The sequence below is a fragment of the Salvia miltiorrhiza genome, chromosome 7 (assembly GCF_028751815.1).
Source record: "Salvia miltiorrhiza cultivar Shanhuang (shh) chromosome 7, IMPLAD_Smil_shh, whole genome shotgun sequence".
Classification (NCBI taxonomy): domain Eukaryota; kingdom Viridiplantae; phylum Streptophyta; class Magnoliopsida; order Lamiales; family Lamiaceae; genus Salvia; species Salvia miltiorrhiza.
Genome location: NC_080393.1, coordinates 695,001 through 754,986, shown reverse-complemented (window position 1 = coordinate 754,986; position 59,986 = coordinate 695,001). Strand labels below are relative to the sequence as shown.

At 36.7% G+C, this 59,986-nt stretch overlaps 7 protein-coding genes, 1 long non-coding RNA gene and 1 pseudogene across 19 annotated transcripts; 5 read left to right on the top strand and 4 right to left on the bottom strand.

The window, feature by feature from the left end:
* Positions 1-3,929: 3,929 nt before the first annotated feature.
* Positions 3,930-6,973, bottom strand: LOC130991322 (serine/threonine receptor-like kinase NFP). The gene is made up of 2 exons (XM_057915456.1): positions 5,632-6,973; positions 3,930-5,093 (listed from the first exon to the last, which is right to left on the bottom strand). Exons 1-2 carry the CDS (start codon positions 6,733-6,735, stop codon positions 4,356-4,358), a joined length of 1,842 nt encoding a protein of 613 aa, XP_057771439.1. The 5' UTR covers positions 6,736-6,973; the 3' UTR covers positions 3,930-4,355.
* A 1,938-nt stretch (positions 6,974-8,911) lies between these two features.
* On the bottom strand, positions 8,912-11,304 carry LOC130991321 (photosynthetic NDH subunit of subcomplex B 5, chloroplastic). The gene is made up of 5 exons (XM_057915455.1): positions 10,860-11,304; positions 10,692-10,752; positions 9,575-9,637; positions 9,436-9,494; positions 8,912-9,316 (listed from the first exon to the last, which is right to left on the bottom strand). The coding sequence occupies exons 1-5, from the start codon at positions 11,082-11,084 to the stop codon at positions 9,086-9,088; spliced, it is 639 nt and encodes a 212-aa protein (XP_057771438.1). The 5' UTR covers positions 11,085-11,304; the 3' UTR covers positions 8,912-9,085.
* Positions 11,305-11,876: 572 nt separating this feature from the next.
* LOC130991319 (acylamino-acid-releasing enzyme 1-like) lies at positions 11,877-17,682 on the top strand. Its single transcript, XM_057915454.1, has 18 exons — positions 11,877-12,093; positions 12,541-12,713; positions 12,818-13,127; positions 13,577-13,798; positions 13,879-14,088; positions 14,221-14,295; positions 14,415-14,550; positions 15,010-15,161; positions 15,244-15,326; positions 15,412-15,533; positions 15,625-15,703; positions 15,918-16,095; positions 16,183-16,243; positions 16,328-16,450; positions 16,603-16,800; positions 16,925-16,993; positions 17,281-17,357; positions 17,444-17,682. Exons 1-18 carry the CDS (start codon positions 11,948-11,950, stop codon positions 17,508-17,510), a joined length of 2,481 nt encoding a protein of 826 aa, XP_057771437.1. The 5' UTR covers positions 11,877-11,947; the 3' UTR covers positions 17,511-17,682.
* A 674-nt stretch (positions 17,683-18,356) lies between these two features.
* LOC130991320 (acylamino-acid-releasing enzyme-like) lies at positions 18,357-22,299 on the top strand (annotated as a pseudogene).
* A 483-nt stretch (positions 22,300-22,782) lies between these two features.
* Positions 22,783-23,342, bottom strand: LOC130991318 (uncharacterized protein At5g64816-like). Its single transcript, XM_057915453.1, has one exon. The coding sequence runs from the start codon at positions 23,340-23,342 to the stop codon at positions 22,956-22,958; it is 387 nt and encodes a 128-aa protein (XP_057771436.1). The 3' UTR covers positions 22,783-22,955.
* LOC130991317 (CBL-interacting serine/threonine-protein kinase 7-like) lies at positions 22,783-27,543 on the bottom strand. 4 transcript variants are annotated; one of them, XR_009091130.1, is made up of 3 exons: positions 26,071-27,540; positions 25,829-25,889; positions 22,783-23,417 (listed from the first exon to the last, which is right to left on the bottom strand). XR_009091130.1 is itself a non-coding variant. In XM_057915451.1 (2 exons), exon 1 carries the CDS (start codon positions 27,391-27,393, stop codon positions 26,077-26,079), a length of 1,317 nt encoding a protein of 438 aa, XP_057771434.1. In that variant the 5' UTR covers positions 27,394-27,543; the 3' UTR covers positions 25,644-25,889; positions 26,071-26,076. The 4 variants fall into 4 exon arrangements, 2 of the variants coding, with proteins under 2 accessions (XP_057771434.1, XP_057771435.1); XR_009091132.1 differs by having other exon boundaries at positions 25,829-25,878; positions 26,071-27,532; XM_057915451.1 differs by lacking the exon at positions 22,783-23,417 and having other exon boundaries at positions 25,644-25,889; positions 26,071-27,543.
* A 20,568-nt stretch (positions 27,544-48,111) lies between these two features.
* Positions 48,112-50,982, top strand: LOC130991316 (3-ketoacyl-CoA synthase 20-like). Its single transcript, XM_057915450.1, has 2 exons — positions 48,112-49,243; positions 49,927-50,982. Exons 1-2 carry the CDS (start codon positions 48,467-48,469, stop codon positions 50,704-50,706), a joined length of 1,557 nt encoding a protein of 518 aa, XP_057771433.1. The 5' UTR covers positions 48,112-48,466; the 3' UTR covers positions 50,707-50,982.
* A 397-nt stretch (positions 50,983-51,379) lies between these two features.
* On the top strand, positions 51,380-53,071 carry LOC130991314 (uncharacterized). Of its 8 annotated transcripts, none has more exons than XR_009091126.1 (5): positions 51,381-51,946; positions 52,072-52,184; positions 52,385-52,511; positions 52,688-52,812; positions 52,889-53,071. XR_009091126.1 is itself a non-coding variant. In XM_057915449.1 (4 exons), exons 1-4 carry the CDS (start codon positions 51,923-51,925, stop codon positions 52,719-52,721), a joined length of 240 nt encoding a protein of 79 aa, XP_057771432.1. In that variant the 5' UTR covers positions 51,381-51,922; the 3' UTR covers positions 52,722-53,071. The 8 variants fall into 8 exon arrangements, 5 of the variants coding, with proteins under 5 accessions (XP_057771429.1, XP_057771432.1, XP_057771430.1 ...); XR_009091127.1 differs by having other exon boundaries at positions 52,975-53,064; XR_009091124.1 differs by having other exon boundaries at positions 52,688-53,071.
* A 58-nt stretch (positions 53,072-53,129) lies between these two features.
* On the top strand, positions 53,130-55,405 carry LOC130991315 (uncharacterized). Of its 2 annotated transcripts, XR_009091129.1 has the most exons (5): positions 53,130-54,098; positions 54,194-54,277; positions 54,410-54,901; positions 54,980-55,060; positions 55,268-55,405. It is a non-coding gene; the product is annotated as an uncharacterized LOC130991315 (long non-coding RNA). The 2 variants fall into 2 exon arrangements; XR_009091128.1 differs by having other exon boundaries at positions 53,132-54,277.
* Positions 55,406-59,986: the final 4,581 nt, after the last annotated feature.

Sequence of the window (59,986 nt, the reverse complement as noted above, 5' to 3'; positions counted from 1 at the left end):
CTTCTTAATGAAGTCCCCAGAACGAGAGGTTCTGTCACAGCGTAAAGCCGCTAATCACAAAATAATATTTTCTGCCCTAATTCTGCAGGAAAGGCCTAATAAATACTAACTCCTACTAAGGCCCATGTAGAAGACAGAGGCCCGCAAAACTTAACCAACAAGAAAACATAATAAACAATAAATAAAAAGATAATTATTGTTCAAATCTTCCAGCTAGACTGCAGGAGCCCTAGACTTGCGTCTAGTATAAACTTTTATGCCACCACTCTGCGTTCCACTATCAATTGCCCTCTTCGGCGAAACAGCCTTGTCCTCAAGGCTGAAATTCGGAAACTGCCCTTTCATCTCTGCAACATCCACCCACGAACACTCTTCTGGACCTAACCCTTGCCACTGAACCAGGACCTGCTCCACCTCAACCCCTCAAAGAGCCCGGGACCGGACGGCTTTAATGCCCGGTTTTTTCAGAGATTTTGGCCGGCGATGGGGGAGGAGATCACAAGGCAGGTTCTTTGTGTGCTTAATGGAGACATGGAGTTCGAGACTTGGAACAAAACCCTCATTGGCCTGATTCCGAAGAAGAATAAGCCGGAGGAGGTGGCGGACTTCAGACCAATCAGCATGTGTAATACTATCTTCAAGATTATCTCTAAAGCTATAGTAAATCGGCTGAGAGGGGTTATTGGCAAGGTGGTGGATCAGAACCAAAGCGCTTTCATCAAGGGACGCCACATTACAGATAACATCTTGATAAGTTTTGAATGCCAACACTGGCTCCGAAATAGAAGGAAGGGTAGAGATGGAATGGTGGCACTCAAGCTCGACATGAGCAAAGCATATGACAGGGTCGAATGGAATTTCTTGGAGGCGGTCATGACTAAGATGGGTTTTCCAGATAGAATGCGAAAGGTGATCATGAGGTGCGTACGATCTGTCTCTTTCAGTTTTCTTGTGAATCGGTGTGTGTATGGCGATCTCAAGCCGACTAGGGGGCTGCGACAAGGGGACCCACTGTCCCCGATTCTCTTTGTCCTTTGTGCTCATGGTCTGTCATCTCTATTTCATCAAGCGCAAAGGCAAAAAATCATGCATGGAGTTCCAATTGTGCCGGGGGAGATAAATATTTCTCATCTTTTCTTCGCTGATGACAGCCTTATTTTCTTTAAGGCTAATGCAACAGAAGCGCGAAACATCAAGGAAATACTGAGAGCTTATGAATTGGCCTCTGGGCAACGGATTAACTTCGACAAGTCGTCTGCCTCGTTCAGCCCGAATACCTCAGATGTCGCTCAAGCTGAGGTCCTACGAGTTTTGAATGTTAGAGCAGGAGAAGGCATTCAACGCTACCTTGGACTGCCAGCTTTCTCACTACGCCATAAAAGACTTCAATTCAGCTATATTGTGGAAAAAGTCCAGAGGAAGCTTGAAGGATGGAACCAGCGTGAGTTTTCGGGGGCCGGGAAAAAGGTTCTCTTGAAGTCGGTAATCCAAGCTGTCCCCACATATGCGATGCAGTGTTTCAGGCTACCGGAATCCATCATTGATGATATTAATCGTTTGAATGCGAAAGGTGATCATGAGGTGCGTACGATCTGTCTCTTTCAGTTTTCTTGTGAATCGGTGTGTGTATGGCGATCTCAAGCCGACTAGGGGGCTGCGACAAGGGGACCCACTGTCCCCGATTCTCTTTGTCCTTTGTGCTCATGGTCTGTCATCTCTATTTCATCAAGCGCAAAGGCAAAAAATCATGCATGGAGTTCCAATTGTGCCGGGGGAGATAAATATTTCTCATCTTTTCTTCGCTGATGACAGCCTTATTTTCTTTAAGGCTAATGCAACAGAAGCGCGAAACATCAAGGAAATACTGAGAGCTTATGAATTGGCCTCTGGGCAACGGATTAACTTCGACAAGTCGTCTGCCTCGTTCAGCCCGAATACCTCAGATGTCGCTCAAGCTGAGGTCCTACGAGTTTTGAATGTTAGAGCAGGAGAAGGCATTCAACGCTACCTTGGACTGCCAGCTTTCTCACTACGCCATAAAAGACTTCAATTCAGCTATATTGTGGAAAAAGTCCAGAGGAAGCTTGAAGGATGGAACCAGCGTGAGTTTTCGGGGGCCGGGAAAGAGGTTCTCTTGAAGTCGGTAATCCAAGCTGTCCCCACATATGCGATGCAGTGTTTCAGGCTACCGGAATCCATCATTGATGATATTAATCGTTTGAGTGCCGGATATTGGTGGGGTGATAAGGAGGACAGACGGCATATGCATTGGAGAAAATGGGAGAAGATGTGTATCCCAAAAGAAAGGGGTGGAATGGGCTTCCGGGACCTTCGGAGTTTTAATAAAGCGCTTCTTGCGAAGCAAGTCTGGAAAATGATCAAGAACCCGAGCTCCCTTATGGCAAGAGTTTTCAAAGCACGATATTTTAAAGATGGGGACATTCTACATGCCGATGTTCGTCCTGGTGCGTCGTACATATGGAGGTCCCTAGCTTGGAGCCGCGAACTTGTTGACAGGGGCATGTTCTGGAAAGTGGGAGACGGACGCAATATCAAAATCTTTAAGGATGTTTGGGTTCCAAAGGCAAATAGGGGAGTGTTGCTGCAGCGAGGGGAGACCGGTCGGGAAGATGTGAGGGTGGCGGAGTTTATAAATAGGGGAAGGAGTTGGAATAAGGAAAAGTTGGAGACCCTCATGTGGCCCCCCGATGTGGAAGCTGTTTGCAAGACCCCAATTGCTGAACATGGCAACAACGATGAAGTTGCTTGGCGGTATGATCCAAAAGGGGCTTTCTCGGTAAAATCAGCGTATCTCTTATGCGTGGGCTTCTATGATCAACATGCTTGTAGCAGCAGAAGGGAGGAGAAGTGGTGGAGTAGAAACGTATGGAACTTGTCCATACCACCGAAAGCAAAAATCTTCTGGTGGAGAGCTCTGAATCATTTGATCCCAACTGAAGCTAACTTGCGGGAGCATCACGTTCCGGTGGAAGGGATCTGCACTCTTTGTCATAGCCAATGGGATTCTACAGAACATGGCCTCTTCTTCTGTTCAACCTTGCGACAGATTTGGCGTGGGTCACGGTTTTGGCAAATCCTTGCCAAGGCCGCTCACCTTGATATGCATGGTATTGCTGATGCAATGAGGGCGGAGTTCGCGGAAACTGACTATGAGCTCTGGGTTCTTATGGCGTGGCAGATTTGGGTGGAGAAGTGTAGAGCGAAGCATGAGAACAAGGGAGAGAAAGGAGGCGTGTCAGAAACACAATGCCTCATAATGTGGGAAACGTTCCAGAAAGCAAAACCAACCTTTGCCATGAACTCAATCATGGGAATGACGATGGGAGACAGGAGATGGCTGTGCCCGCAGCGCGGCACCCTTAGAGTTGATGTGGATGCTCTCTTTGATGACCAATCGAGTGCTTTTGGTGTGGGCGTCATCGTTCGGGACAGCAACGGCAAGATTTGCGCTGCTATGTCTAAACGCACGAGACCCACGTCTAACCCGCTTATGGCCGAGATAATGGCTGTTGTGCAGGGAATTGTCCTCTGCGTGGAACTGGACTTGGCGCCGTTTAGCGTCTTCACCGACTCCATGTTGGCGGCAAGGGTTATGGCAGAGCCAGCGGATGATCGGGACTTCTTACCCGATGATATCCAGGAGATCCTCATGGTGGCTAGGGAGAATGGTATGTTTGGAGTTTTTCATATGTTTCGCACGGCCAATATGGCAGCTCATGCGTTGGCGCAGTTTGCGCGTAGTACCGAGAATAGGCAAGTCTGGAAGGACGATTACCCTCGTTGGTTAAGGGATATTGTAATCAACGATTTAGCGTAATAAAATAACACGCCTTCCCTCTCAAAAAAAAATAATCAATTTGGAGTTAGATCATTACAGATGATATCAAAGTCGAAATTTTAGGTGAGGATGAAATAATTAAAAAAACCTCTCATAAAATTTGATACCTCGCTTGTATACATTCTAGGCATAAAGGGAAGATAAATATACAACATGATATTACAAAAATCACATTAACTCCAAACATTATATTTACACAGCCTCAAACATAAGCCTTCCATTAAAAAATTAGCCCTATCATCTCAGCATGTCGCTAATATTGAATGACATCATCGATATACACACGAACAGAAGATGAACCCCCGTTTGCATCGAAGAGATCCGACTGCCTCGCATCGCCTCGCCTAGCAACCACCGCTCTAGGAGAGGAGTCCATTAAAGAAACTAGCACTATCATCGCAAGATGTCACTGGTATCGAATGACATCATCAATATATACGAGAACAGAAGATGAAACCCCGTTTGCAACGAAGAGATTCGACTGCCTCGCCTCGCCTCACCTAGCAACCACCGTCCTAGGAGAGAGTCCATTATCCTCAGACACATCAAAGAAGAGATCATCACTCTTAGACAATGCATACACAATCTCCACCATGCTAGGCCTCCTAGCAGGATCCTTATGCAGGCAAGCAACGGCCACGGCCATCACGCTCGACACGCTCTCCATCGTGCACGACTCTCTGAGAAGGCATTCATCCATCCACTCCCTAACCTTCCTCAACTTCTTCTCCTCCTTGCCATCCATAACTCCACTAGCACTAGCCCACAGCACGTTCCCCTGCTCGTCCCGGGCCTCCCGGCCCGAGATGAGCTCGAGCAGCACCACCCCGAAGGAGAACACGTCCATCTTGGTGGAGACCACCCCATCAGCAAGGTACTCAGGGGCAATGTAGCCCTGTGTGCCCACAATGTGCATTGTTATGGCATTGCAGCCCGATTTCGCAAGCCCAAAGTTAGCGATTTTGGCTCTCATGTTCGAGTCCAAGAGGATGTTGCTGCTCTTTATGTCCTTGTGCACAACTTTAGGCCTCGTGTGCTCGTGGATGTATTGAAGGCCATTTGCTACATCAATGGCAATCCTTAGCCTTGTTTTCCAACTCAATTTCTCAGCCTTGCTTTCATGAAGCCATGAATAAAGAGAGCCGTTTTCGGCGTATTCGTACACTAAGTAGCAATTTCCTTCCTCTTGATCTATGCAGAACCCTTCTAGCCTCACTAAGTTACCATGGTTCACCTGCAATTCAAGAATTCATACTTTTCTTAGTAGAGACAAACTAGATAAGCTAATCCATCATTCAAGATTGATCAAGAATTCATACTTTTCTTAGTAGAGACAAACTAGATAAGCTAATCCATCATTCAAGATTGATCAAGAATTCATTTTTTTAGCATTGATTCAATCATGACATGTGAACTACCAATCATCTTGTTTGGACCCATTTTTGCAGGTTGATGGAATAATCCAACAGATAATGATTTTTTAAACAAGAGAACCTTCTCCTTGAAGAAAACAAATAACAATAAGCCAACTTGCATAAGCTCTTAAAAAATCATAGATTCTAAACAAGATTAAGACGTATCATTCACCAAAACACTACTTTATTCATTGATTCATTCAAGATATAGGTCTTCTTCCACAACCATGAAAATGACTTCTGCATCACTTCCTTCAAATTCACTATGAGAACTTAATCAGATATAATCAAGAACTTCAACTGCTTAAACTGAAACAAAGCTGCATAAAACATTAAACAAGAAATAATTTTTTTTACCTTCTGCAAGATCTTGAGTTCTTCATAGGCATTCCACTTCATTTTCTTGATGGCATACCACTCTCCATCGATCTTACCTTTGTATACAGAGCCTTCGATAATGCATCTATCATCAAATCCATCTGTTGCAACTTTCAATTCCTCGATTTCGAACACTTTATACTTATCCAAGCAGCCGGAGACATCAGCCATCAAACTCACCTTCTCCGCCTTCAACAATCCATCCCCTTTCTTCTGCTGCTGCTTCTCCACATCCCTATACTCTCTCCCTCTCTCTCTACAATACCAAACCCCACACACCAGAATCAGCAGCGCCCCACACACTCCAAGCCCGATCCCCAGCCCGATCACCGCCCCTTTCCTCTCTCTCGCCGGAGGAGAGAGAGGCGGAACCACAGGCTGCGTCAAATTAGGTAAATTCGAAACCGGGACGAAAATTGTGTCAAACGGATTAATCTCACCGCCGTTAACTTCGGTGATCGACTGCTCCGACGCTCCTAACCTCGATGCGACGGCGGCCAAGCTGTCGGAGGGTTGGAAGACGTAGCTGATTAGGTAATTGACGCCGCTCCGCAGCTGCGACGGGGTAGGGCACTTGCAGAAGATGGGGAAAACGATGACGTCTCCGACCTCGAGCCGCGTGGGGGTGAAATTAGGGTTCACGACCTCCACGGATTGGAAAGTGGTGAGGTTTTGGTAGCTGATCGTGGAGACGAGGTAGAAGGTGTCGCCGCTCCTGATGGTGAAGTTCTGGGGCGCGTAGGAGATGGTGACGCTGGTGTTGACGTTGTTGCAGGAGCACTTGATGGGGACGAAGAGGGTTTGGTCGGGGAGGAGGCGCGAGGCGGGGGAGGAGATGTTGCTCGGCCGCGAGATGGCGGGGCGGCTGACGGAGAAGAGATCGCCGACGGCGGCGAGGTCGAGGAAGTCCGGCGCGGCGGCTCTGTAGAAGACGTAGGTGTCGCAGGGGGTGGAGGATTGGTTGGCGGTGCAGTTGTAGCCGATGGTGGAGGGGAGCTGCTGGGCTTGTACGTTGTGCTGATTGGTGTTGTACCATAGGAGGAGGAGGATCAGTGGAGGGAGATGGTGGGATTTGATTTTCATTTTTACAGTTTTTTTTTTTTTTTTGATGAAGAAATGGAAGTGATGAAGATTTTTATTTTTGTGGTTTATGGCAAGATTGAAGTCAAGGACTCAAGAAGCATAGTTGGTTATTTAGGTATTTATACATACCATAATATTTTAAATGTGTATAATACCATTGTTTCAAAAAAAAAAAAAATACCATAATATTTTAAATGTATATAATACCATTGTTTCAAAATAAAAAATAAAAAATAAAAAAAATACCATAATATTTTAAATGTGTATAATGTAATGTGAGTGGGACTTTTGTCTTGGTTGGGTCCCACATTGTGGAAACTAATATAGTCAACCTTATTTATTGTTTTTTGACAATTCAAAGATGTGTTTGAGGTTTGGAAATTGGATTACTCTCTTCGTCCCATTGTAAAACCACGAGCTCTAGAAAAATATTGAAAAATATGTATCATGTGAAAAAATTACTCCCTCCGTCCCAATATTGTTGGCCACATTTCCTTTTTAGTTTGTCCCACTATTGTTGGCCACTTTCCTAAAATGGAAATATTTATCACATTCAATCTCTTACTTTATCACATTATCTCTCCTACTTTATCACTTTATTACATTCTCTCTCATACTTTATCACATTCTCTCTTCTACTTTATCATTTTATTACCTTCTCTCTCATACTTTATCACCTTCTCTCTCCTACTTTATTACTTTTATACTATATTACCCACACACTTAAAATACTAATCTACAACTCCTTAATTCCCGTGCCGAAACCAAATGTGGCCAACAATATTGGGACGGAGGGAGTATATTTATTGTAGATGAATTCACATTTATCGTGGACGGAGGAAATATAATTTTTGGGATGGAGATAGTATAATACAGTAAGTTTTGATGTTTGTGTTATTTATTTTAAAAAAAGATTGATGTATGTTTTTTCTTATATTGATACCATTTGAAAATTCTATGAATTTGTGATCTAAAAAATAAATTAACTTAAACTTCAATTATATCTTAAACTGTCACGATTTTTCTAATTATATTTTGAATTATCGATTTTATTAATTAATACCTAACGTATAAAAAAAATTGTGCAAAACTTCCATATTTAATTTTGTGGTACTCAATATGTAAAAAAATAATCATAAATATTCCCAAGGATTGCATCAAATTTTCCCTCTGTGACCAATTCAACACACCAATAGAGTCAAGAAGTCATAGCCTCCATTGACTCTACTGTTAGTGCAATTGATTACTTATTCATGAATTTCAAAATTTTATCCCTTTGATACCTTCTAGATTAATTAGTTCATTAAATTGGAATTTGGAGTTTCATTTTATATATTAATATTCTATAAAGGAACAATATTTTCTCATCCTACTAGTAGTTTTCAATCAAAGACACATAACTTGCAAAAAACAAACACAAGATCTCTACTTTAAACAATAATCTACTAAACACAATGTGCAGAAAATACTACTCCCTCCGTCTCACAAAAATATGAACATTTGTAAGTGGCACAAATTTTAAGAAATGTTAGATAAAAGTGTATTGTGAGTGGAGAAAGGGTCCCACCTTATAAAAAATAGAGATAAAAAGTAAAGGGATTGTGGTGGGGTAGTGTCCAAAAATAGAAATGTTCATATATTTATGAGACACCCAAAAACGGAAAAATATTTATGTTTTTGTGCGACAGAGGGAGTATATCACAAAACTTTGTGCAAGACTTGTTTTGTGGGTCAAATCCAAACTCACATTCATTGTTATTTTTTATGTTTAAATAGTATTACAAGTGATTTTTGATTAACAAAGTCACATCACATCACCATTAGCCCGTGACAGAAAAATATTTCAAAATAAGACTATTAACTTGCTTGAGTGGTACAACCGTCCAAGACTTGAAAGAAACCTATGTGAATTCGAATTAAAAAACAAGAGATTTGTATGAAATTTCCAAGTTGCACAACAGCACAAGCAAGCCCAATCACTAAATTTCCAAAACATCTAGTTGTGAAGGCGGCCACCAGTTCACATGAACAACTCAACAAAGTAAAAATAACATTAACTAGTGCTAGTTTCCAAACGAGCAAGTGGTATAGTGCAATGTGTTGTATATTTGTGTATAGTTACATATTAATGATGTCATCTTAGTATAATCAGCAAGTATAAAGGGTAATTCATAAGTATTGTAACCTTCATGTGAGACTCATCTTCTATTGTGTTGCAACATATAAGAGTATAAACATATACACAGGATTGTTCACTGAGTCACAATGTCTCAAATTCTTGAATCGACCAAAAAAGGAGGAAAACAATAGAGATTTTATGTACCTTTTGGATATAGAAGTTCCCTCAACCTCATCTCTTTGTGATGTTGTCCTTCTTCACTGTGAAATCCCATAGCTCCCCGTATTTCTCGTTGAAATCCCAGATGTCCATGGTGTTGTAATCAGATATCAGCTTGTCGCGAGCTCCTCTCTCCATGTTGTATATTTGAGGTTCAAAGTTGTGTGGCTCGCTAGGCTTGTCCATCTCGATGATGCAAAATACCACTGTAAATACAGCTGCACCGATGTACAGGTATTCCCCCTGCACGTTTGGTGTGAAAGAATCGTTTATCAGAGAAGTATGGAGAAACAGCTGAGCAAAACATTCCAGATATTCTGAGATGTCAAGGTAGCAAAAATGTTGTCTGTGATATTATTTACCGGAACATCAAAGTACATCCCAGCAGCAATGGCAGGAAGAAACAGCCACGAAATAAGACCTACATCACACAGAAAACAATTCGGAATCTCATTGTTGCATATTTATGGATATTGATTGGTATTAGTATATATTTCATACCTTGGAATCCTGTAGGAGGACCAATGGCTGCATAATCTTCAGCAATTGATCCCCAAAATGATCCTGAAAATAATCGAAGTTGAAAGATAAAGCAGGTATCCAACATGAATAATGCTTATCTTTGCATGTTTGAACAACAATAAAGAGAAGAACAATGACAAATTCCCTTGCTCAAGAATTGGATACAAATGGACCTTTCATCAAAGACGACATGCCTAATACAAATTCTAAGTACTACTCATAAACTTGAACAAATTGTTTCAAACACAAATACCAACTCCCTCTCATATCTATTTTGTGGCTTTGGAAATGCTCTACTCCAAATCTTTCCTTTTTATACTTCATGAAAGACTTATCTTGTGCCATGTAGCAAGTCATAGATACATATATTGCTAATAATAATAGGCCTTAAACAGCATAGAGTCCTTGGCCAGCTCAGATCAACAACTTTGCCCACACACAGCACTTCATTTATGTAGACAAAACCAGCCACACAAACTCATCCAACACCATAAACAAAGAGTACCAGCTCCCCCTTCAACAATCGCTCCATCTCAAACAAAAAAAAAACCATGGAGTGCAACAACTACTCTTTCATCTCCCCCTTTTTGTCACACTTTGCAGCCCTTGTATCAACACATGTCCCCACGGATTAGCCGATTCAACAGTTCAATTCGTAGAATGTGCAAATATTACTTGAGTTAGAGGTCAGAACGAGCTTCGTGCTGACAATAACAATGATGATAGCTGTTTGTTTTCTTGGTAACTATCACGAGCTTCGTTGGCATTTCATTACTCATTCCAATAACTTTACAAACAAACCAGTACTAACATATAACCTGTTCTAGCCAAGACAAGCTAGCTAATGACACTTAAATCAATTAAACATCATGAAATGCTAAAACCCCTTTGCAACCAGTGATTTGTGAGGTTAATAGTGACTGCAAATTGTGTTAAGAGTTAAGACTACATAAAAATCATTATAATCTGAAATCATCAGAACATGCTCAGTCAGATTCTTATCACAAAATACCAAATATCTATCTGTTCCTTATTTCCAGAATTGCAATTCGTGCATAATTAACTTTATAAATTAAAATAGAAAATTAAACGTAACCTCTATCATCACTCTCAAAGTATGTGTGATGTCCATCATACTTCCCGTATACATAATCCTCCTGCATTCAATCAACCAACAAAAAACCAAAATATGAAGAAAAAAAAAAACTTTGAAACCACGAAATCAATGACAATCAGATTCGATTATAAGAAAATATTCAAATACCTCTAGAATCCCGGGGGTCGCCCATCTGTCCTTGGGATCTTCGTTGAGATCCGGCTCCACCTGCGACAGCCCGGCCCGCAATTTCGTCGAACTCTTCAAGCCATAATTCGGACCGAATTTCAGCAAAATCGAGTGTGAATTTCCATTGATGGTCTTAGGAAGTTCAGATCTTTCGCGGGAAGTTTTGGGGATTACATTAGAGAGAAGCACTGATGCACCCGCCATTTTTAAAGGTGTTTGAAGCTTTTGATTTGTGTTTCAGTTTTCTTTTTTATTATCCAAACAACCGGTCGTATGGATAACGGAATATGGTTTTAAATTACAGTTTTTCGCCACGTGTGTTGCATCCATTGGTTCACATGCAAATATCAAGCCTTTTTATAAATCATAATAATGGATTAATGGATATGTATTTACCATTGATTTATTTTTAAGAATATATTGTTTTATATTCCCTTCGTCCCATTTCACTTGAACAAATTTTCTTTTCGAATCGTCCCCATCTGATTTAGACTATTTCTTTTTTGAATAATAAATTTTTATTATAAAATATATAGACTTACATACTTTATAATACAATCTGACTCTCTTAATAATCGTGTCGAAAATAATTAGGCCAAGTGAGTAAAATAAGAAGGAGAAAAATTATATAGCCATTTTAAATAGTAGAAGTTTTTAAAATAATTTTAAATTATCAATAATATTAATAAAAATATGTAAGCTATTAACATTATACTAAAAATGACCTCACTATCATAATTATGCAATTTCATCATCGATGTTTATTGTTGTTATTCAATCTCATCAAATAGAATATATTCTCTAAAGTATCTCATAAATGAATAATTATCAATAGAGCATATATTGTTGATGTTACTGTATTATTCGTATTGTAATTTATTTTTTTGTTCTTTTATTTAAATAAATAAAAGTATATAACTTTTTTTTTATTTAATTAATTCAAGTGGTAATGTAACTGCATAAATTTATGAAATAAAAAATTGGATTGGTGCGCCAAATGCGCAATCATAAGAGGGAAAAAAATATTACTATTAAAAAAAAAAAAAAAAAAAAAAGCATTGGTGGTGATGATGAATCTGAGACTACTCCATTTCACTTCAACACTCACAACTCCACAATTATTCTCCAATTTCAACTCCCATTTTTCACTCCCTTTCTTCTCCAAAACGAAGCAATTTTTCTCATCTGCACTCTCTTTCTCTATCTCATCCAGGTACTCTCTCGAACTCCACTTAATTTCATCGCAGATTACGTATTTAGATGTCTCAGTTTCGATTTCGCGAATTCACCTATGTAACAGTTAAGCACTGCATATTTGATGTTGACATCTGTTTTTCCTAATGTCTTATCGATTTCTATTGTGTGAAAACATAAGCAATAGAGCTCATGTGTTAGTATTTATTGAGTTTTCATCGCCTTGCTTTCTGTTAAATCGGTGCCATTGTTGGTATTGGATGTTTTTGTAGCTTGTTGTGATGAAAAGGAGTGTTTTTTGCTTGCAAGATTGTTCCTTTCTTTGCAGATTGATTGATTTCACTGTAGTTGTGAGATGGTGACATTTTACTTGTTCATTGAGAAATGCTTCACACTTTCTTATGAGTTATGTCCAATTTGTAATCATGATTTATACGAATAAAAATTCCATTTTTGGTGCAACTAGGGATTTATCAGTTCAATCAGTAATGGATAATACTGGAGGAATCCCAACAAAAGAGATGCCAGTAGGCGTAGATGCAGCCGTTCAAGAAGAATATGCTTCTTTGTCTGTGTTACTGCAAGCATTTGTGAAAATTTCCACCATCGATAAAGCGTGGACCTTCAAACCTCAGAACGGTATGACTGCTTGTTTTTCGTTCCAAGTTCAATGTTAGTAATATATGTTCATTAGGGGCATACGTGTTTGACTTCAACTATTTATTCATGTAATGTTTCTGTAGAAGATGCTACGAGTGCAATGTTTTTAATTAGTCAACCGGATCTTTTGTCCAACAAGAGGAGAAAGTCAATACTATCCAGTCATATTTCGCGAAAGATTGACAATTCTGTAAGTTTTCACTGGGCTCCATTCCCTATAGAGATGACCGGTGTGTCTGCATTGGTTCCCTCTCCATCAGGATCAAAGCTTCTTGTTGTCAGAAATTCTGAAGGCGACTCTCCAACCCACTTTGAAATATGGGGTCCATCTGAACTTAAGAAGGACTTTTCTATTCCACGCAAAGTTCACGGATCAGTATATACCGATGGATGGTAAATAAACGCTATTTAATAATTTCACTATAATGTATTCTGGCTGAGAAATGTGGGAACTAATTGGAGGGTAAGAGGGTTCGTATTCATTGTAATTAGTCTAGCTTAGCATCCTTTACTAATAGTTGGAAAATGTTTTAGCTTATATCAGTAGACAGTAGTTAGTTATGCTGTCACGTTCAGCTCCTACTGTTTTACATGATCTGAGAGGAGATACTGAAGTTCTGAGTTCTCTTCAATAAGATATTTACACACTAGAGAATCCCTATTTGAGTCAACAATTTTCAAGGTCCTTATCATGAGTGAAAGTGAGTTTAAAGCATATCTTTGCGTGATGGTCACTGTTGTCATATGCATGCATCTCTCACAAATCTAAGTTGATTTTGTTGCATTTGTATTCCTGATTCTACCTTCCTTTCTGTTCTTGGTTTAATTTCTTGTGGTGGCAGGTTCGAGGGAATTTCGTGGAACTCAGATGAAACTGTCATAGCGTATGCTGCTGAGGAACAAGACCTCCCTAAACCAACATTTAATGGTTTTGGTTTCAAAAAGGAGGCTTCTACAGATACGGACTGTGGTAGCTGGAAGGGTCAAGGTGATTGGGAAGAAGACTGGGGAGAAACTTATTCTGGGAAAAGACAGCCAGCACTTTTTGTTATTGATGTTAACAGGTTTACATGGTTAATTATGCGTTCTAATGCTTGAGAAGCTGACTGATTCAGAAACAAAACTGAAAACAAACATTCTGCAGTGGAGAGGTTCGTGGCGTTGCTGGAGTCGGGAGGGAATTGAGTGTTGGGCAAGTTGTATGGGCTCCATCAGTTGATGGCCAGCAGCATCTCGTCTTTGTTGGGTGGCCTTCAGATACTAGGAAGTTAGGTATCAAATACTGTTATAACAGGCCTTGTGCCCTGTATGCAGTCAAAGCTCCATCTTTTAAATCAGACACCAGTGTAACCAGGTAAGTTACTAGCTAAAAGTATACTGCTTGTTTATTTTTGAAGCCATTCCTTTTTCATCGTACATTATGAAAACTTGAATACTCTTCACTTGGCTCGGTACACTTCATTTGGTTTCTTTCTGTTATTCTCAGAAGTGATGCAGCTAAAGATTCACTGATAATTAAACTGACCCAGAGCATAAGTAGCGCATTCTTTCCCCGTTTCAGGTTTGTAGGCCAATAAGTACATCACACTGATATTCTAAATGTGTCATCTAGGCTCTTCCTTAAGTTTGAACCATCCTATAAAGAAGTTCTTGCTTAATAATTGCTTTCTATATCTTCAGTCCAGATGGGAAATCCCTTGTGTTTTTGTCGGCAAAAGCTTCTGTTGATTCTGGGGCACACTCGGCAACGGATTCACTTCACAAGATTGAGTGGCCCTTGAATGGGAAACTCGGTCCTTTGAAAATTATTGATGTGGTATGCACATGTTCTATTAATGTCAACTAACAGAAAGAATAAGGGAAGTAAGTAATATGAATCTCATTGAATTTCAAATGTGTTATATGTATACAGTATACCGTGCTTGCTTAGAATATTCTAATATCTATAATTTCATGTTCATGGGAGGAAGCTCTTTCATTATAATAAAAATGTAAAATATTAGATTGTTGGAATACAGAAAATCAAATATTGCTTCTGTTGAAGTCTTCCTTTGGGGTTGAAAAGGAAATTTGGAGGCAAGAAGTTTTGCTCAAATGCCACCATAAGCTCATTATTCTTCAAGATTCTAAAGGAATGTATCTGGTACCTAAATAATTCTACCAGTTTAACCATAAGGACTCGTAAAACCAATGACTATAAACGTAAATGGTTTGGATGAAGTTGAATCAACAGATTCAGTTAAAACATAACTGAGTAGTTCTCTGGTATCTTTAGGTTCCTGTCGTCATGTGTCCTGAGGATGGCTGCTTTCCCGGGCTTTATTGCTCTAAGTTACTTAGCGAGCCATGGCTTTCTGATGGTCACACAATGGTTTTATCTTCTATTTGGGGTAGTGTTCAAACAATACTTTCAGTGAATGTGTTAAGGTAACTCAGTGTTATGCTGAATAATCAATACTAATAATCTCTCTCCTCCACGATAAAAATAATGCCTTTTTGTGATTTACAGTGGACAAGTATCACGGATTACCCCTAATGATTCAAGGTCTTCATGGGATGTCCTAGCCATAGACAGTGACAATATTATTGCTGGTAGGAGAAGATACTTTGTCTGAGGCAGGCTATCCATGTTCTGATTTTATCACATGAAATGATCTTTTTTATTCCTGTGTTGAAGTATGCAGCAGTCCTGTTAATATTCCTGAAATTAAGTACGGCAGTTTGGTTGGAAAGATATCTGCCGATGCAAAATGGAGTTGGTCAGATGTTTCAAGCCCCATTACCACATGCTCTGAGAAGGTATCAGATTCTTGTATATTATACAAAGTTCTTTATTTTATCCGTTCTTGCTTCTCACCGTCATGACTAATCATGTTGAGATCGTTTGCAGGTTTCGTCGATGTTGGCATCACAACAGTTTGACATCATGAATATTCCGGTCAAGGATGTCTCTGAGAATCTTACAAAAGGTGCTTAATAAAATTAGATGAATCTGTCTTCCAAACACGAGTTAACACAGTTGTGCTACTCTGACTTATAATGGAAAGATTTAGGATTTCTGATATTCTTGTGTCAGTTAATTGCAATTCATTTGTCTATAAAAAGTGGAGGCCTTTCATTACATTGCTTTCGAGATATTCTAATTAAATTATTCATGTCCATGAACTTTCCAATTTGTTCTAGGTGCCTGCAAACCATTTGAAGCTATATATGTATCATCAAAATCTAAGAAGTCTGAATCGCCGGATCCGTTAATTGTTGTCCTTCATGGAGGTCCCCATTCTGTTTTAGTGGCAAGCTTCGCAAAGTCCTTAGCTTTCCTATCCTCACTTGGTTATAGCTTACTTACTGTGAATTATAGGTACACGATCCCCGGTTATAGCTCATTTACATTAAAGTTAAAGCTGCTTCTAACTTGATTGTGCTCTAATTCAACTGTGCATGGCAGGGGTTCTCTGGGATTTGGTGAGGAAGCATTGCAATCTCTTCCAGGAAACATCGGGTCCCAGGTACGATTATTTATTTTATTTAAGAGCAGTATTCATTCTTACTGTTAGGAAATTGTGTGTTTTAGATTCATCGACGTGATGCAGGATGTGAATGACGTACTCACTGCACTAGACTATGTCATTGGCAAGGGACTTGCGGATCCATCTAAAATATTTGTTGTTGGTGGCTCGCACGGTGGATTTTTGACTACACACTTGATTGGTCAGGTAGAATGGTTCTTCCACTACTACGTCTTTAACAGCTCTGGTGATCGGTGGCTGTACTGAGCCACTCGGGTTTGTAATTTGCTGCCAGACCACTACCTAGGATACATATATTGCATCCCGACTCATCTGTCTTATTCGTCTTGTCTTTCCAGGCACCAGAAAGGTTTGTTGCAGCAGCTGCTAGGAACCCCGTATGCAACCTTGCTCTGATGGTCGGCACATCTGATATTCCCGATTGGTGTTTCTTCGAGGCTTATGGAAGTGAGGGAAACTCTATCTTCACTGAATCCCCTTCTGCAGAACACCTGGCTCTTCTTCATAGCAAGTCTCCTATTGCTCATATCTCAAAGGTATGACTCGTGTGGAGACGTTGAAAATTTGGAATCAAAGCTAATAGAACAGTTAGATATTGCGAAATTTTAATACTTGAAAGTTGAAACAGTGTCTTCTGCTGAGTTTTTAGTACTTTTCCAGGTCAAAACCCCCACGATTTTTCTGCTTGGTGCTCAGGATCTCCGTGTACCAGTTTCTAACGGAATACAAGTAAGGCCGTGTGCTATTTATTGCCTCGAATCACGATGAAGTAGCATACGTATGCCCACTGTGAAGTTTTCTTACTTGTGTTTTAGTGAAGTTTAAGTGTTGATATCACTGTTTAGCCCAAAATATGCGCGTTCTTTGTCCAACATAAGTGATCAAAGATTGTTAGAACGACGTAGCATCCATGATTGAGTTTTTCACACAGTTGGTATTGTGTCTGAATTTCATGCTTGCAAGTTGCAACCGTGTCATCTAGCCGCCTAATTTGCTCTGATTTTCCGGCCATGTAGTATGCACGGGCATTGAAAGAAAAAGGAGTCGAAACTAAGGTCATTGTCTTCCCCAATGATGTACACGGCATTGACAAGTAAGGCATCCAATGCTGTCGAAACCATGCTTCGTGTCCTAATAAAACGCGGTGTTATGAGTCTGATTGCGTTGTTCTTGTTGCAGGCCGCAGTCAGACTACGAGAGCTACCTGAACATCGGTGTGTGGTTCAACAAGCACGGCAAATCATAGATAGATTGCATCAAATTCTTCTTCTTATTGTTGGGAAACTATTTTCTCTTGTCTGTGAAGGGTTGGGTTATCTTCTGTAATCTTTACCAGATTATTTTTCAAAGTTACTGAATGTGACATTCTTCCTTATTGAATGAATGATCATACAAGCTAATCAAAGGGATTTCACAAATATTTGCAAAAGCCAAAATTGAAAAATCCTAAAACTGATGTCTTGAATTTCCAAATAAATAATTTCAATATTTTAATATAAACTATCAATTGTGATGATGAAAAATATCTAATTTATGTTAGTTTGTTGTTCAATTTTAGACGAATATTCTTGACTTGTTCGAAGTTTTAATGAGGCACGAAACCTTGTTTTTTTGTTTGTAATTTCACATGGGTTCTGATCTTTTTGTTCTCAGCCTTCTGTATTCTTTTGATTTCCTTTGATTTGTATAATCTAATTTAGAATCACTAAGACAAAATAAAAGATAAGATTCTTTCAAGTAAAACTAAACCAACTAGTCACCAATTCAAAAAAAAAAAAAAAAAGAAGAAGAAGAAGAAGAAGGCAATTATAGGTGTATTCCATCTCCAAAGAAGAAGAGCAGAAAGAGCTAGATATGAGCAAAGCCATATAAGGTAAGATTTGACAAAAAAAAATGTGCAATTACATATTTTAGTAGGTAATGAAGATAGTGTAATGTCTGGTTTATACTCTCTCTCTCTCTCTCTCTCTCTCTCTCTCTCTCTCTCTCTCTTCCTAAGAGAAAACTGTTGTAATGTGAGTTGACTTATTTTTTGCCACTCTTAAGTGACTGATTGATTGCATGAGGAGAGTTATAAGCTATATTTTTAGTATTGTGGGATTCCTCTTTTCATTGGTTTGAGTTAGTTTGAATTCATGGCTGTGTAAATTTAAAACTCAGTCTCCTAAATTCTTGAGTTTTTACTTGGAAAATTGAATTCCTATGATTGTATTGTGTTTGTTTCTTTCTCTTCCACTGTTTCTTTTCCATAGAAATGAATGTAATTAATCATTCACTGCTCACATTTTCAAGAAACTAATAGTTATTTCAAACTGGTTTACATTTGCAGAACCATAGCAGTTCAATCAGCCATGGATGAAGAAGAAGAATATGCTTCAATGTCTAAGTTGCTACAAGAATTTACAATCATCCCAGCCATTGATAAAGCATGGACTTTCAAATCTGAGACTGGTATTGCTGCTTCATCATATTATTACTTGCTTCATTCATTGCTAAAAAAAGAGCTATTTTTGATCTTGTGATGCTGTGCAGAAGATGCTTCCACTCCAACAATGTTCCTACTGAGCCAACCAGATCTTCTGTCCAACAAGAGGAGGAGCTCAATACTATCCGGTCACATTTCGCGAAAAACTGGCAACACCTCTGTGAGTTTCCAGTGGGCCCCATTCCCCATCGAGGTGGCCGGCGTTTCCACCATGGTTCCCTCTCCATCAGGATCAAAGCTTCTCGTTGTGCGAAGCTCTGAAGGCGACTCCTCCTCCTCCTCAGCTCACCTTGAGATATGGAGTCCGTCCGGCCTTAAGAAGGAGTTTCGTGTCCCACGCTCTGTTCACGGATCAGTATACACCGATGGATGGTGAGTAAAACGTCGTTCAACGATGCATTCTGGCAGAGGAAATGGTGATATGATATCTTATAGTGTATGTATATTTGGTGTGATTTCTTGTGGTGGCAGGCTTGAGGGGATTTCATGGAACTCAGACGAAACTCAGATAGCGTACGTTGCTGAGGAACCGGGCCTCCCGAGGCCAGCATTCGACAGTTCTGGCTTCAAGAATGAGGCTTCTGCAGATAAGGATTGCAGCAGCTGGAAGGGTGAAGGTGATTGGGAGGAAGGCTGGGGAGAAACTTACTCTGGGAGACGACAGCCGGCACTCTTTGTGCTCGATGTCAAGAGGTATGCATAGCTTATTACGCGATGTCTAGTGCTTGAGTGGCCGTCTGATTCACATTCTGGCAGTGGGGAGGTTCGTGGCGTTGCTGGAGTGGGCCGGGAGCTGAGTGTCGGGCAAGTTGTGTGGGCACCGTTACTCGTTGGACAGCAGCAGCAGCAGCAGCAGCAGCTCGTCTTCGTTGGGTGGCTGCCTTCTTCGGATACTAGGAAGTTTGGTGTCAAATACTGCTACAATAGGCCTTGTGCCCTCTACTCTGCTTCCCTCACAAGTGATGCAGCTGATGAACTGACTCAGGGGATAAGCAGCGCGTACTCGCCCCGTTTCAGTCCAGATGGGAAATCCGTCGTGTTCCTGTCATCCAAAGCCTGTGTCGAGTCCGGGGCCCACTCAGCAACAGAGTCGCTTCACAGGATCGACTGGCCCCCCAACGGGGCTGTCACCGATGTGGTATGCTCATTTCCATTTGGTATCTGTGTTAACGAATGGTCATTTGTCGAGTATCATCAAGCGTTCATCGTTTAGCTAGGTTCATGTCGTCGTGTGCCCTGAGGAGGGCGGCTTTCCCGGGCTTTACTGCTCGAGGTTGCTTCACCAGCCATGGCTTTCTGATGGTCACACAATGGTTGCATCTTCTTCTTGGGGCAGTGTTCAAACAATTCTTACAGTTGATGTATTAAGGTAAGTTAGGTAACTAACTCATGGTAATAATAGTTAATAATCTCTCTTCTCCACAGTAATTTTTTTTCATGATTTATGCACAGTGGAGAAGTGTCAAGAATCAGCCCTAGTGATTCAAGGTCTTCATGGGATGTTCTTGCCATAGATAGTGACAATATCATTGCTGGTAACTATCTATGTTTTTTTGATTTTATCACATGTAATGGTGTTTTGATTTTTTGGTGTGTTGAAGTGTGCAGCAGTCCAGTTGATATCCCTGAGATCAAGTATGGTAGTTTGGTAGGAAAATGGAGTTGGTTGGATGTTTCAAGCCCCATATACAAATGCTCTAAGAAGGTATAAATATAGAGAATTGAGAATTCGTCTGAATAGTCATGAACAAGTCATTTCATTTTGATAAACAAATCAATAATATTTATGAACAAGCATTTCGAGATCATGAGCATTCCAACTTATTTCATTTCTTCTTGCTTCTCAAAGTCATGACTAATCTTGATTGCAGGTTTCTTCGATTTTGGCATCACAACAGTTTGAGATCATGAAAATTCCAGTTAGGGATGTTTATGGGAATCTTACAAAAGGTTGTTAGATATAAGATGTTTAGATGGATAGATGAATTTCTTTTTCTTTCTTTTTTTTTGATTTTGAGATAGATGGGTTGAATTAAAATACGTTGTAGGTGCGTGCAAATCGTTTGAAGCTATATATGTATCATCAAAATATAGGAAAACGGATCCGTTAGTTGTTTTCCTTCATGGAGGTCCTCACATTGTTTCATTGGCAAGCTTCTCGAAGTCTTTAGCTTTCTTATCTTCGCTTGGTTATAGCTTTGCTTATTGTCAATTATAGGTACTCTCTCTCTCTCTCTCTCTCTCTCTCTCTTTGTTGGTTCCGATTTGATTCAACTCTGTTGGTAGGGGTTCATTGGGATTTGGTGAGGAAGCACTGCAATCTCTTCTAGGAAACATCGGGTCTCAAGTACTATTATTTATTTAAACGCAATATGCATTTCCATTGGTAGAAATTTGATCATTAAATTCGTTGATAATGCTGCATTCGTGGTGCTTATGCAGGATGTCGATGATGTACTCACTGCATTAGACTATGTCGTTGACAAAGGGCTTGCGGATCCGTCTAAAATATTTGTCCTTGGTGGTTCCCATGGTGGATTTTTGATTACGCACTTGATTGGTCAGGTTAGATAGTTCTTCCACTGCTATCCCTTTTAACAAATCTAGTAATACGCGGTTGTATTGAACCGCTCGGATTAATAAGATGATGCATCGTCTTTTCAGGCACCGGAAAAGTTTGCTGCAGCAGCAACTAGGAACCCCTTGTGCAACATTCCTTTGATGTTTGGCACATCTGATATTCCCGATTGGTGTTTTGTTGAGGCTTGTGGGAGCGAAGAAAAATCTACCTTCACTGAATCCCCTTCTGTAGAACAACTTGTTATGTTTTATAGCAAGTCCCCTATTGCTCATGTCTCAAAGGTATGAATTTCATTGAAATATTGATTTTTTTTTTAAAGAAAGGTAATAGAAGAAGTACTAGGAAATTGTGGTATTTCTTGTCGATCTACTTGGATTAACGTCTACTTCCCAGGTCAAAACCCCCACGCTTTTTTTGCTTGGTGCTCGGGATCTCCGCCTACCAATTTGTAATGGATTACAAGTAAGACTTACAACTATATTTTACCATATGTTCTATATGAAGTTGCGTTACGTGTGTTTTGGTATAGTTTAATGTTACTTCAAAGATGACTTGAGATTTACGAACGTTGTATATACTTGTAATCTAGCCACCTAATTTGCTCTGAATTTTTCGGACATGGTAGTATGCACGAGCGTTGAGGGAGAAAGGAGTCAAAACTAAAGTTATTGTCTTTCCCAACGATGAACACAGCATTGACAGGTAAAATGTTGTGCCCTTAATAATTTACTTCGTTTTATGAGGCTGAAACGTTGTTCTTGCTGCAGACCGCAGTCGGAGTATGAAAGCTACTTGGCTATTGGCATGTGGTTCCACAAGCATTGCAAATCATAGATACATTTTCATTGTATCAAATTCTTCTTATTATTGGGAGATTATATTATTTTTACCAACATTGAGCAATTGAACAATTTGTATGTATCTCATCATGTCCAAATCATTTAATCAAAGATTCTTCCTTCTATTAAAAAGATCAAATGTGACATTTCACTTTTATTATTAGTAATGGTTATTACTCAATTCTAGATTTTTGTTTAAAACTTGTACATATACTTATATTGTAGATTATATAATTTTTACCAACATTGAGAAGTTCGTATGTATCTCATCATGTCCAAATCATTTAATCAAAGATTCTTCCTTCTATTAAATAAACCAAATGTGACATTTCACTCTTATTATTAGTAAAAATAATTCCCATTTTATACTCGCTTGACATGCATATACTTAGGTGATATAAATATGATCGTGTGAAAAAATAGAATTAACGCCGTATTGTATAGTTGGATGAAAACAATATCGTTTCAGGCTCAAAGTTTAGCCGAAAAATGGGTAAATATGCAAAATCAGTTATATGCAATTAACCCAAAAAAGTATTGGTATTTCTTTCCCATTTTTGGCGACCAAAATTTTGCAATTACTGAAATAGTAAAAAGCAAAGTGCACATCTTCTAATCAGAACCTTGGCTTCTTATATAACATAGAAATTGGCCAATTCTTTTATATCTTAACAAAGGCTAAAAAACATGATCAATAAATAGCTTGCTGGTAATACATCCAACAAAGATAGCAGCAAGAACATAACTGCTGAGGAGTTAAATCAGATAACACAATCATCGAATGATTCAACGTGGAATGCGAGAATCGGATAATTTGAGGCACTCACTCTGGCATCTCCGGAGGCAGATGTCGTTCCAGTTGGGTACTTGATGTTGGTTGACACACACAGTTCGAGCACAGGCATCAGCACAAGCATCGAGCTCAGAAACACCGCATACTGTAATGCAAGTATCCGGGATGGGATCCTTGGCGAAGGCTCCTACTTTCTTCAACATCCTCTTCGATGTGCAAACTCTCTCACACACAAAGATATCATCCCCACTCTTCTCCCGGCTCCATGCACTTCTTAATCTTTGCTCCTCAACATGTCTTGCTCTCGTTCTCAAAGCTTTACCAGCAATGATAACTGGGACGACAGCAGCCCCCAGCAGCGTCCACCATGGCTCGACCATAGTTATACCAACAAAAGATATACTTTCTTCTTTCCCCGTTCACTTCCCAGTTCGAGCAACAGATGGCTTCCTATCCTGTGATATTTCATATCAGCATCAGTGATTTCTAGTTGCAGAAAATAAATATCTACTAATGTCTGTTTATCTGAATCAGATCGAGAAAGAGTACAGAAACCACAAATACAAGAAGATATAAACCTACAATCCTCAGACAACGAGATATGAACAGAATAGTTTTCCCAACTGTCATAGCAAGTCACCATATTCAGAGGTAGACCCCTTTTATCTAGATTGCCAATGCCCCAATATTTGGAATCTAAACGACGAAGAAGCAATTCATAATTTCAAAATTAGCTCATCATGGCACTACCTTACCTTAAATAAGATATGAAAGTAATCAACTGAATCTACTGCCAAGATCTAGCAATGGGAACAAAAAAAATATGAGCAGCTTTACAGAATCTACTATGACAATGCTTTATGAGTGATACTGCAAATCCCCCAAATTTAACCTAAATATCTTTTACTCTGCCAAATTCTCATACTTGCCTAGATCAAGAAAACGAATGTCTTCGATATTCTTATCATCTTCTTCGAGTTGCAAGTCATGATTGGCATAAAGGAAGACTTAGCACTGCAAAACTAATTACTTAGACCTCCATTCAAATCCCATCATATTCTTCACACATTTATATATTTTAGATGATCAAAACAGCATAACATCCTCAATTATTTGTGAAGTCAGATTGGATTAAGAGGGTCATATAAGTAATATCTGTAAAATGAAACAAAATAATAAATCCCTACTCTCTCATAAGTTCTTCAAATCCATAACACAAACTATCAATTCCCAAATTTTCAGCATAAACTATCAATTCCCAAATTGATACGGGTATAAACGAGCTGCCGGTGGTGTAAAGATTTCGATGCTGAAATCAGTACATTCAAAAGAAATGCAAGATAAAATCAAAAATATGCAAACAATTGAATGGCAAAAAAATTTAAGAATAAAGAAATCAAAGAAGAAGATAAACATAAACCCTACCTCTGAAGATTTTAGCGAGAAGCAAAGCGCGAATTGAAGCTAAGAGGTGGGAGAAAATGGAGTGGCAAAGTGGGCTTAACATCTTCAAAAAAAAACAAAAAAACAAAAAAACAAAAACAAGTGGGCTTAACAGCTAAAAAAGGCCTAAATTGGGGTAGTGTGTTTCCTTCTAAAATCCGTATAATTTTTTGAATAATTATTTAATACAGTAATTTATATTCTTGGTGACATGGTGCTTATTTTTTTAATTATTTGGTTAAAATAGAATTTTGTCATTAATTTTTTATTACAATTGATGACTTCTTTAATACTATGATTTATGATTCCTTTTTATCTTAACCAACAATTTTTTATTAGGTTTTATCGATCTATTAACTTGAGCTAATAATTAGTGATAAGGATTGATCATTAAATTTTAGTTACTAGTCATATTGCTTAGTGTGTAGAAACCAACTTGCTTTTCTACTTAAATTGACAATGGGATCATTGTCTAATTAGTAATCGCTAATTAAATTGACAACACGATCATTGTCTAATTATTAATAGCTTCAAATGGCTTTCCATTTAGTTATTATTATTATTATTATTATTATTATTATTATTATTATTATTATTATTATTATTATTATTATACAACATTGAAAGTTTGGATAACTATTGGTAGTACAAAGCATTTTAGAACGTAGGACAATAATTTCAGCTATTTTGAATGATATTTCGTATTTTTATTATAAAAATAATGCTATCTATAGTAATTACTTTTGACAAAAATATTACTCAAGTCTCAATATGTCCTCGTTAAGGATGACTCATTTTTCATTTTGAATCATTCCAATACAGATGGTTCATTTTTCATAAACGACAATATTTATCTCATAAAAATATATGATTCTATCACTTTTATCCAATTTACACATTTTTCTTAATCTTCGTGTCGTAAAGAAGTGAGTCATCTTTAATGAGACGAAGCCGTCCACAAAAAATTCGCCACAATTTCATTTTCGATCCGTCCACAAAAAATTTGTCACTTCTATTTATAGTAGTAGGGGCCACACAACTCCACTCACATTTAAAATGAGACTTTTGCTCTACTAACAAATTCACTCACATTTTATTAAAATCGTGTCGTTTATAAAGTGATAAATTTTTTATAGACAAAGGTAACAATATTTAATTAATTTTTTATATATTAACTTACATTTTATTAAAATTATGCCATTCATAATGTGACAAATTTTTTATAGACGGATCAGAACTATTTAATTTGACCTTTCATATATGATTGGGGTGGTGAATTTATTTCTCAAGAGTCACCAATAAGTTTAAGGTGATGACCCACAAACACACACACCCACATATTGAAATGATATGAAATTGGTGTTCTTGGCCCACACAAAGATATGTGTTTGAAATGAAATAGTAGTAAAATCTATGTAATCACCTTCTTCTTCTTCTTCTTTTTCTTTTTTTGGGTTTTTTCTGGGCTGCCTGCTGTCATTTTCCTTGCATCAAAAGATTTAAATTTGGTAACAAATTAGGCAACATCATGCAACAAAATCAGTTGGATCAAAACACAATTTATTAGAAGCAAAAAAAGCAAAGAAAGAGACATGAATCAAATCTCTACACAAACTAAGCCACAAAACCTATACACAAATTACACATTTGTATCTTTTTCTCTACCTATTTCTATGCAACGACGTCGTTCCTAGTGAAGATTGATCGCAGCTCCCCCCACTGCAACTCGCCGAACTCCGCCGCGCCGTCGATCAATCTCAACTCCACCAACCACAGCTCCGCCGCGACCTCCCATATCTCCACCACCACCGCCACCGCCCTCCCCTTCACCAGCCTGATACCTCCGCCCTTCCCCCTCTCCACTGTGTACCCGAATTCGAGCCCGGCCTTCCTCACCTTCTCCTCAATCTCCACCACCGCCATCCCACTGGTAAATCTCATCTCCTTACTACTCGTCTCCTCCTCGAACAGCCCCGATAAATTCAGCCCCGACGACATCGAGATCAAGTCGAAAGCATTCACTCTCGGCATGAATTTGAACCCCTTGGAATCGAGAAACTCCGATCCCGATCCCGCCTTGTCGTCGCCTTGCGATCTCAGATTCTCCTCCGAGAACGACTTCTTAAACCAGGAGTGCTTGATTAATTCGTCGAGGCTCAGCCTCGTGCTAGGGTTTGGATCGAGTAATCTGTAGATCACGATTTTGGCCGATTTCGAGACCCAATCGGGGAATTCTAGGGCGCGGCGGTGCATTGCGCGGTACATGTTTGATAAATTGGTGTCGTCGAAGGGGAGGTTGCCGACTAGGAAAACGTAGAGGAGAACCCCGCATGACCAGGCGTCGGCCTTCTCGCCGTCGTAGCCCTTGCGGGAGACGACCTCCGGCGCGGTGTAGGCCGGCGTGCCGCAGGCGGTGCGGACGAGGCCGTCGATTTTGTGCTCGGAGAGGGCGGAGAGGCCGAAGTCGGTGATTTTGAGGATGCCGTTGTGGTCGAGGAGGAGATTCTGCGGCTTGATGTCGCGGTGGAAGACGCCGTTCTGGTGGCAAAATCGGAGCGCGGAGATGACCTGGTGGAAGTACCTGCGGGCGGCCGATTCGGAGAAGCGGCGGCAGCGGCTGAGCTTCGCGAAGAGCTCGCCGCCGGGGGCCAGCTCCATGACCAGGTAGATTTTGGTTTTGGTGGCCATGACCTCGTGGAGGTTGAGGATGTTGGGGTGGTGGTGGAGGCGGCGCATGGCGGAGACCTCGCGGACGATGCGGGGCTCCATGGCGGCGTCCACGGTGGCGGCCTTGTCGATGACCTTGATGGCCACCTCGGCGGCGTCGGGGTGGTCGAGGAGGCGGGCGAGGTACACCTTGGCGAAGCTGCCGCGGCCGAGGAGGCGGCCGAGCTGGTATTTGTCGAGAATGATGGAGCCGCTGCCGCCGCCGGCGCTGGTGGTTCGCCGGATCTGGGGGGCGGAGGGGGGCGTCGGAGTAGGGCCCATTTGGGTCTAGACTTGGAGGCTGGACGGGTAGTGTGTGATTGTGTGTGTAGGTTTTATAGTGTGAGAGAGAGAGAGAGAGAGAGAGAGAAAGAGTCACATGTAACAATAGTTAGGGAAAATAAAAAATAAAATTGGAATATGTTTATGAGTTTATTGGTGGCTGCCTCTGGCTGTCACCTGTATTTTGTTTCGAACGTTCTGGCTCCTTGTTAGGTTTACAATTTTAAATTGAAGAGTTATTTCGTAATTACGTTCGCACGATATGAATCGCTCACATATTTTAATAAGTGATATTCTAATAAAATATGTGAATGATTTGTATCGTATGAACGACTTCATGGGATGATGACATAATGTGATAATATTTGATAATTGTAGTGTAATGTATGTAGAATTATAAATTAATATTTGTTCTCTATATCAATAACGGTTCAGCTCTATCATTCGGTTGCTTGCAATTGAGTGTTGGAATGTAAAATGATTATTTCTTTTATCTAAGACAAAGAGAGAGATGGAGATAAAAGGATTGGATGAAAATGTTATCTTTTGTGAAAATTCTCATGGATACATCAATCTAACGCGCGGATATTCATTTTTGTTGGATTTGCATCGTTGAGGAGACGAGAATTTCACCACATTAACTGAATACGGCTATTCATACGTTATATTGATTTATTCGTTATTCTCATTTGTCACAAAGGACAACATTCTTACTGGATTTACATCAAAATATTTAATGTGGTAAAGATACAAAAGAAATAATTTTAACAAACTCACGATCAAGAATAAGTTTAGTTATGAATTGTTCGAATTGCCCTATTTAAACAGTATTTCACGTATATTTATTTTTGATAATGAATTAAGGGCTAAAATAGTATAAAAAAAATTACTTACATTAGTAGCTAGTTCTTATACTATAAAATGGCAAATTAAAGATTAAAGATTAAAGATTACTTCATTCTTCTAAATATTATAGATTAAATATTTTTCTTAAAGGAAAGAAAGAAAAGCAAATTATGCATTATTGGGTCTTATAAAGTAGGAAGTAGGGGATCAGCTATGTGTTGCAACTTGCAACTAAATACCAAATCCAACACCACCGCAAAATAAGGTCTATTTTGTTTCGATTCATAACTTTGAGATGTTTGAGACCAAATATTTTGACAGAGTGCATGATCTGCTACACCAAGTAATTATTATTTAATGTTTTTATTTATTTTCATATTAAAACCTCTTTTCTTTGCTGCTTCATTCTGATTTAATTATATAATTAATCCTCCAATTGTTTTCTCAAACTTCACATAAAAATAAAGCATGATATATATTATTTTGTTTTATTTGGCAGTTCTAGCTCTGATTTGTTTGTTTTATATGGAAGTAGTATATATTTAGCGGCTGAAGCTAAAGGTTAGTTTCTGTATTATAATTAATTATGTTCGACAGTTTATATATTTGTATTAAATAGCGAGCATCTTTTTATATAAAATTGTGATATGGTAATAATTGTTTTTTTTTTTTGATCAGTAAAGTAAAAATTTTATTGAAAGAAAATGGATCAAGGCATCAGGAATGCCAATCAAAACAATAAAACAAGTTTGAAGTCTTTGGAACACCAAGAAGTAAAAGGAATTCCTAACTCCACTATTTTGTAGGCCTCGTTCCAACTCCAAAGTCTCCCCTTAATCTGTAATACAAGTCTATCAATATCCCAAGCCTTGTCCTGAAAACGACTACCATTCCTGCTTTCCCAGAGCAACCACACTGTTCCAACCCACAAAGCTTGAAGCAGTCTTCTTTCTCTCTTATTTTTTCCAGCCGCAATGAAAGAAATGAAGTGTTGAAAGATACCTCTCGGATTTGCCGTTTTGATGTCGAGCCATTGAAAGATCTGGTCCCACACCGCCGCTGCTTTCGGACAATGGAGGAACAGGTGTTCCGTCGTTTCCTCACTAGAAACACATGCATTGCACCATCTCTCCTCCACGCTGATCTGGACATTTCTTCTACTCAAATTATCACATGTTGCCAATCTGTTTCTAAGACATCTCCATGCCGTCACCTTGGCTTTATTTGGTGTTGGGGCCTTCCAAACCTTTGCCATCTCCAAAGGTAAAACTTGTTGCTCCATTCTTGTTTTTGCCACAATTTCATATGCCGACTTGATTGTGAAGCATCCATCTGTTGTCGCCTTCCAGTTCCATCCGTCTGTTACACCTACACAAGGAACAGAATCAGCAATCACCAACCGGAGATCCTCCTCAAGCCCTTTCTCCCTCTCTCTTAACTCCCTCCTCCACTCCAACCTCCATACCCACGACCCTCCCTCCCAAAACCCGCTTTCACCAACCAGGCTTTTCTTGTTTAGGCTCAAATTATACAATCTCGGAAACACAAACTTAAGAGGTTTGTCTACCACCCACACATCCTCCCAGAAGCTAATCTCAAGCCCATCCCCAACTCTTCGCCTCAAATTATTGATGAACCACCGATCTCTCATTCCTCCTCCCTTATCTACAATTTTTTGCCACCACCCTTTCTGTCCACCTCTGCCCGCCACCGAACATTCTCCCCCTTCCCCCCACACTAGCTCCCCATAAAGCGATTTGATCACCCTTACCCACAAAGCTTTCCCCTCCCCCAAAAACCTCCAGAGCCACTTACTTAACAGGACCTGATTAAACCAATCAATATTCCGAAACCCCAGACCACCTGAATCCTTATTGAGGCACAAGGCATTCCACTTAAACCAGGTGATACCGCACGTCTGTGTACCTCCTCCCCACAAAAATTTTGAGAACAGTGAATTAAGTTCCTTAATCACCGCTTTAGGTATGAAAGCGAGGGATAATTGATAAACCGGGATGGATTGCAACACCGACTTGACTAGAGTAATTCGTCCTGCCAGCGAAAGATGTCTCTTCTTCCAGCTTGCCACTTTGTTTGAAACTTTTTCAACCAAAAACTTCCAATCTCCAACACCATTGCTGCGCCCCCCCCACTTTAGTACCCAAGTAGTTGCACGGAAAGGATCCGATCTTGCACATGAGGAGCGATGCCCATCTCCTCTCAACTGCGTCATCCACTCCCACTGTCAGAAGACAACTTTTGTCAAAATTTACCGCTAAACCCGAGACAAACTGGAAGAGAATCAGGAGTTTCTTCACGCTCTCCATATTTCTGTCATCTGCCTCCAACAAGAAGATAGTATCGTCCGCGTACTGCAGATGTGAAATGGGCACTTTATCCTTGCCAATCTTCGCCGGAACCAGGAGCTGCCTCTCCGCTGCTCTTTCAATGAACTCGTTGAGGCCTTCTGCCACGATAAGGAAAAGGAAAGGTGACAACGGGTCACCCTGTCTCAAACCTCTCTCCATTTTGAAGTCTCCCGTCGATGACCCGTTCACCAATACACTTGCCGTTCCAGATTCCATACTCCCTTTAATCCACTTCCTCCAAAGTCCGTCAAAGTTAAGTCGGCTGAGAAGCATATCCAAGAAATCCCATTGCACAGAGTCGTATGCTTTTGCGAAGTCAATCTTGAAGAAAATACGGCCCACTCTCTTCTTTTTTGCCTCAAAAATAGCTTCATTCAGGATAACCACCCCATCCAGGATGAAGCGACCCTTGACAAACGCACTTTGATTATCAGAAATGATCGACCCCATAACCCTCTTCAATCTGTCAGCCAGGATTTTAGCCACAATTTTATACAAGCTGGTGATAAGAGAAATTGGGCGAAAATCATCGATCGACCCAGCCCCTTCTTTCTTCGGAATCAAAACAATAAAAGAGGCATTACCACCTTTCGGTATGTTCCCATTTTCGTGAAATTCCTTCAAAACCTGGAGTAAGTCCTCTTTAACCACGTGCCACGCCGCTCTCCAGAATGTGAAGTTAAAACCATCGGGTCCCGGACTCTTGTCTCCACAACAGCTCCACACTGCTTCTTTAATCTCGTCCAGATGAAAATCCCTGATCAGCCAATGCCTCTCTTCATTTGAAATTCTCCTCCTCATGAAGTCCAAGGGGAAATCAGGCATCTGTCGTTCTTTCCTTTTGAAAAAAGCTTCAAAATGATTTCTCACTCTTGCTTTAACCTCATCCGGTTTAGATATCCACGAGTTTTCAAAGAGCATTCCGCCAATCTCGTTTTTAATCCGTCTCCCACGAATTGCCCTATGGAAAAAACCCGAATTTGTGTCTCCTTCTTTGAGCCATTTGAGTTTAGCTTTCTGTTGCAGCATCATCTGCTTATTCTTGAGTTGAAGGGAGAGCAGGGCTTGAATCTCATTTCTCCTAATCACCTCTGATTCTTCAAGACCTCTCTGCTCGTCCACCTTATCCTTCTCTTGAAGTTCCTTCTGAAGTTCTTGAATTTTGTAGTCAATGTCACCGAAAGAAGTCCGATTCCACACCTTCAAGGCCTCTTTAACTTTCTTCAATTTCTCCTTAACCACAAAAAAACTCCATCCCCCCACATTAGTCACCGTCCACACCTGCTTGACCATCTCCTCGAACTCCGAATGATTCACCCATGCATTGAGGAATCGAAAAGGTCTTGGTCCCCAATCTTCCGATCTTGTAGTGAGAATAATCGGACAATGATCCGAAATTGAACGTTGAAGTCCTCGTGCCGACGTCCCTTCCCAAGCAGCCATCCAATTCTCATTAACGAGGAAGCGATCAATCTTACTCTTGCACTTTCCATTTGGTTTGTACCAGGTAAATTTCCGACCTTGAGTTTTAATTTCCTCCAGATCGTTCCCCCGGATAAATTCTTCAAAACTTCTTGCATCAGCTACTCCAAACGCCTCCCCAGATATGGTAATAATTGTAAGTTTGTAACAGTATAAAAATGGTAATATTAGTTGTCATTGCGCGTATTCTATTTTTTTTTCTGTATTAATTTGTTGGTTATTCGTTATTGCATGGATCATGAATTCATGATAGTCTTTAAATTCCACTAACGCGTAATTTTTTTTTTAATTGTAGCAAATTTTGTATAAACAAATTATTAGTGTCCGTACAATATTTTTTTTTTCGTTTAATTTCACTCTGAATTTTTTATTGTGCTTCTTTTATTTCGTCATATAGTCATGAAAAATGCTTGTGTTTTCATATTTTTTTGAGGGCATGTGTTGTCATTGTTTACATAAAAAAATACTCTATTTCTATTTTCAAATTAATGTTATATAATTACCGTTCAAATTATTAAAAATTAACTTAATAAAAACTTTTAATTAATAGGTCTACTTATATAGCAAGTAATAGATGTACTTATAAAATCGACTTATTTGGCGATCCAACTAGGTTATTTAAATTAATACTACATTGTGCTTCGTTTTATATGTAAGTTGTGCTGAAAAAAAAAAGGAATATAGATTTGTGTGCAAATGTTCATATATAAATAGATTTAAAAAGAAAATATGCAAGAAAAAAGAAGTATCTCTGATACATTAGAAAAATCTCTTCTGTTTAAAAAGCTAAAGTTTAATTAGGGTCAAAATCTCGTCAAGTAACTTTCAAATCAAGAGAAAAAAATAAATAAGGCGTGTACAATCAATAGGAATTCCACTTAAAAAAACTAAAAGATCAATAAGAAATAATTGATATAACATCTATCACCAACTTCAATCTTAAAAAAGCAACCAATTTGTAAGAGTGTAATGATGTAAAGTTAGCAAGTTTATTTCATTAGATGTGTCCAACTCAACCGGTTTATGATATACCAACCAATCATTTTGGCAAGTACAAATTGACTTGGCTTCCCATACATTTTCAAAAGATGAACAATTGATTATAAATTAATAAAAAAAATAAGGGTTATTATTATTTAAATACATTATTTTCTTTTCAAAATTCGAATTTTAACATGAATTTTTAATTTTTTATTAAAATACATGAACTATATAATACTTACTCGAATTTCAGCATCGATTTCCATTTCCTCTAAATTGAGTATGAGGTGGCATATATTTCTGAAAGATGATTAGAATTCATAGAGGATATATAGGTACTTCAGTATGATATCGTACTGAAGTGTCGCCGATGAGTCCTAATCATCTTTTAGATATGTCATTTCATATTCAATTCAGAGAAAATATGGGTCGTTACGTTGTTAAAAATCGAGTAAATATTAAAATTCATGTAATTTAATAAAAAAATTGAAAATTTATGTTAAAATTCGAATGGGAGGGAAGTTGATCCAAAAATGAAGATGACATTTCATTTCAATCTTAGGATACATTCATTCCCCACATTTAATTAAATACAATAGCTATATTTTAACTTTACTGCAAGGATAATATATTTTGTACACCCCACTAGTGAGAAGTTGATTACAGATAGGAATAAGCACTTAAACTAATTACACTGATAAAACAGCTCCTTTTTACACTGAAACTGAGTCTGAAAGTGTTGAAATTATTATAAAAATATTTTACTTTCCACCCATAAAATGGAAAAGAAAAAAAAGAAAAGACATTTTGAGGAACCAACTTATTAATTTCGTTGTCAAATTTGGGTTCTGAGCTGTTATTTGGAAAATTAAGGTTCAAAAAATTCATTTCACCTTCACAATATTAATCATGCCTTCTCTTTTTAATGGTCAAAACCACGAACTTCACTCGTAACTTCTTGGATTTGAGATATTGATAGGCCATTGAAGTCTAAATATATTAATTTTAGGTAATCTGATTTTGCACATTAACTTTGAAAGGAGCCAAAAAAATATGAACTTTAATGATATATAAAGTAATTTTATAACAAATTCAATTTCTACGTATTCAAACTCTATAGAAATCCTATGATTTTCATGTTTATATAGTGTTCTGTAAATCCTGTCAAAATAATAATTTCGTTTAAAAATAATCTATACAATGTCATTTTTAAGACGTTCGATGAGTACACGACGAAATCGACGCAACATCAGAATTCCACTTACTTGAGCTACAATAATACAAACTTATATTCTCTAATTAAGACAAAAATTATGACTTTTAAACTACAATAATTTGTTCTCCCTTTTCATGTTCACTTCATAAACATTCACGTGATGCACTTTTTATGTCTAGAAAGAAGACTACTATTCTCTATTCATCTCAAAAAAGAAAAATTGATATGATGTTACAAATTTGTCTTTATCATGTTGAACAAAATTATCAAACAATGCACTCTACATAAACTTTTGGATAAGCTATCATATTGATAGCTTCACAAATCACAATCTAAAATTATATGCTTAATTTGAATGAGATTAAATATGGACCACAGCTTGAATATTATACATCCAACAACCAACATGAGAAATTTACAAGTGTGCCAATCAAACTATTGCACACACATCATTTTGTAAAATTGCACGCTTCTCTGGAGTATAATGTAACACAATTTTTATTTTTATTTTTATGTAACACCAAAATTTAAAGCCACCAACTTGGAATTTTGTCTCAAAATTACACGTAGCCGGACCTCTACACTATTCCAATATCACAAAGGGTCCACAATTTATATACGTGTAAAAAATATTGTGGGGATGCCTTTCGTAAATCGTAAAATTCACAATTAACATATTCGAAGTTTTTCATAGAATAAAAAATTAGAGCGATTCATCATTGGCAAAAAAAATTGATTTTTAATTTTATAAAAGAAAATAATCAAGAAGAGAAAGACAATAAGATTGATGCCTTGAGGTCAATGAGGCCTTGCTCTAGTGACAAAGCTGAAGCACCCCAAAAACTCTCATTTGTGAGAGGTCTAGGGCTCTATCCTGCTTGGCGGCTGAATTGTTGTTGTTGTATTATATTGTTTGGTGTTATGGTCCCACACGCAGGGCGTTCTCGCCTGCGTGCGGTGATGTTTTCCCACCGTTGAGTGGTGTTGAGGTCCCACCGTTGAGTGATGTTGAGATCCGGCCGCCTGCGTGCGAGTTGCATAATTGATTGTATTCATATACCTTCCCATTGTTGAGTGGTGTTGAGGTCCCACCGTTGAGTGATGTTGAGGTCCCGTCTGCGTGCGGGTTGCGGGTTGCATAATACGCTAAAATTGTAAAATTGTTAAACTTTTTTACAAATACGCTAAAATTGTTGACAAGAATAATAATGTGTATTAGTAATTTATAATTTCGCACATGTTAAGGTATAAACATCAAAACATGTAAAATTTGAAACTTAATAATCTATCAAACACTTCAAATATTAACATAAATATATACTAGTAGTATTATAGTACTACATTTCGCAAAGATGTCAAGTGGTATTTAGGTTTTTATTTTCTGCCTAAACTCTAATGTCGAAAGAGGTTAATTTCTTCCCAACCAAACTCAAAGTAAAATAAAAGGATATAACTATAACTATCACAATTCCTAACAAAACTGAACTTAGCTGTCCCACGGTTTTATCATATTTATAGTTTTTATAATTTCTTTCCTAAGTCTAACTTTAATTCAAGAATGGAACCCTTAACATAGAAAAGTCCCTGACGAATATATTTTTTAAATATTGAGTTTGAAATTTGGAAAATACAATTTTCGTACGATTTACTCTGGTGATGAGGCATTGTATAATAACTCACATAAAATATAAATAATTTAACGATTTTATAAGAATTAAAAAAAAAAAAACTTTTGTTTGGTAGGATTTAATAAGCACTCTTTAGACCAATGATACCATGTATAGTAAAAGACATATTAATTATATATATTAAATATATAGTCACTATGATTTTCGTAAGAACATGAGAACTATTAAAATTACTACATCTCTTGTAAAAATTAATGCATCCGTTTCTAAATTTACTGCACTCGAAAAAAAAATAAAAAATTATCGCTCTCTTCAGAATTCAAACTCAGATGTTGCATTCATCCACCAAAATAATACATTCACTGTAAATCTTGATGATCGAATAATTAAAAATAATTCTCCATTCTTATTTTATTTAGTGGTTCTTACTTGAACCTCTTTTTCCATATAAACTTTGTTTACTTTTTTTTTTATTTATATTTTTTTAGGGTTATAAACTTTGTTTATTAGATACCTAGCTAACTAAGAACCACTGACTTAATTATTGCTACAAAAAAATATTAGCTTTTGATGACACCACCACGGTTTGGTGCTAGAAAAACATTTCTTGTCGCATTGGAATATTGAATCGTGGCTCCTTATAATAATTCAACAGCTTTAGTTATATAAAAATATGTTGATGAGTACTGACTGAGGCCCTATCTTAGTTGTAAGGAGAAGACATCTCAATATTTTTTTAGCTCCTATCGAAATTAAAATGTGCAGGTTTCGATCAATTTTTATAGAATACCTATAATTAATTTCCTAGATATATGTATTGGAGTAATACATTTTTTTATTTATTTACCTTTTTGCATAATTTAGATATACCACTTCTGAGATATTTTAGTTTACGAAATTTTAAACAACGAATCATGCATTTTTATTATTTCCACAAAAAAGAGATCGATATATATAATGAAGATGGTATATATGACTAAATTTGTTTGTGAGGGCTTGACACTACCAAAAATGGCGTGAACAGTGGTGGAAACTAACGACGGAAAGTATCCCGTAGAGAAAATCGCGGTTCTCTCCATGGAATCTAAGCACCACCCTAAATCCCTCACAAATCCGTCGAGAAATTTTAATTTCTTAAAATATTGTTTTTATTTTTTATTCTCCCGTTGGGAATCTATCGACAATTATTAAATTTATTTAAAAATTTAGGTGTCCGTGTGGACAATCCGTCGAGAAATATAATTTTTTTTACAATTATTTTTAATATTTAGGTTTCCCGTTGTTAAACCATCGAGAATATTAATACTGAATAATATCTCCTTCCCCAAATTCAGTTGCCCTACGCCATTCCCCCAAGTTCAGTTGCTCATCGTCGGAGTCCGCTGCCGCGCTCGCCCCTTGTCGGAGTCGATCTGCTGCCTCTCCCTCCCTTGACGTACCCATCGGTTCTCTTTCCCTCTTGTTCTCTCTCTCCTAGCTCCCCTCTCTCTCTTTCTCAAATTTGTATAGTTTCAGATCATGATACAACTAAAATTTACATAATTAAAAAAAAAAAAAAAAACAAAACAAAACAAAAAAACAAAAAAACAAAAAAAAAACAACGAAAAGAAGGAAAAGAAGTACCTAGAAATGTCCAAAACCATTGTATAAGTGGAAGAAAATATATATACTATATATAACACAATTTTTATGACTTCTCTATATATGTGAATGAATTTGAATTGTCATATTCATGTGGAATTATGCAACTGAAATTTGGAGAATGGGAAAATTCATGGACGTGAAATAGTCAATTGTCCCAATCATAAAACAGAGTTAGATCCTTCTTCCAAGGTCTCTTTCGTCTTCAAATACTCAAATCGAACTATATTACTTGTCATTACTCTCATTTTATTTTTATTTTTATTTTGTATTTAGATGTAACGTTTTAAACTTTTTGGGCATAATTGTCAATCATTGTATACCACATGCTAATGTATACGTTAAATATATAAACATTAGTATGATAAATATAATTTAATTTATATAAATATATATATATATATATATATATTGATATGATAAATATAATAATTTATAATTGTAAATAGATAAATAGGTCAGATCAATTTTTTTAAACTATAAATCGTATAAAGATTAGCATTTTGTAAAAAACTATATATATCTCAAGCTTTCGAAATCAAACCCCTAGAGTATTTGTTTCTACGCAGAGACTTTATTTATTTCTTTCTTTCTCTCTCTTAGTCTATCACTATTTCCTTAGAAGTGTTGATTATATTATAATCGAAGGTAGTTTGCGATATATTACAAATATATAATTATATAAAAGTCTAAATTATTATTATTTCTTTCTTCTATGCCTTGTTTATAACTAGATATTTAATTGTTCAATAAACAAGTCAATCATTGGTGGAGTTAGGACGAATCATGTCAAATATTACAAAGACATTGTAAGAATCAACAAGAAGCATTGGCCGTTCAATAAAAAACTAGACCTAATTAATTAATCATGATTTTTTTTGGATGTATAATTAATCATGATGACTTTAATACTTTATGAACGTGAAAGTGATGTGCAAATCTAGTGCTCGTTTCTTAGTGCACGGGTCCCTTGTAGCATCTAAATAAATATTCTCATTGGTCCAAGTGTATTTATAGATTAAACGATTTATTTTATTTTTTGCAGTATTTATTTGAATGACAAGAGTCAATGTTTATATTTTTCTCAAGAAATATAAATATACATAGTAGCTACCAAATTGGTGCTTGTCATACCATTTCGGTTTGGCATTTTCAACCATTTTAATATATATATTCATAATGGCATACCAATAATTCCAAGACCTATAGTTGAAAAATAATTATTATAGTAATAGTTGGTCGACAAGTTAAGCTGCCCCCTTTAAACTTTTGCTAGAGAGGCCATGTATACAATATGGGGGTTATATATATATACGAAAATGATGTTTATATTAATTCAAATCCCGATGCACAATATCTGTGAGTCCCGGCGAAAAATCAGACTTCCAGATCACTACATCGTTAAAAGCAATGGCAACATTTGTCAAAAAATAGGTCGCTCTATTAGCTTCCCTACAAACATGACAAATATCAAGAACAATTTACAATTCTCTCTTTCACTTGAACAATTATTTCTTAAGAAACACAAAAGAATAAAGTCTCAAATAAATGCTTCGCTGATGGGAAATTAGGGAAATTCAAACGTAAAATTTTATTTCTAATAGTAAGGACCATATATTTTAACTAACATGATGATTTGGTATATAATTAAATTTATTAGTATAATTGGTTCGACATTCAATGTATCGATATAGTTTATTATGCGCATATGTAGCATGTGTTGTCAATACTTTTATTTGAATATATTTTAAATATCATTAAGTTTTAGTTGTATTTTTAGAAGATACTATCAATCGAAAACCTAGTCTCACATAATTATGTAAGATGTCTCACATAATTCACTTAACTTGCAATTAAGTAATTTTCTATCTTATATATAAATAAACAAATATATAATATTCTGACCTAGTCACAATATTATAAATTTTTAGTAACACTCCAACAAAATTGAAGCCTAGCAGGTTCCAAAGTAATGATGGCCATTAAATTTAAATATGAACTATTTATAGCCACACACAGTAAAATAGTAATATATATATATATATATATATATATATATATATATATATATATAGGGGCGCGCTCCAATGAGACCCCCTATTTTTCGTGTAACATGAGAACAATGAATAAGACATATAATACTAATGAACAAAACGCATATCTAATGAACAAGATGTATATACTGATGAAAAATAAAATTTAAAAAATTCGTAATGAATAAGATATATATACTGATGAACAGGGCCGTATATACTGATGAACAAAGCAGTATATACTGATGAATAACAAAATTTAAAATATTCTGCTCCCTCCAGGATTCGAACCCTGCGAAAAAAAATCACCCTCCAGATACAATATCAGCCATAGGATTGACAAAATAAACGCACCAGATCATGCCCTAGATCTCACTAAAATTAAGGGGTCTCATTGGAGCGGCCCCCTATATATATATATATATATATATATATAGGGGCGCGCTCCAGTGAGACCCCCTATTTTTCGTGTAACATGAGTACAATGAATAAAACATATAATACTAATGAACAAAACGTAAATCTAATGAACAAGATGTATATACTGATGAAAAATAAAATTTTAAAAATTCGTAATGAATAAGACATATATACTGATGAACAAGGCCGTATATACTGATGAACAATGTAGTATATACTGATGAATAACAAAATTTAAAATATTATGCTCCCTCCAGGATTCGAACCCTGCGAAAAAAAATCACCCTTCAGATACAATATCAGCCATAAGATTGATAAAATAAACGCACCAGATCGTGCCCTAGATCTCACTAAAATTAGGGGGTCTCATTGGAGCGGCCCTATATATATATATATATATATATATATATATATATATTTTAATAAACTATGAAATATTATTTTACATATCGTGGTTTCACCGAAGATGGTGACAACTACTATATCATCAATTGATTCAATTCTATATATATTGGTCAAAATAGTGACACATCATGCATATAGGCGTGCAAATAAAAATCAAATCACACATTAAAGTAAATAATTAAGTTTCTAATTGTCATATATCATTCGCCAAACTTTTAGTACTTAAATAGTCCAACCTCTAATATGGACTATTTGTGTGATTTATTCCATAGTTATGTGTTGATTCAAAAACGAGTCTAACGCATACCATCCTAACATTCATAACCCTATTCACACGACGACGTATCAAGGACTTTACTGTCTTGGATCCTTTATATGGATCTCTCACGATTATAATTGAAACCTTAATTTTAACATGTAAATCATATTATTGTATACCAAGGATAGTGACGTAGTGTCTGTGTGTTGATCTAGTAATAGGAGGTTAATACCCATGATTTGAGGTCTTGGTTTTGAGTTCTCCATCGCGCCATTTTTGAATTTCTTTATTTATTTATACAATTTATCAAAAGAAAAAGAGATTATTATGTGCTCACCACTATCTCACACCTAAAATTTGAACTTGATAGCTGCACTTAGTCAAATAGAATTCAAATAATAAAATATGATGACCTAATCAAGCTTTAATACACATTTAAAACTTAGAAATTTTCTTCTATAAAACCTTTAAAGACATTAGTTCAATTAACAAAATAAATAATTAATTAAAGATATTTTCTTATGGAAATTCAACTCAAATCTTTAATTTAAAACAAGGCCCAAAATTTAACTAAAATCAGAAGTTCAATTTTATCAGGCCCAAGAGTTGGCCCAAATGATTTAATATTTAAACTTCAGCCCACAAATTCAAAGTCATTATTGAGTGTAATGCTAGATTTTTGTCAGCTATGAAAGCCTAAAGGAAACTTTCATAGGAAAGAATTGAGTTAATTTGGAATAGCTTTTGAGCAATCAATTTTCTAGAACACATGAATAGGATGCAGGTAGGGGTATAATCGAATAGAGCCGAACCGAATAGTGGTGTGTTCAAGTTTGATTTGTTTAGTATCGAACTGAATTTCAAACTTTGTTTATCGAATACTTTGAGGCTCACGAACTTAATCGAGCTTATACGAACTTTCTAAGTTTATATTTATATTCAAAATATTGATTATTTTATTTTGAAAAAATAAATTATTTCATTCAAAATAATAAATATATTAATTATTTTAGGGTTAATTGCCTGTAAATCCTAACGTTTTCACAGAATTGGTTTTTACTCCCAATTAAAAAAATCTACTTTTACATACATAACCTTTCGTTTTTGTCTCGAATTTGTCCGATGAACGGTTTTTTCTTACGCCGGTGCCAGAAATAACACGGTGGCAGCCGATAAAAGTTAATGATTTTTAAATAGAAAATAAAATTGATGTAACAATCAAAATAACTTCGTTATAAGAGTACAAAATTAAAATTTAAAATAAGAAACAAAATTAGTTCCAAATCATCTTGCACAACCCCACCTCATCTTCTCTCTTCTCAAATTTAGTCGTTACAATAGTATTTACAGGTTAATATAGTATTTTTTTTATAAATTAACAATTAAATAATTAAATTTAAAAATCGCGTCACTTGAATCTAATACATTTAACCTTAGGAATCAACCACTTTATCGTTAGACCAATACACGACTAATACTACTATATGAGCTAAACCTCCTACCTCAGCGTTAGCTAACCCCAGTAGTGCTTTAAATAAGCCCAAATTAATAATAATTACAGTCCAACTCATTTTCTATTATCAGCCCATTAATATACTTATGAAGCCCAACTAAACTCTTTTACTTATTAGCCCAATTACAAATGAGCTCAACCCAATTCCTCTCTCTCTCTCTCATAGCATTCACTTGCCTTGAGCCGAGTATACCTAATCAAAATCACATAATATTTCTAACAAGTTTTGACAAATAAAATCACGAAGTAGTTCGACATTGTAATTTTAACATAATTATTAAAGTGTGGCGAATTAAATTATCATCATTTTAACTTTTCTATTTTCATTTCTTCAATTTTTTCGGTCGCTGAATTATTGAGTTGAAGTTTACGTGAATTAGTTCGCCACATAATATTCATATATGTTACGATATTATTTGCAACAAAATTATTGAGTATTGAAAATTCAGGTGCAGATAACATGATGCAATCCCTTTATAATTTGAGAAAATTTTTAATTGAAACTATACGAAACAACGTCATCTAGCTAGGCCTAACAAAAACGACATCGTCTTTACTAATCCATGTAAGCTCCAATTCAACGATCCAACGATCAGAAAAAACAAAAATACTTGGGAGATGAAATTGTAGAAATTTAGAAGGTGCTGATTTAATTCGCCGCACTTCAAAAGTCACGTTAAAAGTGTAATCTCGAACTAATTCCTGATTTTATTTGCCAAGACCCCTATCTTCTTCGAGAAAATTGAATACTTGCAATTTTTATTTATAAGTAGGCACAAAATATCAATAAACAAATATTGTGAAATTAGAACTAATTAATCATAATATTTCAATTGTGAAATTGTCGTTATCACTATATTATTGAGTCACTCTACGAGTAAAGGCACATCATTATTACCCTTAAATATTGGACTTAGGGGGCACATGTTTAAGTACCACATATTTAAATACGCGGCGCAGACCAATAAATCATCCCTAATAAAAATTGTTTATTAATTTAACTAAATACTTTTCTTAATTACTATTTTGAAGAGTTAATTAATTAAACTTTATTTCCCTCCCTTTTTTTTATCTTAAACTTAGGGGGGTGTATTCGTTGTGGAGTTTAATAGATTTCTATGGATTTTAAAAGTCTGGGTGTATTCGTTCCAGACTTTTAAAAGTCTGCAGAAATCTGGGTGTATTCGTTCAAGACTTTTAAAAGTCCATATAAATCTGGGTGTATTCGTTTCAGACTTTTTAAAATCCATACAAATCTAGGTGTATTCGTCATTCCATTGACTTCAAATCCGGAATGACTTTCATGGATTTCATCCAAAAAATACACACGACGAAATCCGGCTAAGAACCACGAGAATTGAAATCCATGGAGTTTTGAGCGAGCGCTGAGTTCCAGCGGCCGCGGCCAAGAAGCCAGCGACCGCTGGAACTCAGCCACCGTTGAGAGTCCAGCCGACGCTGGATTTGAACGTGCGCTGGGTTCCCAGCGGCCGCTGGGTTGCAGCGGTCGCTGGGCCCAGGCAGCCCAGCCCAGCAAGTGACTTGGTAATTTACAAGCCACATGGGTTTCAAAAATATACCAGGTTCTTGGAGATTCAGCTGGATCAATGTTAGGACGAGATCTGGAAGGGCTGATACAGCGAGCCAGGGAGTACAAGAAAGAGTTTGGTGATTCATTTGTTTCAGTAGAGCATTTAGTTCTTGGTTTTGCAGAGGATAACTGGTCGGGAAGCAATTATTTAAGGATTTTCAACTTTCTCTGAAAACGGTGAAAGATGCCATTCAGTCGATAAGGGGAAAACAAACTGTTATTGACCAAGGTATAGCGTCTGACTTTTACTTTATTCTGTGATTTATATTTTATGTTTGCCGCGCCCTTTTCTTGCTGGTAGTATAGAATTATGCAGTTTTACTGGATGAATCGAGGTAGATTGTTGTGCTTACAAATAATGTTAATTGTGCATCATTGTTACGTACTTGAAGTGAGAAGTCCTCCATTGGTCATTAGTGTGTCCAACTATATCTCGTAGGTCATCGTTGTCCTATCTAAGGATTATGATTGATTGTTAGTCCATGATATTGGCATCTTAGATAAATATTTCAGTTATTACTCACCAGATATGTTGTAAAACTGATCTGTGTTTGAAACTATGCCTGTAATGTTTTTGTCTTGAATATACCATGTTGCAGCGGTCGCTGGATTCCCAGCGGTCGCTGGGACTCAGCGGGCGTTGGCATCATGGATTTCAATTCCAGAATTATCCCCTAAATTCTTCGAAAATCAGTGAAAATCGGGGTGAAATCCAACCACGAATTCTTTGAAAGTCGTCTGGACTCTATGTGAATTCCATGGAATTTAAATTCCATGGACTTTTTAAAGTCTGTGGAAATCCACAACGAATACACCCCCCTTAATTTAGACTTATATTTTGTCTTTTCTCATTAATTTGTCAATGGATGAGATTCATAATTCGTTGCATCCGGCCCGGTCTTATCTATTATTCATTTATGTACGTTTAATTAGTTAATTGGATAATAAATACATTAATTGAACATTAATTTTTTTAAACAAGGAGCAGTGAATACTAATTACAATTAATAGTTTACAAATTCAATAAAAAATGATAAATCATAATTGAATATTAATAAACTCTAACTAAATTTTTATTAGGGCAATCACAATTCGGTCAAGAATTTGTCGCTGGCTTCTTTTTTTTTTCTTTTCTTTTTCTTTTCAATTCACTTTTGTGAAACCTTAGGCTCGTAATATTGGTTTACATTATAAATTATTTATAATGTAAAATTATTCTCCATCGAAACCTAAGGACATACAATTTTTATAAATAATATCTTAGAGCATCACCCTAATAAGTTAGGATTTATTTTAGAAAATTTATAACATCATTAAATGATTTTCATCAAAATTCAACGAGCTATATACACTAGTTAAATTTGATCGTGACGAATGTAAAGTGCATCTGAATGCACAGAAGCTTTTGCCTTGCACAATTAATGTCAAGAATTTTTCATTTTCATTTACTTTTAGGATTCATATATAGTAGTATTACACTATTACTACATTAATTATTATTTGTATCATGGTTTAGATTCGTAGCTAATCAGAACAGCCACTGTTAGATTCGTATTTTTCATACTCTAATTTTGTATATGAATATCGGCTAATATATTTTCCTACTATAATTTTGTATTCAAAATTTTAATTGATAATTTAACTTCAAAATTTAAATTTTGAAGTTGGTCGCATGTGATAATATCAAAACTCGAAAAAAAAGATTAAAACTTTCCAATTTTTTACTAAAGTTAAAAGAATTAATTATGTACCAATTAATGAAACAATTATCTAGAATAAACAGTATTCAAGAAACATTTTTTTATTAATTATATATCTTTGGTTAGAATAGGGCTCTGCTTTTTTCTTTTTCTTTTTGGCGCTTCTTAATTCTCGTAATTGTGTATTAATTATCATTTTTATATTAGTAATAACTTGTGCATTATCCTTTTATATTAGTACTAGTAAGATAAGTTTTTAATTTGCTTCATGCTAAAAGGTTTTGTGTGGTCAAATTTTGCCATGTTCGGCGGGAAGGTAACAAAGCGGCTCATGTTCTTGCGAATTTCGTTTTTTCTTCTTCTGATGTAATAGTCTGAAAGTCGGAATTCCCACCCTGATTAACGGACGTTGCTTTTGATGATATGCATTAATATATAGAGTTTGGTTTCGCCTTTAAAAAAAAATGGGTTCATTATGTGTTGGCATAATTTAGAAGCAACCTTTTATGCGTTTAATTAATCTTCTTAACAAAACTTTAAAATTGGGCAATTGATTAAATATATAAGAGAAAATCTTCTTACCTACATCGTTGACTAAGTTTTTGCTCTATCCCAACTTAATTTTTGTTCAATTAGTAGTTGGAGTTTTTAAGTATTTTAACATACTTCAATGCATAAAACCAAAATTAAGCTTTTATTAAATGAAACTTACACCGTTCAACATAGTTAAACTTTTGACCCAACTTTCGTTCTATATATGCAACCCTCAAATTAAACCACACAATCACATTAATAAGCATATGATAATAATTGTGGAAATCTTAAACTTGCAAGAAACTCAAATGTCCATAAATATAGCACATGTTGATTTCTTGTGTTACAAATTTTATAAATAAGGTTATAATCCTCTAGCACGATATTCTTCAAGCTTGCAATTTACTCTTCAGTGCATCATTTTTGCTTATTTGTTTTTCTCTTTGGATAAGTTGGCTAAGGAATATATATTAAAACCTCAATCAAGATCCTCAGTTATAATATCCCTAAACCATTTAGGGAAATTTCCCGTCCAAACAGTTGGACTTGAACAATGCGCAGTAAATTGCGTGAGAGTATGAGCTGCCATATATTGATTGATCGGTAAACATGAGAAACCCCTATCAATGAGCCGGAACGAGTCACCTATGATAAAAAAATCACTCTCGTTTTCTCTTTAGATATAAATTAAATGAAATGAATAATGTTGGATACACACGTACCCCCCCCCCCCCCCGGCAAGCACACACACAGAGCGCGGTTCTAGTACTGAGAACTATATTTTTCGTAAGAACATGAGAACTATTATAATCAATGCATTGTTGTTGATGAAATTAATGCATTCACTTATTGCACTCGAAAAACATAAAATTTTCACTTTCTTCAGGATTCGAACTTAGGTATTGCATTCATTCATCAAAATGATGTATCCACCGTAATTAAATCTTGATGATTGAAGAATTGAAAATGATTATATGTTATTATTTTATTTAGTGGTTGTTACTTGGACCTCTCTCTCTCTATATATATATAGCTGTCTTGAGTTGTGTAGTCCTTGTGAGAACCATTCATTTGAAATATTATGTAATTGATGACCTATAAAATTAACAACTCATACACTTACACTTCCATACTTTGTTGACCAAACTTGTCCTAAGGTAGGTGAAGTATTAAAATGTGTACTACACTTCATCACATATATATATGACCAATTTCTGTATGGATAAAAATTGCAGACGTGTATGTTTTTATGAGCCAAAGTTCTTGTATATGTTTTTACTTTTTGATGAAATAAATGTTTTCTATCAAAATATATAGTATAAGAAAACAAGTTCTAGTAGTGTAGACTATAGAGTAACTATTGATTACATAAAGCATGCATGCACAGTAATTAATTAGTAAAATTGAATGTCCCAGAAAAAATACTACGGAAAAGATATTCTTTTATCACGAATATCAAATCGATCGTTTCTTTTTAATTATACTATATCATTAATTAACTATCTTTGAGTAATAAATACTAAATGAGTTTTATTTATTTATTTAATACATGCGTAGTCATCATCATTGATGTAAATATAAGAGGCGTGGCGAAATTTGAATCAATTAATATATCACACCCTTGAAATTTTTGATTAATTATCCTATTTCTAATATTTTTAGTGTTTTATGAGAACTACGTATGCTTACAGACAAAAATGAGATCAGTTGAGAATGCAAATATTTTTGCGAAATTGAGAAGGCGTGAACAGGTCAGTAATTGTTATAAATAAGTTGATAAGAACAAGTTCAAAACCTAAAAGGACAAAAATTTCAACATATTAAACAGAGACGTATGTTCATCAGTTACATTGATTTACTCGTAAAATTAATTTATTGATTTGTTCATTATTATTATTTCTCACAGACCTAACCCTAATTGCAGAAAAATACTACACATGAGTGTATGTAGGTATCATTGTCACGAAGTTTCACCTTTAACTCCAAAAATTCTCATGAACGCTACTTAACAAGATGACGTCCAAGTTGGCTCAAAAAATGGAAAAACTTTATCTATTTAAATCTCATTAAAAATCATCTCTAACAAAATGCTTCTACATATAGGATTACTTCCACAAATAATGAAATTCCAGTTGGAAGGTGATGGTTAGTAGTTAGATTGAGCAATTAATGTTTGGTATAACTAGAAATCGTGAATTTTCAAAACTCCAATATTTATTTATTTAAATTAGATAAAGGCTCCATTTATTTCGACAGCCATTTCCATTGATAATAGTAGTTGGCCAAATTAGCCATTAAATTTTCCTATGTCAGAAGTCAAAGAAACTCTTTAAATACACTCATATATCATCACTTCCCAACCACATTCAAAAACCTTCTTCTCCTCCTCCCCCAAATCCTCACACACAAAGCACACGCACAAAACCCTAATTTTTTCGAATTAAAGCTCCAGAAAATGGGGAATGGCGAGGCGGAGGCGGCGGGGAGGATCTCGGTGGACGCGGAGGCGGCTGGAGGGAGAAACAACCTCCCAAACTTCCTCCAATCGGTGAAGCTGAAATACGTGAAGCTCGGCTACCACTACACGATCTCGCACGCGATGTACCTCCTCCTCCTCCCGATCCTCGCGATCGCCGCCGTCAACCTCTCCGCCGTGACCGCCGCGGACCTGATCCTCCTCTACGAGCAGCTGCGCTTCAACCTCGTCGCCGTCGTGGCGTGCTCGACGCTGATGGTCTTCCTCGGCACGCTCTACTTCATGACGCGGCCGCGGAGGGTCTACCTCGTGGACTTCGCCTGCTACAAGCCCGACGCGAAGGTGATGTGCAGCAAGGAGATCTTCATGGAGCGGTCGCGGCAGGCGGAGAGCTTCACGGAGGAGAATCTCGGCTTCCAGAAGAAGATTCTGGAGCGGTCGGGGCTGGGGCAGAAGACGTACTTCCCCGAGGCGCTGATGCGCGTGCCGGCGGAGCCGTCGATGGCGGAGGCCAGGAAGGAGGCGGAGATGGTGATGTTCGGCGCCATCGACGAGCTGCTGGCGAAGACCGGCGTGAAGGCGAAGGATATAGGGATCCTTGTGGTGAACTGTAGCCTGTTCAATCCGACGCCGTCGCTCTCCGCCATGGTTGTGAATCGGTACAAGCTGAGGGGGAATGTCTTGAGCTATAATCTCGGCGGGATGGGCTGCAGCGCCGGCTTGATCTCCATTGATCTTGCTAAACAGCTCTTGCAGGTCACTTATTTTCTCATTTTTATTCTTATTGAATTATCCTTCAATATTATTATCGATATATCAAAATTTGTAAGAAGTTACGTAAAGTTTTCTAATAACATAAATACTCCTGTGCAACTGGTTTCGACATCTTCTAATAATAGTAATCAATTTAATTAATATTGCTTGCACGTGCTACTCGGACATAATACGTTCAGACATAAAATGATCAAATATAACAAAAAATCGATTTATTTAAATTTTTTGGTTCTAAATAATAAAAAAAAATTAATTTTATTGTTTTGTTTTACTTTTATATTTTATTTAATTTTTATTATTTTTTCACGTAAAAAATACCAAAAAAAACACAAAATTATAAAGATAGCTACAACGAGGAAACAATAAAACCAATTAAGTCCTTTTTTTTATTTCGAGTCGATTTTTTTAATATATATTTGATCATTTTATGTCTAAACATATTATATTCACATATAGGGTAGAGATATAGGTAACTAGTCATGAACGTAACATTAATTAATTACTATATTATTACGGCAATTTATGCGGCGTTAAGTGGCCGAACTTTTTGGCCGTATACTAATATTCTCTCCGTTCATAATATTATTATCACTTTTATCATTTTAATTTATTTACAATATTCTTATTATTTCACTCACAACAATACCCACTATTATCGAAAACAGGTGCACCCGAACTCGCACGCGCTAGTGGTGAGCATGGAGAACATCACTTTGAACTGGTACTTCGGCAACAACCGGTCGATGCTGGTCTCGAACTGCATCTTCCGCATGGGCGGCGCCGCCATCCTCCTCTCGAACCGCCCCGCGGACCGGCGTCGCGCCAAGTACCAGCTCATCCACACCGTCCGCACCCACAAGGGCGCGGACGACAAGAGCTACGGCTGCGTCTTCCAGGAGGAGGACGACGCCAGGCACGTGGGCGTCGCCCTCTCCAAGGACCTCATGGCCGTGGCCGGCGAGGCCCTCAAGACCAACATCACCACCCTGGGCCCACTCGTCCTCCCCATGTCCGAGCAGCTCCTCTTCCTCGTCACCCTCGTCGCCCGGAAGGTCTTCAAGATGCAGATCAAGCCTTACATACCGGACTTCAAGCTGGCGTTCGAGCACTTCTGCATCCACGCCGGGGGGCGGGCGGTGCTCGACGAGCTCGAGAGGAACCTCGACCTCAGCGAGTGGCACATGGAACCTTCGCGTATGACCTTGTACAGGTTCGGGAACACCTCGAGCAGCTCGCTCTGGTACGAGCTGGCCTACACGGAGGCCAAGGGCCGGATCCGGAGGGGCGACCGCACGTGGCAGATCGCCTTCGGGTCCGGCTTCAAGTGCAACAGCGCCGTGTGGCGGGCGCTGAGGACCGTCGATCCGGCCAAGGAGAAGAATCCGTGGATGGATGAGATTCATGATTTTCCGGTGGAGGTGCCTAGGGTGGCCACCATTAATTAGTTGATTTGATTCAAACAATTTCTTGCTTTTTTTTTTTTTTTTTTGGAATTCATATTATTAGTTACTACATTATTTCTGGTTGTGGGATTTGTTGAGGGGGCATGAAGTTTGTTGCTAGAGATCATAGTGTTATGATCATAGTTCATGTGGAGACATACATTAATTTTTTTTTCTTTTCTTGTCAAGGGGGATATGAAACCTTGGTAAATGACAAGGAAAGCACCTTGATATGTAGATTTGTCTAATCTTCAATTTAATTAGCTCAATTGTTGTTCACTTGATTTATACATAAGAATAATACTTGTGCAAGAACTTAGTGAATCTCACTACTACAAAAATGCACATACATAACACTGCATACATAACGGTTTTTTTAAAAAACCGTTATGTATGAGCGCATTTTAGGAAAAGATAACGGTTTTGACGAAAAACCGTTATCTATGTAGTGTTGTCTAAACGCTTAGATAACGGTTTGAGTTAAACCGTTAAGTTTGTGCGTTATCTATTAGTTACATACATAACGGTATTACAAAACCGTTAAGCCGACCGTTATCTATGATCGTCTTTTTATAACGGTTATTCCGACGTTACGAAAAACGTTATATATGAGTATTATTTACAACGGTTTATTAAACCGTTATGTATACATATTTTGAAAATTGTTATGTATGATTAATTTTCTAATTTTAACCCTAAACCCTAACACATCTGAAACTCAACTCCTCCTTATTCCTACCCGCGCCGCTCTTCTCACTCTCAGCCTCTCATTCGTCCCTCCCTCCCTTCCGTCCAGCGCCGCGCCGTGCCGTGCCGTCGTCCACCCATCGTCGCCGTGTCGTCCGCCTGTCGCGGACTACCCAGGCTGGGCCGGGCGTCTCCCCTTCCGCGACGCGACAGCCCTGGCGACTACCCCCTTCTCGGTTCCAGTTTCCAGCGGCGAGAAGAAGGCCCCCTTCCGGCGGCAGCCCAGGCGACAGGCGTCGTCCTTGGAGGCGGAGGCGACTACCCCCTTCCAGCTTCCAGTTTCCAGCGGCGACTACCCGCTACCCGACTTCCCCTTCCGGTGCGGCTGCCGGCCAGTACCCTAGGTGTGGGGAGGAGTAAACAGATCGAAATTGGTGTTAAGCCGAAAGCTTTTCCTCAGATCGAAAAATTGAATTATTGAATAGTTTTATTTTTTACTTTTGTTTTTTCTGGATTAATTCTGTGGATTCTGATGAATTTTCGAACTTCAATTCTGGTAATTGACTTTGGACTCTTGCCACACTTATCCTTGTAACTGCAGGCTTGATCTATATTAACTGATGAAACTTGTGTGCAATTTTCCCCAATTAAGTGAAACGTTTTGCTTCTGCCTTGAATCAGGTGCCTTCTCTCTTGAAGCCTGCAGTTACATTGCTTCTGAACAAGGGGAAACTATTACATTTGCTGATGTTGCTGGTGTTGACGAGGCAAAAGAGGAGCTGGAAGAGATTGTGGTATGTTAGACTTTCCATAAAATTCTAATCTTTTGCAAATTATATTAATCCAGTATGTTTCCACTTTGGCATTTTAGTCTTGTAGTGAGGACTCACATGATTCATTGTTAGTTATTCTTGGTTATATTTGTGAGTGCTGCTGAGTTTTATATATAGGTTGATAAACATATCAGGTCTCTAACTAGTATTCGGTTCATTAGATCTTCTTGTTAATAAGTTCCAATACAGTCGATCGAAGAAGAAAGCGGCGACAATGGAGATGCGAAATAAAATTAGTGGAGACGATGGAGATAGTCTCCTATACATATCAGAGATTCGTCTTTATAGGTATGATTTCAAGCATTACTAATTTGGAATGATTTTGTGGATTTTATATAAATTTGTTCTTTTTCAAAGGAGAAACATCGTGTGTAGCCTTAGTTGTTCACTATTATTTATTTTCTTATTTAAATCAAACTCTCTGTTGATGAATCTAGCAATTATTTATTTCTTCTCATTTTCAGGGCCTTATATCGATAGGTTCTTTGTTGTAGATAGCCTAGTAGATGAAACTTGCAAATTGGCTGAGCATTATTAGTTTCCCATGCTGTCTGAGCTTTCTAGGCATATATTTGATCCAAGATCAGTGGTTTGTAATTCTGCACTTGTGGTTTTATTCAATTTGTCTGGTCTTTTGGCTTTTATATATATTTCTTTAACTTTAGCATCCTTCCCATTGTTGTGCCTGTTGGTGTGCGGGACTTTGACATTGATGGGGAACTATGGGTGAAACTGCGACTCATACCAACAGAACCGTGGGTGGGAGCTGTATCGTGGGCCTTTGTCTCTCTTCCAAAGATAAAGTTTGAGTTATCACCATTTCGCTTGTTTAATTTGATGGGTAGGTTCAGTTTGTATTTGGACTTGCAGAGGTATGGGCCTAAACCTTTGGCTGATATAATCTGATTATCTATAGTTGTTTAATTCATGTCATGTTTCTTTCTTATGCAGGATGACAAAATCTTGGTTAGTACTATTGTTGCTTTATAAAAAGAAGGAAATAGTGCATTTCACTTGGTCAGTATGAATTTCTGTAAGAAAGAAATATGTAGCCAAAAGAATAAACTTTATGATTGTTTGACTACGTATTTGATTGAAGTCTTTTGCTTTTCCTTTTTCCTGTACATAGTGTAGCTTCTTGATAAAGCTTATTCCTACTGAGTTGATCAAAGCTTATCAAAAGGCCATACTGAATACACATCCGTCGCTTCTTCCAGCATTTGGTGGAAAAGGGTATTACGGTATGAAGGTGCACAAAACAGTCATTGCATCTGGAGCAAAGTATGAAAAAATGCCAACCATTTTCACTTTTTTTTCATTATCATATGATTCTGCTGCTTCCGTTTTCCTTCTCATTATCACTCTGATGTATTTTTTTATTATAACTAATCTGATGTTTACTTTTACTATCAAACTATATCTGTTGTTTATTTTTATATCAAAGGCCCTTGATTATTTGGTTTGAAGTGATTAAATGGAGGATATGCATCGCATCTAACTTATAAATCCTCAAAAAGTAAACAACTTCCTAGGGGTTACACTTACATGCCCTTTCTTGTGTTACTATATCTATAGATTTGGGTTCCCATGTGTTTTTCCATATGGTTGATGATGACGGTGCTGTGTTGGTTATCGAGCTTCTATTGCTTGTACAGATTAGCCTCATTACATTTTTGGTAGTAAATGTTTGCTTCTCAACAATGCTTCTCTTCTCAATGATCGGAACCCTGAAGTGAGATCCCTATATCTCTTTCTCTCCTTCCACATTGTACATTCATTTCTATCTCTTAAAAGAATTTACAGAGCCAAATAATGGAAATGCCGCTGTTTTGGAGATGCTGACAGTCTTGCCTGAAATCGTTGAAGATTAAAATGGTGATTTCCGTGTAACCTCTGCTCGACATAAAGAGTATGGACAAGAGGTTTTGCAATCTGATTCATGCAACTTCACTGGATTTTTCTTATATTAGTTCGGACCTGGTGGGCAACTTAAACTTGCAGATTTTGGGTTAGCTCGTATATTCGGGAGCCCTGATCGAAGGTTCACACATCAGGTATTATGTCTCTGGTAATCTGACCTCGATCACATTTTGTTGCATGGGCTAATTGTTTTGAACCTACTCGTATGTCTTACTTTGGTTTGATGCCAATTTAAGGAACTGATTAAACTGTTTAGTTAATTTCAGAATAGGGCATTGGAGATATCATCTGATTTAAAGTGAAGTAGGGAACATCCATATTTCTTGTTGGTGAGAATATTTATAACAAACTTGTGCATCTCTACATATTTAGGACTTTGTTTGTTAGGTTTAAATTATATAACGAACTTTGTTTATTGGAATGTACGTAGCACTTGGATTGTATGACTACGTTGTGGGGAGTGTCAAGTGGCTAATATTGATATCATTTGATCTCATCAGCTCTCTTTCTCTTTCTCTAGTTTTGAGAAGTGCACAAGTCACCATGAGAGATAGGCAACATATTATGACTTTCAACGGAGCTTGTGCACTTCTTTTGTTGCTTAATTTATGCACAAGTCACCTCAAGCTCCATTTCTTATAATGCTCTCTATTTGCTTTATCAACAATTTAGATTTTTGGGCAGGAAAGTGAAGGCGGATTTCTGAAATTGAAGAAAACAAGTGAATGGCTGTTGGGAGACGTTGACTCAGCACCAAGGTATGCGTCAGAATAGAAGCTTGATTGTTTCATGTAGTGGGTCTGCATTTCTAATGTACTGTACCATGGTTTCTTAAGGTTCTTGCCGTTACGGTCAAATTTATTCTAAAAGATGTTGAGTAGAGAAACACATCATTTAATCTGAGGCTGTTACTTCAGGTATGGATTTTCATCTAGTAGTTAATGCATATATGTGTAGGTAGCCGGTTTTTTTTGTATAATGTTTAATCATGTTCAGAAGCATGTTTAGTCACGTTTATCTGATTAAGTTTGATTACTGTTATTACTTTAATATGCTTTTTAAGTGTTTATCATGATGCTCTACATTGTGATTCGTGGTTGGCTCTTTGTATGATTTTGTGGCAGGTTTGTGGTGGATTAAATGAGCCGTACGTTGAGCTGAAGAGTCTTGTGAATTAACAAGAAAAGTTGTACCGGATGGCTAGCTAGTTACATATTTAATATGTTTAGTATTTTTGTAAGGAATAATAGTATAGATAAAGCAGTTGTTGAATTTTGACTATATTCAAATCTTGTATGAATTCTTTTTTATGATAATAATATAAAATTAAATATTTTGGATGATATATAATATTATTATTGTTGGTTTTATCATTTATACCGTTATGTATAAATTAATAGATAACGGAGAAATAGAAATCTAATTACGGTCAAAAACGTTATACATAACGGATTACCAAACGTTATTAATATCAAAAAACCGTTATGTATAGGTGTGTACATAACAGTGAATATTAAACTTTCATGACGGTTTGAAACGTTATGTATAATACTATAGATAACGGATATAATCCGTTACGTATATATAAACAATCGTTATGTATAATAGAATAGATAACGGATATAATACTATAGATAACGGATATAATCCGTTATGTATAATAGAATAGATAACGGATATAATCCGTTACGTATATATAAACAATCGTTATGTATAATAGAATAGATAACGGATATAATACTATAGATAACGGATATAATCCGTTATGTATAATAGAATAGATAACGCTTAAATCTCCGTTATGTATGAAATCCACATACATTACACCATTATATATTACGGATGTTTTCGCACATAGATAACGGATAAAATCCGTTATCTATGAGCGAATCTGGCGTAGTGTCTGTTACGAAATTTTAATTTATAAAATCATAAAATTAGAGCTTTTATATTTTAGTATGGGTATAGCCAATTTAATACTCCCTCCGTCCCATATGGGATTAAAAAAATCATTGAAAATGAAAATATATAAGTAAATTTCATAGCCCATATTTATTATTTAATGATATATTAAAGTGGGAGTAAATTAAAGAATTAAATAGGGATATAATAGTAAATGAGTAAAAAAATATTACTTTTTATGGAAATAAGCCTATATAAATGGAACATTCAAAAAAGGAAAACAAGCCTATATATATGGGACGGAGGGAGTAATAAATTAAGCATCGATCCCTCTTAAAAAATATAAAAATAAATAAATTAAGCATCGATATTAAGGACTTAGTGAACACGTATTCTCTATTAATGAACATATTAAGTAGAACCGCCCATTAATTCATACTTCCTCCGACCCAACTTAAATGGTACGTATTCATTTTTTTGAGCTGTCCCAATTAAAATTGTGCGTTTCTATTTTTGGCAATAATTTTACATTACAAACAATGTGGCCTCACACACCGTTACACACTTTTACACTACAATCTTATATTCTCCTTAACTCCCATGCCGAAAAGAAGTGCACCATTTAAGTTGGGACGGAAGGAGTATAAGGTATATATCACCATGCATGCTTGCATGGTTTTGAACATTTAGTTCACGATTATTTAATAACTTCTTGCAAGATGATCCATAATTTGATTCTTCCTATATTTAGAAAGTCAAACGAAATATGACTTCTTGCAAGATGTTGGAATTATTTCAAAAGCTTATCCAGACAAAAGCTAAGTCAACTAGGTGAGACAACTATGAACTAAGGAATTGTTGCACAAAGAAACAAGTTCCCATTAAGACCGGCCAAAGGTACCAGAAATTTCTATATATTTTAAGTTCTTATTCTTTATATACACCTATACGGACATAAAGGTTCCATGGAAAATGCTAAATATTTAGATAATAGAAAACGCGTGAGAAAAAATGACGGACAAGTCAATAATTTTTATGAACAAATCATTGTGCCGTATGAACAAATATTTTGATTTGGATTCGAATCATGAAGGGGGCGAGATTTTCACCATATTTACTAGATTTGTCTATTCATGAGGTATGTTGGGTTAATGTTCTAGAATTTATTGATTTGTTTGTTATTTCCAATTCTCTCGAAAAATATAATTTTCCATGAAATTAAATCTAATATATAAATAAAATAAAAACAGAGAACCATTTTCAATCTTTCGATCATATCTACGATGGATGAATGCAGCACCCAGTGACGTAGCCAGACTTTTTAGTTAGGGGGGGCCAAATACTCTCTCCGTCCCAACTAATTTAATCAATATTTATTTTTGGACCATCCCAGCTAAATTTATTTTAATTTTTTAATATGAAATAAATATAAGCAAAAAACATCTAATCACTTATTCATTTTATTACCAAATACACTTATTTTAATGGAAAAACAGAGAAAAAATATATTTTCATCCATTTTCCACCATTTTCACATGTTTATTACTCCCTCCGTCCACTAATTGTTGGCCTAGGAGGCAAAACACGGGTTTTAAGAAAAAATGTATTTTTATTAGTTGAGTGGAGAAAGAGACCCACAATTTATTAAAGTCAATGCAATTAGGCCACAATTTATTAAAGGGACCCACAATTTTGATTAAAATTTGAATATAAACTTACCCAAAATAGATATGACATAAATTGATGGACGGACAAAAAAGGCAAGTAGACCAACAATTAGTTGACGGAGGGAGTATGATGGAAAATTTTCTCTGGCCAGTTTGAAATATTTTATCGGGCATTTCCTTTTCACTCATTTTCTCTCCAATATTAGATAATATTATTCTAAGGTATGGGTGTGAAAATATTTTTCAACATTTTATCATCTTTTCATCTCTAGCAAAACATATGATAAAAAAAAGGAGAAAAATATTTTCTCAACTTTTCTTATTTATCATTTTTCAATAAAAAAATTTCAACCAAAGTAAACGCACCCTTAAAACACTAGTTTTACTCCTTCAAAAAAAAAACACTAGTTTTACAATCGTTCAATAGTTTATCTCCTACACGTAGAGAAAAATTGGGATTATTACTAAAATAAGAATATTTATGTATTTATTTAATATTAAATATAAAATTACTAAAATACCCCTAGTGTTTTTTGAAATTTCCAGGGGGGCCCAGTGCCCCCACTGCCCCCCCTCTGGCTACGTCACTGGCAGCACCTGGGTTTGAATCGGGATTTTTTTTAAATGGTGCAAATTTGGCAGCGAATGCATTAATTTTTATAGAAGATATAGTAATTTTAACGATTTTCATATTCTTACGAAAATTATAGTTATCGTTAGAACTTAGAATCACACACTATATGTGTATATATATATATATATTTTAGTTTTTCCACCAATCATATGTGGTGATCATTTAATTTGCACCCATGTTACCTATAGATGGAACCAGCTGTTTTGCTTTGCAAATTAAATTTAAAAAAATGGGTACAAATTCATTAAAAACATTTACAACACACACGCATTTGAAAATACAAGCTATTGGGTGGGCCGGGCCTTCTGCTGTTTGATGTTTAAGTTGACAGCTTTAGCTTTAAATTCAAGAGGCCCTAAATACTTTCTTCCACACTATTGCATGCACCCAATATCTCTCTCTCTCTCATAGATCATTCAACATAAAAGAAAAAAAAGAAAAAAAAAATCAAAGATAATTGAAATTCTCTGTGAAACATTATGAATTCGCTGATAAAAATGAAATTTTCGTCGCGAAAAATTCATTCAACAAAATAATGAATCCATACAATTGAAGGCACTATTATAATAGCATGCATGATGACACTGCAAAATGAGAGTTAAATCAAAGACAGCAAGAAACATTCAATTCCATGGTATTGATAGATGACCGAATTTGACAATTTTCTCATTATTTTCAATGAAGTTAATATTGAATCAAGTGGGCACAACCACTTTGAGAACAATTGAACATGTCTTTAAGAATCCGAAAGGGAAACGTTAGACGATAAGATATAACTTTATGCGACACCCATATATGTTGAAATGAAAAGTAGTTACTGTGTGTGCGTGTGTTGGTCAAGCGGTATAAGGGGTTAATGCTCAAGGCGGCCTTTAAATTTTTTTATTTAATACTGTTAATTTATCAAAAAAAAAAAAAGTAGTTGTTGCCAATAGAGATAGGAGGGAGGGAGGGGAGCAGTGAAGTTTGAACCCTGAACTTCATTGTTCACATACAGAAGTTCGCAATCACTTGGATGCTTTCCTGAGGATGAAATTAAAATACAACGTTTTCAATCATAAATTGTTGATTTTTGTCCCTAGTCGGATTATACAATACACAAACATCAAATATGCCTCCACACATAGGGGTTGATTATGAAAATCATATGTTATCGTGAGAATTGAGAACATTAATTGCACTGATGTGCAGAGTTACTGCATACGTTATGAAATTAATTATGTTCAGAAAAAATGGGAGAAAGGGTGAAATTTTTGCTTAGAATTGAAATTCAAGTTTTGTATTTATTCATCAAGATGACGCATTTAACATAAGGGAAGGGTTATGACTTAAAAACTTCCACAAAAATATTTCATAATAAGCATCCTACCATTAAGGATGAGTAAAATAACTAAAACCGAATAATCGAATCGATACAATTTGAAATATATATTAAAATATGGTTTGATCTTTGAGGTTTTTCGGTTCGGTTTGGTTTGGTTCTATTTTTCAAAAAAACTGATTCTTTGGTTTAATATTTCAAAAAACCGAACAAAATCGAAAACTAAATTATATTTATATAATAATATAAATTAAGAAAAGAGCATGTATAACTTCCAACATGCTTATATGAAGAGGTACGTATATTTGCAAATGTTTCA

Excerpts from the sequence above, each read along its gene's own strand:
- LOC130991319 (XM_057915454.1), top strand. The coding sequence starts at position 11,948 with ATGATGAATCTGAGACTACTCCATTTCACTTCAACACTCACAACTCCA. Across the intron at positions 12,094-12,540 it reads TCTTTCTCTATCTCATCCAG|GGATTTATCAGTTCAATCAG; the intron begins GTACTCTCTCGA and ends TGGTGCAACTAG. Across the intron at positions 15,162-15,243 it reads CTTTCAGTGAATGTGTTAAG|TGGACAAGTATCACGGATTA; the intron begins GTAACTCAGTGT and ends TGTGATTTACAG.
- LOC130991321 (XM_057915455.1), bottom strand. The coding sequence starts at position 11,084 with ATGGCGGGTGCATCAGTGCTTCTCTCTAATGTAATCCCCAAAACTTCC. Across the intron at positions 9,638-10,691 it reads CTTTGAGAGTGATGATAGAG|GATCATTTTGGGGATCAATT; the intron begins GTTACGTTTAAT and ends GATTATTTTCAG. Across the intron at positions 9,495-9,574 it reads TCCTCCTACAGGATTCCAAG|GTCTTATTTCGTGGCTGTTT; the intron begins GTATGAAATATA and ends TGTGTGATGTAG.
- LOC130991322 (XM_057915456.1), bottom strand. The coding sequence starts at position 6,735 with ATGAAAATCAAATCCCACCATCTCCCTCCACTGATCCTCCTCCTCCTA. Across the intron at positions 5,094-5,631 it reads AACTCAAGATCTTGCAGAAG|GTGAACCATGGTAACTTAGT; the intron begins GTAAAAAAAATT and ends CTTGAATTGCAG.
- LOC130991317 (XM_057915451.1), bottom strand. The coding sequence starts at position 27,393 with ATGGGCCCTACTCCGACGCCCCCCTCCGCCCCCCAGATCCGGCGAACC.
- LOC130991314 (XM_057915445.1), top strand. The coding sequence starts at position 52,011 with ATGAAACTTGTGTGCAATTTTCCCCAATTAAGTGAAACGTTTTGCTTC. Across the intron at positions 52,185-52,384 it reads AGGAGCTGGAAGAGATTGTG|ATCTTCTTGTTAATAAGTTC; the intron begins GTATGTTAGACT and ends TCGGTTCATTAG. Across the intron at positions 52,512-52,687 it reads TCAGAGATTCGTCTTTATAG|GGCCTTATATCGATAGGTTC; the intron begins GTATGATTTCAA and ends TCTCATTTTCAG.
- LOC130991316 (XM_057915450.1), top strand. The coding sequence starts at position 48,467 with ATGGGGAATGGCGAGGCGGAGGCGGCGGGGAGGATCTCGGTGGACGCG. Across the intron at positions 49,244-49,926 it reads TTGCTAAACAGCTCTTGCAG|GTGCACCCGAACTCGCACGC; the intron begins GTCACTTATTTT and ends TATCGAAAACAG.
- LOC130991318 (XM_057915453.1), bottom strand. The coding sequence starts at position 23,342 with ATGGTCGAGCCATGGTGGACGCTGCTGGGGGCTGCTGTCGTCCCAGTT.